At 35.5% G+C, this 72,089-nt stretch overlaps 1 protein-coding gene and 1 pseudogene across 2 annotated transcripts; both read right to left on the bottom strand.

Annotated features, from left to right (window-relative positions):
* Nucleotides 1–9,054: 9,054 nt before the first annotated feature.
* Nucleotides 9,055–26,066, bottom strand: LOC306669277 (UDP-glucuronosyltransferase 2B4-like; annotated as a pseudogene). Its single transcript has 6 exons — nucleotides 25,820–26,066; nucleotides 25,355–25,704; nucleotides 23,936–24,093; nucleotides 18,082–18,220; nucleotides 11,705–11,920; nucleotides 9,055–9,349 (listed from the first exon to the last, which is right to left on the bottom strand). The product of its transcript is annotated as a UDP-glucuronosyltransferase 2B4-like (transcript).
* Nucleotides 26,067–42,401: 16,335 nt separating this feature from the next.
* On the bottom strand, nucleotides 42,402–68,931 carry LOC306669133 (UDP-glucuronosyltransferase 2B15-like). The gene is given in 8 exon segments (XM_079153014.1): nucleotides 42,402–42,886; nucleotides 52,265–52,466; nucleotides 52,469–52,483; nucleotides 53,452–53,539; nucleotides 54,727–54,858; nucleotides 66,715–66,743; nucleotides 66,746–66,862; nucleotides 68,184–68,931. Coding segments are annotated over 8 exon segments (1,311 nt in total). The 5' UTR covers nucleotides 68,908–68,931; the 3' UTR covers nucleotides 42,402–42,882.
* Between the last annotated feature and the right edge of the window lie 3,158 nt (nucleotides 68,932–72,089).

Here is a 72,089-nt window from a genome sequence, read left to right as displayed (position 1 = left end):
CCAGCCCCCTTTTCCTTTACACCATCCAAAGTTCTTCCATTCTTCTTCTGCACTACTCTTCCACACCCCCCCCCCATTTTGTATAATTCTCCAGTAATCAGAGAAAACATTCAACCTTTGGTTTTTTTGGGGGATTGATTTATTTCACTTAACATGATATTCTTCAACTCCATCTATTTACCACCAAATGCCATAATTTTATTCTTCTTTATAGCTGAGTAATATTCCATTGTGTATATATACCACAGTTTCTTTATGCATTCATCAATTGAAGGGCCTCAATAGCTGGATTGTGGTTGGTTCCACAATCCAGCTATTGTAAATCGAGCAGCTATGAACCATTGATGTGTCTGCATCACTGTAGTATGCTGATTTTAAGCCCTTTGGGTATAGGCCAAGGAGTGGGATGGCTGGGTCAAATGGTGGATCCACTCCAAGTTTTCTGAGGAATCTCCACACTGGTTTCCAGAGTGGCTGCACCAACTTGCAATTCTACCAGCAATGTTTTTCCCCACATCCATGCCGACACCTATTGTTGCTTGTGTTCTTGGTAACAGTCATTCTAATTAGAGTTAGATGAAATCTTAGGCTAGTTTCAATTTGCATTTCTCTAATTACTACAGATGGTGAGCACTTTTCCATGTATTTGTGGATCACCTGTATATCTTCCACTGTGAAGTGTCTGACCAGTTCCTTAGCCCATTTATAGATTGGGTTCTTTGCATTTTTGGTCTAAAGTTTTTCAAGTTCTTTATAAATTTTGGAGATTAGTACTCCATCTGAAGTGTGTGTAGAAAAGATTTTCTCCCACTCTGTATGCTCTTTTCACATTTTTGATAGTTTCCTTTGCTGAGAAAACCCTTTTTAGTTTGAACCCATCCCATTATTGATTCTTGCTTTTATTCCTTGTGCTATGAGGGTCTTGTTAAGGAAGTCTGGTCCTAAGACAACATAATGAAGAGTTGGGCCTAATTTATTTTATAGTTGGGTCTCAAGACTAATTCCTAGATCCTTGATCCATTTTGATTTGACTTTTGTACAGAGTGAGAGATAGAGGTTTAATTTCATTTTACTGCATATGAATTTCCAGTTTTCCCAGCACCATTTGTTGAAGAGGCTTTCTTTTCTCCATTGTATGTTTTTGGCACCTTTGTTTTTGGCACTGTACTCATTTGGGTTTGTCTCTTTATCTTGTATTCTGTACCACTGGTCTACCTGTCTATACTGGTGTCAATACCATGCCATTTTTCTTACTATTGCTCTTTAGCAGAGTTTAAGTTCTGGTTTTGTGATACCTCCTGTATAACTCTTCTTGCCCAGGATTGCTTTGGCTATTCTGGGTCTTTTGTTCTTCCAGATGAATTTCATGATTGATTTCTCTATTTCTATGAGGAATGTCATTGAGATTTTAACTGGAATTACTTTAAATCTGTATAGCACCTTTGGTAGTATGGCCATTTTGATAATATTAATTATACCTATCCAAGAACATGGGAGATCTTTCCATCTTCTATGGTTCTATTTAATTTCTTTCTTTAATGTTCTGTAGTTTTCATTTTAGAGGTCTTTCACCTCTTTGGTTAGAGTGATTCCCAAGTATTTTATTTTTTTTGAGGCTATTGTGAACGGAGTTGTTTTCCTAATTTCTCTTTCAGATGATTCATCACTTATGAATAAAAATGCATTAGATTTGTATGTGTTGATTTTATATCCTGCTATTTCGCTGAATTCATTTATTAGGCCTAGATATTTTCTGGTGGAGCTTTTTGGGTCCTCTAAATACAGAATCATGTCATCATCAAATAGTGATAGCTCGAGTTCTTCTTTTTCTATTCATATCCGTTTAATTTCTTTGGTATGTCTAATTTCTCTGGCTAGAATTTCAAGCATGATGATGAATAGAAGTGGGGAAAGAGGGCATCCCTGTCTTGTTTCAGTTTTTCTCCATTAAAAATGGTGTTGGCTGTTGGGCTTAGCATAAATAACCTTTACAATTTTGAGGTATGTTCTTACTAACCCTAATTTTTCTAGTGTTTTGAACATGAAGGGGTGTTATATCTTGTCAAATGCTTTCTCTGCATATATTGAAATAATCCTATGATTCTTAACCTTAGGTCTATTGATGTGATGAATTAGATTTGCTGATTTCTGGATGTTGAACCAACCTCACATCCCAGGGATGAACCCCACTTGATCATGGTGCACTACCTTCTTAATATGTTTTTGTATGTGATTTGCCATAATTTTGTTAAGGATTTTTTTGCGTCTATATTCATTAGAGATATTGGTCTAAAATTTTCTTTCCTTGATGTGTCTTTGTCTGGTTTTGGTTTCAGAGTGATACTAACTTCACAGAATGAATTTGGAAGGGTTCTCTCTTTTTCTATTTCATGAAATACTTTAAGGAGTATTTGTATAAGTTCTTCTTTGAAGTCTTATAAAACTAGCTAAGAATCTGTCTGGTACTGGGCTTTTCTTGGTTAATAGGCTTTTGATGGCTTCTTCTATTTCATTGCTTGAAATTTATCTGTTTAAATTGTGTGTGTTCCTGATTCAGTTTGGGATATCATATATGTCTAAAAACTTGTTAAGGCTTTGATGTTTTCCATTTTGTTGGAGTATAGATTTTCAAAGTAGCTTCTAATTATATTATGAATTTCAATGGTGTCTGTCCTGACCTTTCCTTTTTCATCACAAATTCTAGTAAACTGAGTTTTCTCTCTCCTTTTCTTCATTAGTGTGGCTAAGGGTTTATCAATTTTGTTTACTTTTTCAAAGAACCAACTTTTTGTTTTGCCAATTTTTGAATTCTCTTGTTTCAATTTCATTGGTTTCAGCTCTGAATATAATTATTTCCTGTTTTCTACTACTTTTGGTGTTCTGTTCTTTTCCTAGGGCTTTGAGCTGTAACGTTAGTTCATTTAGTTGTTGACTTTTTATTCTTTTTATGTATGAGCTCAATGCAATAAAATTTTGTCATATTACTGCTTTCAGAGTGTCCCAGAGATTTTTATATGTCTCATCATTGTTCTTGTTTACCTCTAAGACATTTTTTATCTCCTCCCTGATGTTTTCTGATATTGTTGCTTCATTCTGTAGCATATTATTTAGTCTCCAGGTATTGTAGTGGTTTTTGTTTTTTATTTCATCATTGGATTTCTAATTTCATTCCATTGTGATATGATAGAATGCAAGGCAGTATCTCTGTCTTTTTGTATTTGCTAAGAGTAGCTTTGTGGCATAACATATGGTCCATTTTAGGGAAGGATCCATATATGCTGAGAAGAAAGTGTATTCACTCATTGATGGATGGAATATTCTACTTATGTCTGTTAAGTCTAAGTTATTGATTGTTCTATTGAGTTCCATGGTTTCTTTGTTTAGTTTCTGTTTGGAAGATCTATGCAGTGGTGACAGTGGTGTGTTAAAGAATTATTGTGTTGTTGTTTATTTGATTCCTGGATTTGAGAAGAATTTGTTTGATGTACATGGATGCGCCATTGTTTGGGGCATAAATATTTATGATTGTTAGATCTTCCTGATTTATGGTTCCTGCAAACAGTATGAAATGTCCTTTTTTATTCCTTCTGACTAACTTTGGCTTGAAGTCCACTTTATCTGATATTAGGATGGAAGTTCCCTGATTTTTTACTGAATGTGTGTGCATGGTAGGTTTCTTTTTCCCCATTCTTTTACCTTTAGTCTGTGGATGTCCTTTTCTATGAGATGAGTCTCTTGAAGTCAGAATATTGGTCTTTCTTTTTAATCCAATCTGCCAGTCTATGCTTTTTGATTGATAAATTTAGCAACAAACATTCAGGGTTATTATTGAGATATGATTTGTATTCCCAGTCATTTGGGCTTATTATTATTATTTTTTTTAGCTTCACTTTGTTTCTCCTTTGGTTGATTTTTCCTTTAAGGTAGTTCCTCCCTTTGCTGACCTACATTGTTTTTTTCATATCCTCCTTATGGAATACTTTGTTGAGCAGATTCTGCAGTCTTTCTATTTGTAAATTCTTTTAACTTTTGTTTATAATGGAAGGATTTTATTCATCTTCAAATCTGAAGGTTAATTTTGTTGGGAATAAGATTGTTGGATGGCACCTATGTTCTTTCAGAGCTCGAAATATGTTTTTCCAGGCCCTTCTAAATTTTAGGGTCTGGACTGAAAAATCTGCTGATATCCATATTGGTTTTCCCCCTATATGTAATCTGATGTTTTTCTCTCACAGCCTTTAAAATCCTATCTTTATTTTGAACGTTAGGCATCTTCATTATAATGTGCCTTGGTGTGGCTCTGTTGTAATTTTGTGCAGGTGTTCTGTAAACCTCTTGTGTTTGATTTTTCCATTTCATTCTTCAGGTTTGGGAATTTTTTGATACTATTTCATTGAATTAGTTGTTCATTTCTTTGGTTTGTCACCTCTGGCCTTCCTCAATCCTGATAATTATTTAATTTGGTCTTTTCATGATATCCCATAGTTCTTGGAGGTTCTGCTCATGATTTCTTACCATCTTCTCTGTTTGCTCAACTATATTTTCAAGATTAAATATTTTGTCTTCATTGTCTGAGGTTCTGTCTTCCAAGTAATCTAGTCTGTTGGTGATGCTTTCCATTGGGTTTTTTATTTGGTTCCTTTTTTCCTTCATTTTAAATATTTCTGTTTTTTTTTTTTTCCAGAAGTTTCTTTGTTGAAATGATCTTTTACTTCGTGCAACTGCTCTTTCAACTGCTTATTGGAGTGATCATTTATTGCCTGCATTTGCTCTCTTATCTCATTTTTGCTTTGTGAATCATTTTAATCATCTATATTCTGAACTCCTTTTCTGACATTTCTTCATTTCTTCTACCATGCTATTGTCGGATTCTATTAACAGAGAATCTTGGTTTGTTTGGAATACTTTCTTCCCTTGTTTTTTCATGTTGTTCACATGTCTTCCCCTCTAGCAAAGAAGACCTGGGGTATTGCAGTTTTCCCCCACAGGCTTCGAGTGACCCTGCAGGTTTCCAAAGCCTCTTCTTTAAGGGGGAGATCAATATTAGCAGCACCCCATACAGACAATATGAAGCCCTAAATCATATAACCCCTATAAAGATGTTAACAATATTGTCCATAATAAACAGAAAGGATGAGTTCAATTATTATCTATAGTTAGTATAACAAATAGATTTGCAATGAGGTCTGTAGTTTCTAATGAAGGACAAAGAGGATAGGGAGGAGTGTAGGGGTGTAGGATGTAACTGTTAATAGGGTAAGAAAAGAATATATAGAAGTTCTAGATCATAGAAAGAGTGCAAGTGTAATCAAAGAAGTTGGTTAGCATGAGAAAAGAGAGAAAGAGACTCTGAGGAAACAGGTAAACAAAAGGATAATAGAGCAAGAAAAATAAATAAAAACTTAAAAATTATCAAAAAGAGAAAAAATTTCTACACTCTAACAGTCATATCCTATTCAAACCTCCCAGTCGTTCAGCATGAAACTTACCTGACAATGAGCTTCCAGTCTCCAGCAGGCTTCTCAAGATGGGATTTGCCCATCCTGAGAAGATGGTAGCTTCTGCTTCCAGGATAAATCAAAATGACCATACTGGCTTCCAAAGTTATTGGCAAATGGGGAGATGCAGTTTGGGGTGTGGGCACTGAGTCCATGTGGTGTGCTGGAGCTTGGCATGGTTGGTTGAGCCAGGAGGGTCCTGGAGGTGTGGCACAGTCAGTCAGGCCAGGACTCCTGGAGGTGGGATGCGTTCATTCAGGCTGGGGTCCTGTAGGTCCTGGCTGTCCCAAGGTGGCAGCAGTCACATGTAACCAAACCTGTGGGTACTGTGACATTGGACTTCCAGGCAACAGCAGTCAGCTGGTGAACCACTGACAGTCTGTGGGCAGTCTGCAGGCTACTGGAGGATGATGGGCAAGTGGACATCTGAAGGTCATCATTTTAAATGACATAAACCATACACAAGATGACAAGTATTACATATTTTCTCTCATTATGGGAAGAATAAAACAGGACAAGAAAGAGGTACTTTAAGAAAAGGGAAAGGAGTTAGAGGAGAGAGAGAGGAGGGGAAGTATCACACAGGGAGGATATGATTAAAGCACAATATATGTACACATGTCACAATGAAATTTGTCAACTTTTGCAAACAATATGATTGAATATTTATATAAAATATATTAAATACAAATAATTCTGTTCATATTCCACATTCTCTATATCTGTTTACCTTTTGGTGGACATTTGGTTAGATTACATGTCTTTGGTATTGTGAAGAGTTTTGAAAGCAACATGACTATGTAGATATTTCTTTGACAAGAAGATGTCTTTTGTTTGTACACATACCGAGAAAGAAAATGGTTACATGTCCTGGTATTTCTATTTATTCTTTTTTCTAAACATTCCATACTCTTTCAAATGTATAACCTAACTTATATTCCTGCAAACAGTGTAAAAGTCTACTCTGGTCTCTGTGTTCTTGCCAATTCTTATTTTTTGTCTTTACTTAGTATTCACTCTAATTGGAGTAAGATACCTCATTGTGGTTTGATTTGTGTTTTCCTGAAAATTATTGATGGTGAGGTTTTTTTTTTTTCTTTTGCATACACTTGTCAGTCACCTGTATATCTTCTTTTTGAGCAATTTCTATTTACGTGTTTTTCCTATTTTTAATTGCTCATGGTGAAGTGACTGGGCTCTTGATATATTGATGATGTTAATCACTTGTTGGATGAATGGTTTGCAAATATTTTCTCTCATTCCATATGTTTTCTCTTAATTCTCATGATTGTTTCCTTTGCTGTTACATTTTTCAATTTTTACCTTTCTTGGTTGTGCTTTTGGGTTAGAGTCAATAACCCTTTGTCCAAGTCAATGGTCAGAAGATTCACTTCTAGTACTTTGTTTTGTTACATTTATGTCTTTAATCTATTTTGAATTGATGATTCATTTGGTGAAAGATAGAGGTATAATTTTATTCTTCTACATATGGAAATTCAGTTTTCATGTCACATTTATTGAGGAAACTGTTCTTTATTTTTTAAATTATTTATTTATTTTTAAATTTTTTACAGACTGCATTTTGATTCATTGTACACAAATGGGGTACATCATTTAATTTCTATGGTTGTACACAATGTAGATTCATACTATTTAGTATGAAAAAGAAAGATGCGGGCATATCTCACAAAAATTCAGTGGGAGATCAGGAAAGGAAAGGGTTGTTGGAAATTGCTGGGGAATGAGACTGTCCAATTTCTATAGTTATATTGCATATGTGTGTGCATGTACAAATATGCCACCTCACATTCTATCAGTTTGTACAATTTTAGTGCACTAATAAAGAAGTAGGAAAATGACAAAAAAAGGTTTTAATATTTATTTTGAATTTATATCTTATGATGAAGAAGTTTCTTGTGAGGTTTAGATGGTGGTCTTTGTATCAAAAGAGATAAAACATGTTACAATTTTGATGTGATGTGTGCCCCAAGAGCTCACATGTGAGACTATGGGAGATGGTTCAGAGGGAATATGATTGGGTTGTGACAGACTTAAGCTGAGCAGTGAATTAATCACCTGATCAGATTAATTGAGTGGTAATCAGAAGTAGGTGTGGTGTGGATGAAGGAGGCAGGTCATTGGGAGCATGGCTTTGGGATGTGTATCTTGTATGTGGCAAGTGGAGTTTCTCTGTCCTACCTCAACATTAAGTCAGCTGCTTATCTCCACCACACTCTCCTACCATGATGTTCTGTCTCACCTCAAACCATGAGGAGTGAATCTGACCTTCTCTGGACTAAAACCTCTGTGACTGTGAGCCCTCAAATAAGCATTTTCATTTCTATAATCATTATGGTGGGCCTAACAGCTGACAAAAACAATAACTGTTCTTCAATTTGGGCCAATTTGATCATAAAAATGTTCCATGATTTTTTTCTTAAAGGTCAGCCTTTGCATTACTTGTGGTTTTATTTATCTATTTTCCATACAATTTATATAATTTTTCTATTCCTTTCAGTGTTACTGTTTATTATATTTGATAAAGTGCTGAGTTTTGAAGGAAAAGTGTGATGACTTCATTTTCAGTCATTCTTAATGCTTTAGATCCCTTAACATGTTATGGGTGGGATGAGAGAATAAACAACTAGGAAAAAAGAAAAAATTAGACAAGTTCTTTATAATTACAGACTTTAGAACAGTAAACACAATTGCAAATTATCTAAAAGACTTATTACATTTCACAACATAACTGTAACAAATATAGGTTACATTGTGTCCTATTTGAGGAGAGAGCAAAACTCACCTGTTTCTTTCCTGTTCCTGTTCTATATTATCTGAATCTAAAGTTGAGACCTAGCACTATAGTCCAATTATGAGAGTGGGAAACCAAGTCAATGTTTTGGAAGGGCTAAGAGAAAATAATAATGAAATAATGAAACCAAATATTTTCCTCATTAGCTCAACTGTACAATAGAAAACAGATAAGAATCACTGTTTGTAATTACACAGACATTTTATTGGGGAAGAGATTCAAGCAGGAAAAAAGGCCAACATCTTTCCAGATGTTTTGGAGAAAAGTGATGCTGAGGCTGGATTTATAGTAAAAGACAGAAGCAGCACTGTTCTCTCAAACTGAAAGGGAAGAGTTAGACGTTTTACTCGATTATAATTACTGAATGATTTCTTCAAGAATATTAAATGTTCAAAATTATGCACCAAACTGAAGTTAAAGCAGGATGAGATTTGGAAACCATATTTTTATTATGAGTGTATTCTGTTTTTGTCCCAATGAATAATCATAATTAAACTTATCCAGTTTAGGTATGACTAATAAATTACAATATTAAATTTTTATATTAGTTCAAATAGTGTAATCTTTCCCAATGTTTGATTTTTTCTTTGAAATTGAATGTTTATAATCCTCAGCCAGAAATTAAATCTCTGGAAAAGAAACTCTGAATTTATTAGGTATGTTTTGAAAATTTATTTTCTCACAGACAGAAGGGAGTCTAGCACTGCCACTGCTTATTGCTTATTGCTTTCAGGGCTCCCAGGTTCAGTACCAATAAAATATTCCACTTTTTTTCTTCTTTTCTGTTTTAGAAAACTTCTGGCAACAAAACAAACAGTATTTAGTGATGATAACTATCACCATCACCACACAGGTCAGCAGGAACCCAACCACATCTAGAGATTAGTACTGGAGCCAGGAGAGGTCATGGGCAGCAACCTGGAGGTGGTTAGCTCCTTTGTGGCCCATGACAAACTCAATCCAGAAGACAGCTCGATCCAGAGGCTTCACTGGTTGATCATGGTGAATTCTTGATAACTTCAGAGTGTTGTCTTTATATCTAAAGGACAATCATAAGACAAGTTAATTGGCACAAATTTTCAAGTCTCTGAAAGTTTCTTTGTAAGTTTCACAATACTCGCTCAAATAAGTGCATAGAACAGTCATAGAAGTAGTGTGTTATTGATTCTGTTGTCTTGGAAATCTTGGCTTCTAAAGTTGGAGTTTTATTTCTTTCTTTACTTTCATGGCAAAGTTCAAATGTAATTAAAAATAAAGATGGTGGCTGGATATAATGGCTTTAAAGAAGTTCAAGCTCCTTAAGTTGGAGATTTTTGTTGGAAAATATTTTCCAAAGTAACAATGGGATATGAGATAGGAAAGTTAATCTTTTGTAGTAGATGAAGTGGTAGTAAACCATTCATAACTGTGGTAAGTGATATGGTTAAATGTTATTTGAAAATAACATCAAATCTTGATGTTTTGAAAGATACATTGAATCATGGTTAGAAGTGACTTCTAACAATTTTAGTTTTACTCTTCCTTTCTGTCTTTTACTGTGTATTTCCACTCACTACTCAGAAAGATCTGTTTTGATTAAACACATATCAACTATGATACTATTGTGACCAAAATTTCTATGTCTCCTCATGGATTTAGATTAATGTCTAGATGTGTTTTTTTATGTATATTTTTTTACATTATTTTCCTCACTTAAATCCTGTGTGTCTGTACAGTATATTCTTTATTATTTCAACCTTTTCAAATTTACTAAAAGGTTTTATGCATAAATATACATTCATCCCTTAGGTTACCTTTATTAGGTTCTATCAATATTATATGCACTTATATTTATTAATTTTTTAAATAATTTCTGCAATATTACAAAAGGCTTCAAAATCTTTTTATTATGACAATATACTCTGTATTCTTTCTTTTTGCTAATTTAGACTTGTTTACACTAAAGTTTATTTAGTAGATGCATAAAATTAAGAATGGTATTATTTGGAATGTCTCATCAAATAATGTTACAAATATATTAATATTTATTTTTAGTAGTTATTTTAGGCTATTATGGGAATATTACTAGAGGTAAAATGGCTAATTTTGATTATGGTGTCTGTAGGACTTTCCTTACCTTTTCAATAGAATTACTCTATACTTAAATTCAGCATGTCTTATAAACATGTGTTAGTTTTGAAAAATATGGTCTGATAGTCTTTGTCTGATAATAATACTGCTTTTTATAATTATTTCCACAATCCCACAGTGCTTGGGACTCAAACCCAGGCCTCGAGCATGCAAGGCAGGCACTCTACCAGATGGGCTATATGGCCTGCTGCTTTTTATAATTAACATAAAATGTAGGCCCTTTACAGTTGGATTTATCATTTTATTTTAGATTCACTTTCTACCTTTCTGACCAGCATTATGTTCCCATTCTACTTTTTCTTTACTGTTTAAAATTACTTTTCCACTGAATTCTATTACCATTTTGTTTTTTTGAGGCATTGTTAAAGTGTTCCTTTAGGTGAGATTTTCCTTATACAGTAATATTACTGATAGTTGTAATCAATGTTGAATTGATTGTAGATAGGCTAGGCACTATATACTTTACATTGTCACTTCCACTAGAATTGGGCAAGTTTTGATAATGAAAGGATTATTCACTAAAATTAAACACATTCATACTTCAAAGTGCACTCCAAAGAAATTGATAGATCCATTCATGATAGATGAATCTCCCATTCTGGAATGGAAGAAGATATCTGCAAATCAAATATCTCATAGTGGACTTGTCTCCACGATACCTAGAGAACCCTTGCAATGCATATTTGGAAGACAGATAACATATTTATAACTGAGTTCAAGTGTAGGAATAGACATATCTCTAAAGAATAATTACACATATTCTTACATATCACATAATGAAGTACAAAAGAGGAGTTGTACTGTTCATTAAAATAGAAATTTAGGTATCTAAAAGACAAATGAAAGTTAACTGTATTGACCATTACATATATTATCCAAATATCAAATTATTTGACTCTGCATAATATATGTACAATATATAAAAAGATAAATAATTTCAATAATATGTTTTAAAATATTATCTAATATTTCTTCAAATTTTACCTTTTCTCTGTATTCTGTCATATTACTGAAAGAAGTTTACATTTAGCTACACAAAAAATACTTTTTAGCCTCACATTGATTCAAGAATAACTAGTCATGCACTCAATGTGTCAGTTCAATTTTCATTTATAAAATAACTGATCTGGTGAAAGCACATATCACATTGCCTAATTATTTTTAATTTTTGGAAAATTTGCTAAAAATGTGAATAAATCTATTTTCACTGTCAGGGAAACTATCTTATACATACATCAAAATGAAAAACAAAATAATATTACACTCATGAAGGGTCTTTGACTATTCAATGCTTCAAGCAAATCAATTCTTGACATTTTGTTAAAATCCAGTCTAATAGCAGCTCTCTTGATCTTCATGTGAGGAATATTATCAATCTAATCCACAAAAAAAGGAATGCCAACCATTGGAATCCCATGATAGATCTCATAGATGCTATTGGTTCTACCATGAGTTAGGAAAGCTTTGGTTTTTGAATGACCTAGGATAAGAACAAATTAAGACAAATTATCAGTTATAAGTCAGAAACAATAAATGCATAACATAAAACATGGAAAATAAATTATTTTCTAGATATCAGATTATTATAACCATAATACTGCATTGAAATTGTTTGAAATTAGAGCAAGAAGCACCTAATTCCATTGGAGATATAAGTGAAGACTACATGGAATTATATAACTGGAGACTCGAATGAAGAAAAAATTGCCGTGTGGATAAAAAGAAAGAGCACACCATGGAGAGTAGCAATAGCAAATGTAGTCATAGGAGGGGAAGTATGGGAATGTGTACTATCAAAGGAATATTGACATCCATGGGTTTACTATGCACCATCCAAGGTAGCAAGGAGTAGGGTACTTGTAGTTCTGGAGTCATAGGTAGGACTGACGACACATCATGAAATGAAATTTCATGATTAAGATTGTGTTCCCTTGAGAGGTAGAAACCAGGCCCAGCCCAGTGCCGCTGCACAAGACTTCGAGGCCAGAGAGGCCAGGCCCAGAGACCCAGGTCCTTTTCAGCACCACTGCATGACAATTCCATGCCAGGGAGCCCAACCCAGAGAAACAGGTCTAGCCAGCACTCCCATGCAAGACTTCTGAACCAGACAGACAAGGCCCAGAGACAGATTCCAGGCCCAGCCCAGTGCTGCCACATGAGATTTCTATGCTGGGGAGTCCTGGCCAAGAGAACCAGGCCCAGCCCAGTCTGGGCATAGCCTGCAGGCTAGCATCCATGCTGCAGTTCACTATCTGTCAACACGTGGGGGTTCCTCTGCCCACTAGCAGGAATTATACCCCACCTGGAGGCCACCATATCTAGAGGGGAAACACCCTTCTTGTGTCACTGCATTATCAGGTTCCTCCCAGGCATCAAGTTTCTGAAGACTAGAAGGTTTGAACAGTACTGTATCGTTTTATTGTAGATTTTTTATTAGTAATAATAGTACGATTATTCTTATTATACCTATTATTATTCACACTTTTCTTTTATTAATAGTTTTCTCATCCTCCCTATTTTCCTCTTATCTATCTGTCTCCTTGGAGACTCTTTCTCCCTTTTCACATGCTAACAACCAATTTCTTTTAATTCCACTTTCACTACTCCTATAACATAGTACCTCTATAGGCATACTTCTTATCTCATTAATGTTTTAGCCTACACTCCTCTCTATCCTCTTTGTCCACCATTAGAAATCATGGTCCTTATTGCAAACCATTTGGCTAAGCTGTACATAATAATCGAACTCATAATCTCTGTTTATTAAGACTATATGGTTAATATCTTAAAAGGGTCTATTTAAGGATGCATATTGCTTGTATGATGTGCTTCTAATATTGATCTCTTACTTCAAGGTGAGGTATTGGAAACCTGCAGGGATACTATAAGTCTTTAGGGGGGAAACTACAATACCTCAGATTTTCACTCCCAGAGGGGAAAATACATGAACAATATGAAGAAACAAGGGAAGAAAGTGTCCCAAACAAACCTAGATGCTACATCTATAAAATCCAATGACAGCATGGCAGAAGACACGTCTGAAAGGGAGTTCAGACTGTACATAATTAAAATGATCAGAGAAGCAAACGATGAGATAAGAGAGCAAAGGCAGGCATTGATTGTACCAATCAACAGTTAAAAGAGTGAATGCAGGAAGCAAAAGATCATTTCAATAAAGATATAGAGATTCTGAATAAAAAAAACCAGAAATCATTGAAATGAAAGAAATAAACAATAAACCACATTAAAAACACAATAGAAAGCATAACAAATAGGCTAGATCATTTGGAAGACAGAACCTCATATATTGAAGAAAAAATATTTAATCTTGAAAACAAAGTTGACCAAACAGAGAAGATGGTAAGAAATCATGAACAGAACCTCCAAGAATTATAGGATATCATGAAAAGATCAAATTAAGAATTATTGAAATTGAGGAAGGCACAGAGATCCAAACCAAAGGATTCTATTCAATAAAATAATATTAGAAAATTTCCCAAATCTGAAGAATGAAATGGAAAATCAAATACAAGAGGCTTGCAGGACACCAATGCACAAAATTACAACAGGTTCATACCAAGGCACATTATGATGAAAATCCCTAACACACAAAATAAAGTTACCTTCAGATTTGATGGCAAAAAAAATTCTTCCATGATAAACAGGAACTAAAAGAATTTACAAATAGAAAACCAGCACTACAGAACATTCTCAGCAAAATATTCCATGAGAAAGAAATGAAAAACAATGATTCAAATTAGCATAGGGAGGAACTACCCTAAAGGAATACCCATATACAGGAGAAACCAAGTCAAGTTATGACGCTGTCCAGCAGAGTCAATTTGGCGCAGGAGACAAAAAAGTAGCGAGGCTCTTGAAATCAGAACGGTTTATTGTTGATTCAGGAAACCCAGGAACTCTGGCGCTTGCTGGAGGAGAGCCGGTTTATATCCCCTCCAGGAGGTGACGGGTAGGGCTGACGCCAATTATTAGGCGAGGAGCTAGCCGTCCAATCACGGTAAAGGTCAAAAACGAGCAGGCAGATCAGGAGCACTCGGGAACACATGTGCACGCATTGTGTGCTTGGCCTTAACTGAATACGGCCAATGACAAATCACCTGGGTGTGCTTATGTTAATCAACCTCCTCACCACCAATGTGATCAAAACAACTTCTGGCTGACTGCCAGGTGCCATCTTGGCGTAGTCCGTATGTCATAGCCCCCAGAAAAGTTAAAAACCAAAAATAAGCCCAAATGACTGGGAATACAAATCATATCTCAATAATAACCCCAAATGTTAATGGCCTCAACTCATCAATCAAAAGACACAGACTGGCAGATTGGATTAAAAAGAAAGACCCAACAATATGCTGCCTTCAAGAGACTCATCTCAGAAAAAGATAGCAGAGACTAAAGATGAAAGGATGGGAAAAACCATACCATGCACATGGATTCAGTTAAGAAATGGGGGTATCCATTCTCATAACAGATAAAGCAGACTTCAAGCCAAAATTAGTTAGAAGAGAGAAAGGACATTTCACACTGCTTAAGGGAACTATAAATCAGCAAGACATAACAATAATAAATATTTATGCCCCAAACAGTGGCTCATCCATGTATGTCAAACAAATCCTTCTCAATTCCAGGAACCAAATAGACCACAACCCAGTAATACCATTGGACAGATCTTTCAAACAAAAATTGAACAAAGAAATCATAACTCTGAATAACACAATTGATATTGGCAGGTTTCTAGAGACATATGATCCACCCAAACTGAATCAGGAATACATACACAATTTAAATAGATAAATTTCAAGCAATGAAATAGAAGAAGTCAACAAAAACCTACCAATAAAAAGTCCAGGACCAGAAGGATTCTCAGTCAAGTTCTATAAGACCTTCACAGAAGAGCTCATTCCAATACTCTTCAAAGTATTCCATGAAATAGAAGAGGCAGGGACTTTTCCAAACTCATTCTATGAAGCTATTATCACCCTGATACCAAAACCGAAGACACATTGAGGAAAGAAAATTTCAGACCAATATTCCTGATGAACATATATGCAAAAATTGTTCACAAAATTTTAGCAAATTACATACAAAAACATGATCAAGTGGGTTTTATCCTAGGGATGCAATGTTGGTTCAACATCTGGAAATCAATAAATGTAATTCACCACATCAACAGTTAAGGATAACATGATTATTTCAATAGATGCTGAGAAAGTTTTGATAAAGTACAGCACAACTCCATGCTTAAAACACTAGAAAAAATAGAGATAGTAGGAACATTTATCAACATTTTAAAGGCTATGCTAAGCCCATGCCAACATCATTCGAAATGGAGAAAAACTTTCAACATTCCCCCTAAAAACTGGAACAAGGCAGGGATGCCCTCTTTCACCACTTCTATTCAACATCATCCTTGAAACTCTAGACGGAGCAATTAGATAGACCAAAGATATTAAAGGAATACTAATAGGGGGAAAAAAAAAAGAACTCAAACTAGTCCTATTTGCCAATGACATGATTCTATATTTACAGGAGCCAAAAAGTTCCACCACACAACTTCAAGAACTCCTGAATGAATTCAGTAAAGTAGTAGGATATAAAATCAATGCTCATAAATCTAATGCATTTTTATTCACAAGTGATGAATCCTCTGAAAGAGAAATTAGGAAAACTACCCCCTTCACAATAGCCTCAAAATAAGATAAAATACTTGGAAATCAATCTAATGAAAGAGGTGAAAGAACTCTATAATGAGAATTAAAGAACACTAAGGAAATAAATTAAATACAACTTTAGAAGATGGAAAGATCTCCCATGTTCTTGTATAGGCAGAATTAATATTGTCAAAATGGCCATACTACCAAAAGTGCTATACATATTTGGTGCAATTCTAATTAAAATTTCAATGATGTAACTCATAGAAATAGAGCAAGAAATCATGAAATTCATTTGAAAGAATAAGAGACCCAAAATAGCTAAAGCAATTCTTAGCAGGAAGAGTGAAGCAGGGAGCATCACAATACCAGACCTTCAACTATACTACAGAGAAATAGTAATGTTATTGGCACCAAAATAGACAGGTAGGTCAATGGTACAGAACAGAGGACAGAGAGACAAACCCACATAAATACAGTTTTCTCATACTAGACAAAGTTGCCAAAAACATACAATGGAGAAAACACAGCCTGTTCAACAAATGGTTCTGGGAAAACTGGAAATCCATATGCAGCAGAATGAAACTAAACCCCTATCTCTCACCAGGCACAAAACTCAACTCAAAATGGATCAAGGATCTCAGAATTAGACCAGAGACCCTGCACCTAATAGAAGAAAAAGTAGGTCCAAATCTTCATCATGTCGGCCTAGGACCAGACTTCCTTAACAGGACTCCAAAAGCACGAGAAATAAAAGCAGTAATCAATAACTGGTATAGATTCAAACTAAAAAACTTTTTCTCAGCAAAGGAAACTATCAACAATGTGAAGAGAGAACCTACAGAGTGGGAGAAAATCTTTGCCATACATACTTCAGATAGAACACTAATCTCTAGAGTGTATAAAGAATTCAATAAGTTTATACCAAGAATACAAGTAACCCAATCAATAAATGGGTTAAGGAAATGAGCAGACACTTCACAGAAGAAGATCTACAAGCAATCAACATATATGAAAAAAATGTTCAACATCTCTAGTAATAAGAGAAATGCAAGTCAAAACTACTCTAAGATTCCATCTCACCCCAATTAGAAAGGCAATTATCAAGAATGCAAGCAACAGTAGTGTTGGCGAGAATGTGGGGGAAAAGATACACTCATACATTACTGGTAGGATTGCAAATTAGTGCAGCCACTCTGGAAAGTAGTGTGGAGATTCCTTAGGAAACTTGGAATGGAACAACCATTTGACCCAGCTATCCCACTTCTTGGCCTATACCCAAAGGACTTATAATCAGGGAAAAATGGATAAAGAACTGACCATATGTGTATATATATATGTATTAACCTTTTAAAAGGTAAATTGTTCAGTAGTGGTACACATATTTACATCTCAAGCAATCATTACCAGAGAATATTACTAAGCAAACTGAGAAATAATATGAATTGGACACAATTCTCTTCTCCTGACTCTGGTCCTTGATTATAATACTTCCACTTTCTGCTTTTCCAAATTTGAGAAGTCTAGATACTGAGTATATGCTGAAGTTCTTGCCTTTTACTGGATTTTTTTAACAGTATAATATAATTAGGGCTCATCTTTGTTGTGGCACAATGCCCCTATTTTCTAAGTTTTGTAGGGTAAGTAATGGCCCAGAAACATAACTTATATAACTTAAATATCTTATATATATATATATGTATACACACACACACACACACACACACACACACACACACACACACACAAACAACCTATCTAAAAATCCACTTGGATCCTTACTTCGCTTTTAAGACTTTACATCTGGGAACAGTGCTGCTGTGGTCATGTGTGTGCAAGTTCCTCTTCAAAACTTAAGATCTACACTGGCTCCCCTGAGACCTCTTCCTTCCCAGCACCACTCCCTCCCTTGCTCTTTCAACCACCTTCATAGTTCCCCTCAGCTCTTTCACATCCCTTGACCTGCCCTCACTCGAGGTCCTACTAGTTCTCTCACTCTGTGCCCCACAGCCACACTTTTCTGTGCCCTCTTCAGCTTCCAGGTTCCTCCAGTCACTCGTTCCTTTGACTTGTGTGAGAGCTCTCAAGAGACTCAGGATCCCCACAAGCCACTACTGGATGTTGAATGGGAAAAACACCTTGTTAGAAATAAAATGAATATGATATTCACTCAGAGGTGCTTACAAGTCATCCAGAGTGACAAAAGATGTCTGTCTCCTCAGCCCAGTATTCAACCTCCATAAAACAGTTCCTACACATGAGGAAAAATTAAAATGTTAAAAAATTAAATGTTAAAAAAAATTAAAATGTTAAAAGCCTTCTTCATGAGCACTTGTTCAAAAAAACCTTACTCCATATTTTGTAGGTAGCCTGATTCATGGCTATGACTTTAGAAGGAATACCATAGGTACTGTGAAGGTGTCTGTCATGTTATGCACTGTTTATGTAAGTATGAGTTATAATTCCATGGTATTTCGTAAGTTCAAGATGGTATTCTTTATTAAATTTTTAAAATTTCTGATCAGATTTCTATTCTCATTGACTTAGAGTTAAATCAACACTTGTATAAATTAGATGTAATCACATAACTAAAATATAGAAGAAAAAAAGATACCAAAATGGGCTTCATGTTCTCATAACTCAAATAAGTTTTTAGTGAAAAAGTTAGATTGACATTGGTTTAATGACCATTGGTTTAATGACAATTGGTTTTAATGTATTTCTAAGCAATCAGCATTAAGTGTATTATGAACTTACATTTTTATTTTGTACAAATTAGCCAATCACATAGGCTTAATAAGGTAATGTGAAGCCTTATTAAAATTGTCTTAATATTACTTAAAATCATTTAATACTAAACTGTCTGGGGCAAGACTGTGATGCACAGAATATTTGTGATATATAAAAATTTAGTGGTGATGATTATGTAGTGAAGTATGGTGTGTTCAGTGCTCTTTTACTTTTCTATGAATATAAAGAAAATTTAGATAAAATTGAGGTAAATTCTTACTTAACTTTTTATGCTCTACAATTCCTTATAACTTAAATTTAATGAAAATGTTGCAAATTTTATCTGTAAACTATTCTATATTGTTAAAAGTTTAAGAATCACTGGAATTCACGAGTCTGGTATTGATTTAGAATTTCTGTGAAAGAATTGTTGAGTCATATTAATTCTCTAATATTATATATGTATAGGTATAGGTTTGGTGAACATATGTACATACATTGTCATGACATACATTGTCATGCACATACATTGTCATGACATGAAATTACATTGTAAAACTGAGTTCCTGGTAGAATGTGCTGTGTAGAACTGGCTGTAACAGATTCTTTTTATGACCTCACTGTGTCTGGCAGGAAAATCTTTCACAGCAGTGGGAGAGGCCTTTCTCCAGCAGAGACTTGGTCACATTATTGAGTAACTCACTTCATTCTCTAGAAAGATCCTAAACAAAAAAAAAAAAAAAAAAAAAAAAAATAGCAATTCCTAGAATTGTCTTGGAATTTTCCTAACAGGGTGCTTCTGATCCTTTGCCTTAGATATAGTCCATACAAGAATAATTCTAACATGTTCAATAAAATCCCTCACTCAAAAATGAAATGCAGATTCAAAATTTTTCGGACATCCTATCAAAATCATTTGCTCATTTTTTCTGTTGTCAATTCATTGTTTTCTGTTTTCATCTGTAAAATAATATCTACACTGTCCCAAGCAAAGTAGCATATTAACTTGCTAACCATTGGTTAGGCTTTCTTTGAAAAAATGTTTTAAAGAATAAGATGTAATGACTTCATATTTGTTTTACAGGTCCGCAATTGCTATAACATTGTTCAAAATTATAATTTCAACTTGATGACATCCACTTCATGATGAATGCATCATTCCTGTGACTCATCTGATACATCCAGATATTCTATGTGGTGTGATGATTTTTAGTACTGTAGGCAGTGGTATTCACTTTAATTTCACTGATGCTCACCTAAATACTTCTTCATCCCTGTTGTGTGAAATATTCCCTTTTTTCTTTTATTTATTCATTCATTTATTCATTTATTTTTTAATTTTGTGCATACTTATATGAGTAACTTACATATTCTTGTATTACAGATTATTCCCTGAGAAGACTGGTCATTCTCATTCTGCAACATCCTTTAAAATTAAAAAATCAAAATTTAAAAGTTCATTATAAAACATTGGACTAATATAAAAAGGAAATTATCTTACTACTAATCTCCTTGTTGTTTAAAATTTAAATTGATTCAAATTTTGTGTGTTAAGTGCAGGATACACAGTTCAGTGTCCCAGCATTTGCTCAGTATGTATGTGGACCTGGGTACCATCCCTAGATTAAAAAATACATATAAACATATATTTTTTTTGTTTTCTGTTAATCCAACAAAGTTTACATATATATATTATTTTATTATATATGTCACATATTTAGAGAACTCTAATCCTATTATATTTGCTTTTTCATTCTCCATGAAAATAGCATTCTTATTAATTACTTACTCCAAATTTTCCAGATATTTACATAATGACTGACAATGTACTTGAGTGTCTTTAAAAAATGATTACATTCATATAACATGAACATAGTGTAAGTTTTATACCCTCTTCCATTTTGTATACATAAATAATTTCCAATATTTCTTTTATAAATTACTGTTAAAAATATTTATACAGCCTAACATTTTGGTCTGTATAATTTCAAAATTGGTGAAGTAAATTGAACTAGGCCTTTTTATTATTTTCATTATATTTGAAAAAAAATTGATTTTCCCATAATAGTTGTACACCTTTTGAGGAATTGTGTGATACATCAATACTTGTATATAATGTTTAGTGATCAAATCAAGGCAATTAGCACTTGTGTCCCCTTAAGTATTTATCAATTCTTTGAGTTGGGGACATTCCAAACTCTTTCCTCTAGTTATTTTAAAATATACAATACATTACAAAATGTCATTTATTAGATTTCTGCTATATTTTCCAAATATCTGATTCTTCCATATATACAGAAATTTCTGAGACTCTACGAGTGAGTGGCAAGGAAGCACTTTGGAGACATAAGAATTCATATAGATCTAATAATCATCCATGTGGATTTGAAGCTTGTTTAAAACTTCATTATCAAAACATCCTCTCTTATCATGGCTATTCTGCTAATCATACTTTTCGGGTCCTTTTAACTTGTTCTCTTACTTTTTTATTGACATTGACATTATCCCTTAACATGAATGAAGAAATAATTTACCAAAGGCTTGGACAGTCCAAAATGCTCTTTTCTCTGCTTGTGGAAATGGGAATTACCATATTGAATTAAAAGTTGAAAAAGATTTTATGTGACTACTAAAGGTGTGACCAAAAATGATCTCTTTTTTGAAAAAAATTCATTTTTATTTTTTAAAATTTAATTTGTTCTAATTTGTCTTACATGACAGTAGAATGCATTTATGCATTTTGATAATCATACATGATAGAGTGTCAACCCTCATTTTTCTTGTCACTGGCTCTTTGCGGTTCCAAAATCCGTGGGTATTTGTCACTGCCTGCAGCAACAACTTGCACGGGTCTTATGGGTGGTGGAGTGGAAACTGAGGCACTTCTATCTTTCTCTTTAGTGCACTGCTTTCTTGCTTGTTTGTTTATAGAGGATGAGGAAATGAGGTTTACTTGCTTTGAGAGGAGAGAGAGAGAGACTTTGCTTATCAGAGAGAAAGAGAGACTTTGCTTAAGGGAGAGAAACTTTGAGAGAAAGACAGGCTTTGCTTAGAGGAAGAGAGACTTGCTTCGCCTCACTTAAGTTCTGCTGCTTCCTGGTGCGTCCTGCATCCTGTGAACTAAGGGTGTGTCTACCTAAGGTGTACTAGTGATGCGTCTCAGTTCTCTGCTCTGCGATCTGCCTTCTGCCGCTTTTCTTTCTTCTTGCCATTTCTTTTGCTAGCTGCTGTGTGTCCCTACTAGCTGCTATGTTCTTCTTTCTTCTGGCTGCTGCCGCCAGCTTTTCCCTACTAGCTGCTGCTGCGTGTTTTTCCCTCTGGCTGCTGCCGCACGTGTGTCTAGCTGCTTCCGTGTGTGTCTTCTTCTACTGCTTTTCTGCTAATGGCTGCTGTGTCTCTGTCTCACTCCGCCTTCGCTTATATCACCTCCAGGAGGCGGAGAGCAGGGCCACGCCTCTTACCCAAAGATTAGGCGAGATGCTCCGAGCAGGCAATTAGTGCTGGAGAACACATGCACATACATTGTGTTCGTGGACAAGAAAATCACCTGAGTGTGCTTATGTCAATTAACCTCCTCGCTGCTGATGTGATCAGGCACCGTCCCGGCGCCGCCAACATGGCACAGCCGCCAACGTTTCTTATTACACATACTGTAGGATCGCATCAGCCATGCAGTCGTTTATATACGTGAGTTAACATCTGCTTCAATATACTATCCTTCCTCCTCCCATAGCCTTTCTTCACTCCCCCTCTACATAATCTAAAGTAACTCTATTCTTCCCTAAGGCCAGTCTCCTTATTGTGAATTAGCATCCACATATCAGAGAAAACATTTGTCCTTTGGTTTTTTTGGGTTTCTCTTATTGTGCTTAGCCTGATTAAGATCAAAAAATGATATAGTAAAAAAAAAGTCTGCTTTTCAAATGTGTACATTGGTATGATATTTATTAAAATTACATTAATTATGTGATTCATTGTAAGAAATATAATTATATATGCTTATAGTTCTGTTCATAATTATAAACTCAGGGCAGCTACACAGACAAGTAATACAAATTAATAGGTGTAAGGCAGCTTGGGACCCACGGTGATTCTAGCTGCAGCTGTGCGATCCCGCTGAACTGCTGCCCACTTGCTCCTCAGGTGCGGCTCGCCAATAGCTCCCAGAAAAATGCACCGCAGATACGAGGTCTCACGCAAGAGATTTTATTATGCCGACGACTAACACATCTGCTCAGGGTGAAAAGAAAGGAAAAAAGAGAAAGATGGCATGTGCGCTTTTCCCAGATATTGGAATCTCTTGGGTTGGAAGGAACCTGTAGCGGAGGAGAATACTTGCAAGCTGACTGATGAACCAATAGCTACTTAGCATGTTAGGACGTAATGTGGGAAGCAGAAAAATGGTGGCAGCATAAGCCGGAAATTCCTCTAACGTAAGAGGAGGGCAGAGCGCAGATTGACAGGTGGTTGGGAGGCAGAGTATCGGCTTTATATTACAATAGGTACTATTTAAATATACACAATTTATATTCCTTGTTACATGTGTAATATGTATTTTTTCTATTATCTTTCTGTCAGGCAGGTATGGTAAGGAGACAGTTCCCTCAGGAAGTTTTCCTGAGGTCCCCTATAGCCTTAGGATAGGCAAGAAACACCTATGTTTTCTTTATTATAACAATTCCCACACAATTTGTTTTTTTTGCTTACAGTCTACCATTCAGTGAATAATGAAAGGTGTTTGGGACAGAGATTGCCCTTTTATTTGCATATTTGACCTTTCCTGGGGTACATGTTAGTCACTTCTCAATATTCTGTCAGAGAATGACTGGTATTTTTCTATGTGTTCAATAATGAAGATCTCCATTTAACTCACCCTATCCTCAAAAGTTCCTTTAAAGTTCCCATTCTTCTGTAACAAAAATGAAATTTACATACATATGAAGGTATAGACATGCAAGAAATTCAATTGATAGGTCTCTTTGTTCCATTTCCTGTAAGTCTGTCACTGTGAGTGAGCCATTCTGAGTGAGGAAAAGAGAATCCTTCCTGGTGAAGAAGCAAGGACAATAGAAACAGCCAAAGGGGAACAGGTTTACAGGTTCCCTGTAAGGCAGAGGTTTGGCAGGTCTGCAGTGGAGTCCCCCAACAAAATCAACATTTGGTAGGCTTGGGTGAGGAAATTCCAAATCCCAGTAGGTGCAAATGAGCCAGAAATCTGCTTTTTCCATTGTCTTTGACAATGCAGTGGGTTGTCCTGAACAGGAAAAGAAGACTAAAGCTGTAGGACATTGAGGAGTTGTCAAATAGATAGAATATATCTGTTTTCTGAAAGAACTTTCAACAATGAAGACAAATATGTTTAAAAGTGTGTAGTTTGATAAAACCACTATGTGTGCATGGAAAAATATGCATATATAAGTGTATATTTACTCTATATATATGATGCTTATATTTATATATATATATATATGAGATTTTGGAACAGACATTATCTGTAATCTACTCACGATTTACAAGCTTAAGTATCATAAAAATAGATAGTGTAAAGGTAAATATGTATTTTTTAAATGTAATGTATGAAAAGTAAAAATCACAATTGTAAACACATTTTTGAGTTACATAATCCATTAAACATACCACACTAATGGAAAGATCTTTTCAACATTCTTCCATCTAGTTTGTACAATTTAGAGGAAGAACTCTGATCCTTGTTTCTGCAAGTGAACTGAAAGGAGTTTGAATATAGTTTTGTTCTTTGTATCTTCTACTGCTTTAGGTTCATGTTAGCAGCTTGCATGTATTTATTATGTAAAAATATTTTGAAAGAAGAGCTGGAAATACTAAGTACATGAGATAGAATGCTTTTTCATTCATTTTTTTTCTTTCTTAATGGACAGAGAGTTAAAACACAAAACTAATTAATCACATACCTATGCTTCAATTTTGTAGGCCTTAATTGCCTACAATGAATTGCAATTCATTGAATTGCAAAATGAATGCAATGAATTGCAAAATTTTAGTGAAGGAATGTAGAAGGTCTAGAAACCACAATTTTAGGTCTCCTTCTCTGGGATGGAAACACTGCACACAACTGAGAAGGAATTCTTTGGACAAAATGACAAAATAGATTCTAAATGAAGAATCTGGTTGAAGTAAAGGGAAACCTTTTCTCAGCACTACATGAATAGTTGTACTAGAAGTACACATGAAAGTCCTCAATCTTTGTGTCTCTGTACACGATGACATTTAGTGAAATTTAAAGTTAGTTTTCAAAGACAAATAAAATAAACAGTGCAATGGTAACCTGTGTGACTATATGTGTTCCTGGTGTGTCTTATAAAAGTGATGGCCAAAGATTTCTCACACTTCATGTACATTTTTAAGTTGTACTTTGTGTTTGACACATGATTTTTTTCTTAAATGATACTATTTTAAAAAATCATCTTACTATATTCTTGTATGTTCACCATAAAAAATCCCAGAAAAGTTATGATTTCATACTACAACTGACTCACCTAGGATCTGACTGTAAAACTGATTCCATCTCTTCTCATTAAATAATTCAAACCAAAAGTTGAAATAAATCATGTACAGCATATTTTCACCCGCTCAATGAATGTCATTTGATCACTTAGTTCTGAAAACATAACAGGAACGTAGGAAGGAGGACAGAGAAGTCCTCCACTGTACTTTTCCACTGTGTAACCTGGAGAGAAGCACAAAGTTTACACAAATGGTTTTTGAAGAATTTCAGCCAGCAGTTCACCACAGGGAAAAAAGGCAACTGACAGAATGACATCAAACCTTAATTCTTGTAGTTTTGCCATAAGTTTCTTGTTCAAAACTGCATCTCGACATATATTCTCTAAAAAAATCAAAAAGTTGACTCATAATTTCTTGCAACATTGAATAATATTTCCAAAATGGTTATTTTGGCATGTCATAAAGGATTACACCAAGAAATTTATTATTCAGATTGCCTAATTTTTTTCTGGAATTTGGTGAAGGATAGCTCTCAAATTTAATGGCAGATGAGTTATCTCCACCCACAAAAATGGAAACTGAAGGTCTCAGAACAGTCACCCCATGCCCCCTCTTTGTGAGCTCCTCCAGTATTGTCTTCATGCTGATCCAATGGCTGAATTCCATTGTCCACACCAGCACCTTTCCACAACATCCAGAACCAAAGTGACTACTCAGCTGTAACAGCAGCAGAATTGCAGTCATTTTTGTAGACATTCTGGTGAAATGCAAGGCTTCCTTTGTCCTTCAATTCCCTCTGTTCTTGCTAATATCCTTGAAGAAACCATTACTTAGTTAAAATGTAACATGGACAAATCAAAGTAAATACATGTCAACATTTAGAATATCTGGATGCCAGGTAGAAAAATCAAAGTTTTGTTGAGTTCATGTTTGTATATGTGTAATGACTCTTTCATAATTATAAATACTTTTCTGCAGTTAATAATTGATGATCCAGCATGTGGAATATACGTGTCATGTTAAGGGTTTTAGAATTGTGTGTGGAATATAGGAAGTGATTACATGTGCCTTCTGACACCTTGACTGAAGCTAATGTAAATAAATAGTTGAATCAACATTTCTTAGGTATCATGGCTTAACAGATTTTTTCCCAGTAAAATTTTGTTTGCATATAATTCACATAGGATAAAAATTACCATTTTAAGTACACATTTCTATTGTTCAATAACAGAGTAGAATCTCAGAATTCTAAACCTCAGTTAACATTCCATGTTGAAGCGTTTAGCAATCCATCCTGTCTTTACCTCTAACCAATGCACATTCCTCATTTCTAGGTAATCTCTAATGGATTTCCTCTCTTTATAGATAGGCTTAGTCTGTGGGCATTTCTAGTAATTGTTATATACTACAAGGTTTTTAGCAATTGATTTCAACAATTTCAAATAATTGTTATGGGTTTTGGTGATTGATGTCAATACTCCCAATTAGGTTTTAAAGTTTCATCAATGAGCAGCATGTGTCATGGCTTCATTCCTTGTCATGCTGTGACAGGGCATGAGCTATGCCTCTGAGCTGTGGTGACAAAGGAAGTCCTTTCTCATCCTGTTTTTGGGGCCATGTCATAAAGATTTAAGACATGTTTCTCAGAGTAGCAGGCATAAGTTTATTGGATAGGAAAAGGGAAAAGTGGATACACTCAAGGAAGTGAGTGATCCTCTCAGGAGGACAGCATGCTTTTCCTATGCTCCAGATATTTGGGGATCCAAGGAAATTTCCAGAAGTGTCTGCCCAGGTCCACCTTTGACTTTTGAAAGAAAGAAGGATGACTTCATCCTTTATTTTTTAATTAAAAATTTTTTTAAAAATTATTTATACACATTCAGAATTGAGAATCAGACCCTGTGCCTCACATAGGCAAGAAAAGCACTCTGAAATTGAGTCACATCCCAGTTGCTGCCTTCAGATTTTAAAGTTCCCACTGTGCATGGTAACTTCACGGGTACTTGGAATTCTAGGTCACTTTGAACCCTGCTGACCTGTTTTAAATGCAACCTCTTCCTACATAGATTTTAAGGTTACAGGTAATTACCTTATCTCCCTGTGGTTTTTTTTTTTATTTTCTTTTTTTATTTATTGTAAACAAATGGGATACATGTTGTTTGTCTGTTTGTACGTGGGTTAAAGGCATACCATTTGTATAATCATAAATTGAAATATAATGTTGTTTGATTCATTCTATTATTTTTTCCCTTCCCCCCAACCCTCCCACCCTTCTTTTCCCTCTAAACAGTCCTTTCTTCCTCCATTCTTGTCCCCCTCCCTAACTCTTACCCTAACCCTAACCCTAACACTAACTCCCCCCACCCTCCCCCTTATGTGTCATCATCCTCTTATCAGCGAGATCATTCGTCCTTTAATTTTTTGAGATTGGCTTTTCTCACTTAGCATGATGGTCTCCAATTTCATCCATTTGCCTGTAAATGCCATAATTTTATCGTTCTTTATGGCAGAGTAATATTCCATTGTATATATATACCACAGTTTCTTTATCCACTCATCAATTGAAGGACATCTAGGTTGGTTCCACAATCTGGCTATTGTGAATTGAGCAGCTATGAACATTGATGTGGCTGTATCTCTGTAGTATGCTGATTTTAAGTCCTTTGGGTATAGGCCAAGGAGTGGGATAGCTGGGTCAAATGGAGGGTCCATTCCAAGTTTTCTAAGGAATCTCCACACTGCTTTCCAGAGTGGCTGCACTAATTTGCAGCCCCACCAGCAATGGATGAGTGTACCTTTCTCCCCACATCCTCGCCAACACCTGTTGCTTGTATTTTTGATAATCGCCATTCTAATTGGGGTGAGATGGAATCTTAGGGTGGTTTTGATTTGCATTTCTCTTATTACTAGAGATGTTGAACATTTTTTCATATGTTTGTTGATTGCTTGTACATCTTCTTCTGTGAAGTGTCTGTTCATTCCTTAGCCCATTTGTCGATTAGATTATTTGTATTGTTGGTGTAGAGTTTTTTGAGTTCTTTATAGATTCTGGAGATTAGTGCTCTATCTGAAGTATGAGTGGCAAAGATATTCTCCCACTCTGTAGGCTCTTTCTTCACATTACTGATAGTTTCCTTTGCTGAGAGAAAGCTTTTTAGTTTGAATCTATCCCAGTTATTGATTCTTGCTTTTATTTCTTGTGCTATGGGAGTCCTGTTGAGGAAGTCTGGTCCTAGGCCGACATGTTGAAGATCGGGACCTACTTTTTCTTCTATAATCTGCAGAGTCTCTGGTCTGATTCCAAGGTCCTTAATCCATTTTGAGTTGAGTTTTGCGCAGGGTGAGAGATATGGGTTTAGTTTCATTCTGTTGCATATGGATTTCCAATTCTCCCAGCACCATTTGTTGAAGAGGCTATCTTTTCTCCATTGCATATTTTTGGCGCCTTTGTCTAGTATTAGAAAGTTGTATTTATTTGGGTTTGTGTCCGTGTCCTCTATTCTGTACCATTGATCTACCTGTCTATTTTGGTACCAATACCATGCCGTCTTTGTTACTATTGCTTTGTAATAAAGTTGAAGTTCGGGTATTGCGATACCCCCTGCTTCGTTTTTCCTGCGAAGGATTGCTTTAGCTATTCTGGGTTTCTTATTCTTCCAGATGAATTTCATGATTGCTTGCTCTATTTCTGTAAGGTACGTCATTGGGATTTTAATTGGAATTGCATTGGATCTGTATAGCACTTTTGGTAGTATGGCCATTTTGACAATATTAATTCGGCCTATCCAAGAACATGGGAGATCTTTCCATCTTCTAAGGTTTTCTTTAATATCTTTCTTTAGTGTTCTGTAGTTCTCATTGTGGAGGTCTTTCACCTCTTTTGTGAGATTGATTCCCAAGTATTTTATTTTTTTCGATGCTATCGTGAATGGGGTAGTTTTCATAATTTCTCTTTCTGAGGATTCATCACTTATGTATAAAAATGCATTGGATTTATGAGCATTGATCTTGTAACCTGCTACTTTACTGAATTCACTTATGAGTTCTAAAAGTTTTCTGGTGGAATTTCCTGGTTCCTCTAAGTATATAATCATATCATCTGCAAATAGGGATAGTTTGAGTTCTTCTTTTCCTATTCGTATTCCTTTAATTTCCTTGGTCTGTCTAATTGCTCTGGCTAGAGTCTCAAGAACGATATTGAATAGGAGTGGTGAAAGAAGGCATCCCTGTCTTGTTCCAGTTTTGAGGGGGAATGCTTTCAGTTTTTCACCATTTAGAATGATATTAGCCATGGGCTTAGCAGAGATGGCCTTTACAATGTTAAGGAATGATCCCACTATCCCTGTTTTTTCTAGTGTTTTGAGCATGAAGGGGTGTTGTATTGTATCAAATGCTTTTTCTGCGTCTATTGAAATAATCATGTGATTCTTGACATTAAGTCTACTGATATGGTGAATGACATTTATTGATTTCCGGATGTTGAACCAACCTTGCATCCCTGGGATAAAACCCACTTGATCGTGGTGCACTATCTTTTTAATATATTTTTCTATGCAATTTCCTAAAATTTTATTGAGAATTTTTGCATCAATGTTCATTAATGATATTGGTCTGAAATTTTCCTTCCTCGATTTGTCTCTGTCTGGCTTGGGTATCAGGGTAATATTGGTTTCATAGAATGAGTTTGGGAGGGTACCCTCCTCTTCTATTTCATGGAATACTTTGAGAAGTATTGGAATGAGCTCTTCTTTAAAGGTTTTGTAGAACTCGGCTGAGAACCCATCTGGTCCTGGACTTTTCTTTGTTGGTAGGCTTTTGATGACCTCTTCTACTTCATTACTTGAAATTGTTCTATTTAAATTGTGTATGTCCTCCTCGTTCAATTTAGGCAATTCATATGTCTCTAGAAACCTGTTGATGTCTTCGAAATTTTCTATTTGGTTGGAGTATAGATTTTCAAAATAGCTTCTAATTATGTTTTGTATTTCACTCCTGTCTGTTGTGATATTTCCTTGTTCATTCCGAATTTTAGTGATTTGGGTTTTCTCTCGTCTTCTCTTTGTTAGTGTGGCTCAAGGTTTATCAATTTTGTTTATTTTTTTGAAGAACCAACTATTTATTTTGTCAATTTTTTGTATTGTTTCTTTTGTTTCAATTTTGTTGATTTCAGCTCTGAGTTTAACTATTTCCTGTCTTCTACTACTTGTGGTGCTGGTCTGTTCTTCTTTTTCTAGGGCTTTGAGCTGTAGTGTTAGGTCGTTTATTTGTTGAATTTTACTTCTTTTATTAAAAGCGTTCCATGAAATAAATTTCCCTCTAAGTACTGCTTTCATTGTGTCCCAGAGATTTTGATATGATGTTTCTTTGTTCTCATTTACCTCTAAGAATTTTTTAATTTCCTTCCTAATATCTTCTGTTATTCATTCATCATATAATAGCATATTGTTTACTCTCCAGATGTTGGAATAGTTTCTGTGTTTTACTCTTTCATTTATTTCTAACTTCAATCCATTATGATCTGATAGAATACAAGGCAGTGTCTCTATCTTCTTGTATTTGCTTACATTAGCTTTGTGGCATAATATATGGTCTATTTTAGAGAAGGATCCATGTGCTGCTGAGAAGAAAGTGTATTCGCTCTTGGTTGGATGGTATATTCTATAAATGTCCATTAAGTCTAAATTATTGATTGCGTTATTGAGATTTATGGTTTCTTTGTTCAATTTTTGTTTGGCAGATCTGTCGAGTGGTGAGAGAGGTGTGTTAAAATCACCTAGTATTATTGTGTTATGGTCTATTTGGTTTCTGAAATTGAGAAGGATTTGTTTGACATACATGGATGAGCCACTGTTTGGGGCGTAGATTTTTATGATTGTTATGTCTTGCTGATTTATGGTTCCCTTAAGCAGTATGTAATGTCCTTCTTTTTCCCTTCTGACTAGTTTTGACTTGAAGTCCACATTATCTGAAATGAGGATGGATACTCCAGCTTTTTTGCTGAGTCCATGTGCATGATATGTTTTTCCCCATCCTTTCACCTTTAGTCTATGGGTATCTCTTTCTACGAGGTGAGTCTCTTGCAGGCAACATATTGTTGGATCTTTCTTTTTAATCCAATCTGCCAGTCTATGTCTTTTGATTGATGAGTTCAGGCCATTAATATTCAGGGTTATTATTGAGATATGATTAGTATTCCCGGTCATTTGGTTCATTCTATTTATTTATTTATTTATTTGAGACAACTTGGTTCTTCCTTTATTTGAGTTCCTTTAGGATATAGTTCCTCTCATTGCTGATTTGTTTCTTTGTTTTTCATCTCTTCCTCGTGGAATATTTTGCTGAGAATGTTCTGTAATGCTGGCTTTCTTTTTGTAAATTCTTTTAGCTTTTGTTTATCATGGAAGGATTTTATTTCCTCATCAAATTTGAAGGTAAGTTTTGCTGGGTATAAGATTCTTGGTTGGCATCCATTTTCTTTCAGGGCCTGAAAAATGTTGTTCCAGGCCCTTCTAGCTTTTAGGGTCTGGATTGAAAAATCTGCTGATATCCGTATTGGTTTCCTGAATGTAATTTGATTCTTTTCTCTCACGGCCTTTAAAATTCTGTCTTTATTTTGTATTTTAGGTATTTTCATTATAATGTGTCTTGGTGTGGGTCTGTTGTAATTTTGTATATTTGGAGTCCTATAAGCCTCTTGTACTTGATCTTCCATTTCATTCTTCAGATTTGGGAAATTTTCTGATATTATTTCATTGAATAGATTGTTCATTCCTTTGGTCTGTTTCTCTAAGCCTTCCTCAATCCCCATAATTCTTAAATTTGGCCTTTTCATGATATCCCATAGTTCCTGGAGATTCTGTTCATGATTTCTTACCATCTTCTCTGTTTGTTCAACTTTGTTTTCAAGGTTAAATATTTTATCTTCAATGTCTGATGTTCTGTCTTCCAGGTGTTCTATCCTATTGGTTATGCTTTCTATGGAGTTCTTAATTTGGTTTATTGTTTCCTTCATTTCAAGGATTTCTGTTTGTTTTTTTTTCAATATTTCTAAGTCTTTATTGAAATGATCTTTTGCTTCCTGTATTTGCTCTTTTAACTGTCTATTGGTACGATATTTCAGTGCCTGCATTTGCTCTTGCATCTCGTCATTTGCTTCCCTGATCATTTTAATTGTGTACATTTTGAACTCCCTTTCTGTCATTTCTTCTGCCATGCTGTCATTGGGTTTCATTGATGTAACATCTAGATTTGTTTGCAGCATTTTCTTTCCTTGTTTTCTCATATTGTTCAGGTATCAGTTGACCGCTGTGATATTGCAGATTTCCTCTATTGTCTTATAATATCCCTGAAGATTTCTAGTATATCCCCTCTTAGCCTTCAGTAGCCTGAAGTCTTGGAGGAAGTTGATAATGCGGTACTCCACAAGGGAGCTGACTCCCTAGGGGTGGTGGCCTTCTAGTGGGGTATATTCCCTGCTAGTGGGCAGAGGTACCTTCACTTGCTGATGAATGGTCATCCAAAGGGGAAGTAGGATGTGGGCTGATGCAAGGCCAGTTTGGGCCTGTGTCTCTGATTTTACAGTCCTTTTGGGAGAACCTCACCCGACAGGGAGGACTCACCCGGTGGGGAGGTCTCGCTGGTCGGTTTCCTTCCCAGAGGTTCCGTTCAATTCACAACTACCGCCTGGGCTGGGCAGCCTTCTTCTGCAATGTTCCCAGAGACCCGGACCTACCTCCTGGGCCTGGAAGCCTTGCCCTTCGCAGACGAATCTCCTTAGGCTGCCTCTCCTCAGAGAAGCTGCCTGCAGTCCTGGAGCCTTTGCTCCGCCCCTCAGTTTGTCTGTGGGGCTCTTCCACCAAGAAGCCGCCTAGGCCCTGGGGCCCTGCTCTGCACTTTTCACCTGGCTATGCGGCCCCTCCTTTGAGCAGCCACCTGGAGCCCCTTACAATCTCTCCGAGTCCCAGTGACCCACCACATGCCTTTTCCTCCGGCAGCCACCTGGTGTTCCGTGCGGTCGCTCTAAGTCCAAGTGACCCACCACGCACCTCCTTCTCCACCAGGCAGTCACCCAGAGATCTGGTGCATTCGTCACGAGTCCCAGGAACTCACTGTGCACCTTCTTGTCCCTACTGCCACCCGTAGCCCTGGTGCAGTCACTTCGAGCCCAAGCACCCCGCTGCTCCTCCTCCTCCTCCAGACAACCACCCTGTGTTCAGGAGCGGATGCTCTGGGACCAAACCACTCACCATGCTGCTCCACTGGATAGCCGCCCGGAGCCCTGGCGCAGCTGCTCCAAGTCCAAGCGATGTGCTGAGCCCGTATTTCTCCTTCTCCTCTGGGCAGCCCCCTGTGTTCAGGGGTGGTCGCTTTCAGTCCAAACAGCTCACCGAGCACCCTCTCCTTTGGGCAGCCTCCCAGAGCCCGGGTGGGTTGCGCCGAGTCCAAGCGCTGTGGTGGGCAGCCACCTCTCCAATGCTCCCAGTTGTCCGCGTTCACTGCTCCAGCGGGGGGAGGGGCGTCTCGCCGGCAGCTCTACTTCACAAAGTTCCCTGCATTCGGGGACTACCGCCCAGTCCGGGACACCTCCCCAATGGGAGACACTCACCCGGCTGCTTTGAGTTGGTCCCAAGTCTCTCAATATCTCCTCTTCTTGAGTCCTGAGTCCTGGAGCAACACGAAACGCAGCCACCCTCTAGTCCACCATCTTGAATCCCCCACTCCCTGTGTTTTATAACCACGTCCTTGTGTCATAAAAATCCACTTCACCCTCTACATAGGGTAACTCGTATTCTTTTTTTTTTAATTTTTAAGATTCATTTTTTTGTTTTATTATTTTTACAGACTGTATCTTGATTCATTGTACACAAATGGGTACAACTTTTCATTTCTATGGTTCTTATTGGAATTTTGGGCCTGTGTTTCTCTTGCAGATAACAGCTTGTTTGCTGAGGAATGTAACATTCTTTATTGATTTAATCCAGGCAGAGTTGTGGTTAATATTTTTTAAATAAAATCGAAAACATGGGATTCAGCCCAGTGGTCCCATGTCATAGAACTATTACCTTAAACTAGTGGTCATTGTTAACGTTTGTGTGTTCCTGAGCAAATCCAAATGACAATTCATAGTGTAAAATAAACGACATTTGTTTGTTTACTCCTGAGTTTTTGCACACTAGTTTTTTCCCAACCTTTGTCTATTATGAATGATCATATTTATTAATATTTTTGTAATGCTTTTATTTGGATATGTTTTCATATCCATTGGATATATAAGTTAAAGTGAAATTTCAGTGTGTCATGAAATCTCTTTGTTTATTTGTTAAAGACATGGATGTTTCCAACCTGTAGTGACTGAACCAATTTTCATTCCAACACTGCATGAGTATTTTAATATCTCACATCATTGTCTACACTTTATTATTTTCATTTGAAAATATTAATCATTTTTCTATTTATTTCATTGAAAATATCCTTTCATGTAGGATATTTTTAAGTTTGATGTAATCCAATTTTTCCATTCTAATTAATTTGTTCCTTTGTACAACACATTCAAAAATATTACCATATTGGACATCATACATATTTATACATTTTTTTCTAAACACTTATATACTATAAACCCACTCATGTAAATTTCTGAACCATTTTAATTATTATTTACACATGGTATGTATTTGGGAGTCATTCTATTTTTTTTAAACATGTGGATTATCAGCTTTCCCAGGCACACTTATTACATAATGAAACTGTTTTTTTCTTACTGCTTTTGTCAATCTCAGAAAAACTCAATTAATTCATTAGTATTCAGTCATTATACAGATATGAGTTGTACTTTCATTCACTTTGCTTGTTTCCAGTTTTTAACTTGACTTGGTTTCCCCTTTTATTGTATTTGCCTATGTTGTAATATTTCCTTTTGCTGGTTTTCACTTTTTGTTTTTTCATTTCCTTCTCATGTAATATTTTGCTGAGAATTCTGTAGTGCATGCTTTCTAGTTATGAATTCTTTTAACTTTTGTTTTTCATGGAAGGTTTTTATTTCTTTTTCAAATCTGAAGCAGGATTTCACTAGATAGAAGATCCTTGTTTGTCATCCATTTACTTATAGATTTTGATATGTTGTTGAAGGACCTTCCAGCTTTGAGAATCTGGGTGGAGAAATTTGCTGAGATATGAATTGGTTTCCCCCATATGTAATCTGATATTTTTCTCTTGCAGGGCTTAAAATTATATTCTTACTCTTTATGCTAGGCATTTTCAATATAATGTGACTTAGTGTGGGTATCTTGTAATTTGTACATTTTTGGGATCCTTTAAGCCTCATGTATTTGATTTTCCATTTCATCTTTGAGGTTTGGTAAATTTTCTAACATTATTTCATTGAGAATATTGTGCATTCCTTTGATTTGTGTCTCATGCCTTCCTTTATCATAATAAATTTAAACTAAATTTGTTCTTTTCATGTTATCCCATAATTCTTGGATATTATGTTCATGGTTTCTTACCATCTTTTCTGTGTGGTCAAATTTATTTTAAAGAGTATATATTTTCCCTTGTTGCCTGAGGTTCTTTCTTCCAAGTGCTCTAAACTATTGGGGATAATTTCCATTGAGTTTGTACTTTGGTTTATTGACTCCTTCATTTCAAAGATTTTGGCTTGATTTCTTTTCATAACTTCAGTCTCTTTATTACAGTGATCATTCACCTCCTGAAATTTATGCCTGATTTCATCCCTTAAATCATCCTTTATGTCATGTATCAGTTTAAATATGTACATTCTGAAATTCTTCTCTGACATTTCCTCTACTATGTTGTCAATGGATTCTAATATTGGAGCACTTTGGATTTTTGGTGTGCTTTTTTCCCTTGCTTTTTTATGTTGTTCATGAGTCTTTCCACTACCAGTGTAGATATGAGGTAGTACAGGTTCTACCCTATAAATACATAGTGTCCCTGAAAATCTCTACTACCTTATATTTAAGGGTATGGTCAATATTAACAACATCCAATGGAAACCATATACAAACAGCCTTAAACCAAACAACTCCTATAAAGATGACAGTCATATCTCTCAGAGGCGATCCTAATGGCTGAGTGCCAGGACCTGGGCACCTGTTGCAGAGAGATGTTCTGTATTGGCAGATCAGGACCAGGTGTTGAGAGCTGTGGGTCTGCCACATGACTGTGAGTGCTGGATTTGATTGGGGGGTAAGGAGGCTTTAGGAGACTGGGGATTTGGGAGCAGGAGGACAATGTGGTGTTCCCAACTGACCTGGCAGGGATCAGTGAATCCTGGACATGGGAGGGAGTCAGAGACCAGGCTGGAACTGGGCCACCACAAGCCAATCTGAGTGGCTTTCGTATACCTGGTGGGGTCAGACTAGCTGGCAGGGTGATCTGAAAGCAAGATGCACTCACATCTTCTTCTTACCTTCTGATGTGCTATAGCTAGACATGTCTTTCCCTGCACACTTCAGGACTCACTGAGCTGGGGAGAGTGTGGTTCTCTTCTGCCTCTGTAGCAAGATGGTGGCTACCAGGTCACCCAGAGGAAGGCCTCATGTGTATCTAAACCTTCAGGCACCTCAATAATGAACTGTGTCCCCCCACAGAGAGGTCCCAAAATGGGCTGAAATCACCAATCAAAAGACACAGACTGGCAGATTGGATTAAAAACAAGACCAACAATACGCTCATCCAAAAATCTTACCTCATAGGGAAATTTTCCACTGAATTAAAGTAAAATGATGGGAAAAAACATAGAACCTACATGGACAGCACAAACAAGCAGGAGTTTCTAGTCTCATGTTAGATAAATTGAACTTGAAACCAAGGGTAGTCAAGGGACAAAGAAGGCCTCTCCCTTACATGCTTCATGGGCAAGGGAGTGGGTAACCGTCTGAATTGTGGACTTGCTTGGAAATAAAAGCTATGAATGCGTTATTATAAATAATCATAGAAAGTCAGAATTATTTTAGAAGAAGTGTCATTACCGATTGATGGGACTAATTGGGTCTGACTTTTAACACACAAAAAGCACATGCTTGCTTGATTTATATCCGTACAGACCAAAGGAGATTGATAGGGATCTCTTTCATGGGGAATTAGATATGCATTGAGATAAACAGGTTTTTTGTGCTTGGAGGTTATGCCCACCTCCAGCTAGTTTGATTTTGTAGCTGTGAATGAGGTCAGGGCGCCAGCATAATCTGGACGTTCTCAAACTGGGGAATTTCACCCAGAGAAGCAGCTCTGCTGCCTTATGTTGGGTCAAGAAATCCATAAATTCATGTATGACTTCCAACAAAGGTCATTTCATACTTCATAAAGGAATTAAATATCAAGAAGACATAACAATTGTAAATATTCATGCCCCAGACAACGGAGCACCTATGTACATCAAACAAACCTTTCTCAATTTCAAGAATCAATTAGAACACAACACAATAATACTGGATAAATTTAACACAACTCTCTCAGCACTGATTATATCTTCCATACAAAAACTAAACAAAGAAACTATAGAACTAAATAATACAATCAATAATTTTGACTTAACAGATATATGGAGAGTATTTCATCAATTAAAGATTGAGTACACTTTCTTCTCAGCAGCACATGGATCCTTCTCTAAAACAGACCATATCTTATGCTACAAAGCTACTGTCAGCAAATAAAAAAAATACAAATACTATGCTTCATTTTCTCAGATCATAATGGAATGCAATTAGAAATCAAAGATAAAAAATAGAAGCTACTTCAATATCTGGACACTAAATAATATGTTCTTGAATACCAAACCAATGACAGAAGAAATAAGGGATGAAATAAAAAAATACTCAGAATAAAGGTGAACACTGGGTACGAAAATAGACAGGTAGATCAATGGTACAGAATAGAGGACATGGACACAAACCCAAATAAATACAATTTTCTCATACTAGACAAAGACTCCAAAAATATGCAATGGAGAAAAGATAGCCTCTTCAACAAATGGGTGCTGGGAAAACTGGAAAACCACATGCAACAGAATGAAACTAAATCCCTATCTCTCACCCTGTACAAAACTCAACTCATAATGGATCAAGGACCTTGGAATCAGACCAGAGACCCCGCATCTTATAGAAGAAAAATTAGGTCCAAATCTTCAACTTGTTGGCTTAGGATCAGACTTCCTTAACAGGACTCCCATAGCACAAGAAATAAAAGCAAGAATCAACCACTGGGATAGATTCAAACTAAAAAGCTTTCTCTCAGCAAAGGAAACTATCAGTAATGTGAAGAGAGAGCCTACAGAGTGGGAGAATATCTTTGCCAATCATACTTAAGATAGAGCACTAATTTCCAGAATCTATAAAGAACTCAAAAAGCTCTACATCAAGAATACAAATAATCCAATCAACAAATGGGCTAAGGAAATGAACAGACACTTCACAGAAGAAGATGTACAATCAACAGATATATGAAAAAATGTTCAACATCTCTAGTAATAAGAGAAATGCAAATCAAAACTACCCTAAGATTCCATCTCACCCAATTAGAATGGCAATTATCACGTTCACAAGCAACAATAGGTGTTGGCGAGGATGTGGGGAAAATGGTACACTCATACATTGCTGGTGGGGTTGCAAATTAGTGCAGCCACTCTGGAAAGCAGTATGGAGATTCCTCAGAAAGCTTGGAATGGAACCACCATTTGACCCAGCTATCCCACTCCTTGGCCTATACCCAAAGGACTAAAAATCAGCATAGTACAGAGATACAGCCACATCAATGTTCACTGCTGCTCAATTCACCATAGCTAGATTGTGGAACCAAACTAGGTGCCCTTCAGTTGATGAATGGATAAAGAAACTGTGGCATATATATACAATGGAATATTATTTTGCCATGAGGAATGATAAAATTATGGCATTTGCAGGCAAATGGATGAAATTGGAGAATATCATGCTAAGTGATATCTCAAAAAACTAAAGGACGAATGATCTCGCTGATAAGCGGATGAGGACATATAAGGGGGTGTAGGAGGGGTTAGTGTTAGGTTTAGGGTCAGGTTTAGGGTTAGGGATAAGGAGGGTGGTAAGAATGGAGGAAGGAAGGACTGTATAGAGGGAAAAGAGGGTGGGAGGGGTGGAGGAGAAGGGGAAAAAATAACAGAATGAATCAAATAACATTGCCCTATGTAAATTTATTATTTTTATTTAAAATAAAAAAAAAGGTGAACACTGATAGAGCATTTCAAACTCCCTAGGACACTATGAAGGCAGTGCTAGGAGGAAAATTAATTGCATTGAACTCATTTATTAAAAGAATAGAATGTCCAGGAATTAATGAAGCTAATTTTACATCTCAAAGCCCTTAAAAACATGAAGTAGGAGACAGGAAATAATTAAAATCAGAGTTGAATAGGACTACAAAGTTTGGGAAGTAAAAGAAAGAAATGGCAAATTGGATTACATCAAATTTAAAAGTGTCTGCACAGGAAATTAAGCAACTGACAGAAAAGGAGGAACATTCAAAGAGGATAAAATTTTTTCTGCTATTCATCTAATGGACAATTAATACCCAGAATACATAAAGAAGTCAAAAAGATGTTCAACAAAAGAACAAGTCATAGAAACCACAAATGGGCAAAAATCTGAACAGGCACTTCTAAAAAGAAGTCAAATAACCAACAAATGTATGAAGAAAAGTGCTGACCATCTTTAGCCATAAGGGATTTGTAAATCAATACTACATTGAGATTCTACCTCACTCTGTGAGAATGGATGTTATCACAACAACAACAACAACAACAACAACAACAAAATGGCAAATGCTGTCAAGGGTTTGAAGAAGAAAGGATCCTTATGTGCTGTTTGTGGGATGGAATCTATAACAGTTGGGAGAAATCCTAAGTCTTGGCTAGCAGCTGTGAATGTCTCAAGTGTGTAAGGAAAATCTTTACACATTCACGCCCATCAGGAATACCTACGGAGAGGAGCATTCTGCTCTGGTCACTTAGGAAAGTAAACAACTGTCCCCAAATTTACCTAGTGTTACTAAGGAAACCTGTATAGGGGCCTGGTGGTCTGATCCCCCATGGCACATTGTGATTGGGTTAAAAGTCTATAAAATGTATGTTTTCTCCTGCAATAAATGAGTTTGCAGGTTGCTCGCCACAAGCCTGCTTTTACCCAACTCCCGGGGTCTGGGTTATGAGTCCGTCGGCTCTTACCTGCACCTGAGCTAGCATGGCACCCTACAAAGAGTCACTATGGAAAACAATATGGAGTTTCAATAAAAACTAAAAATAGAACTCTCATATGATCCAGGTATACCACTCCTAGGCACACATCCAAAGAAATGGAAGTCAGTATACAAATTGGTTTCAGAATGCTTGTCTTTTTTATAGTACCTTGCAGAAAAGCCAAGCTATGAAATCAGCCTAGGTGAAGGACTAAGGATAAGGAGATATTTTATATATATATATATATATATATATATATATATATATGGACACATATATACACATAGATATAGATAAATATATAGATATAAATGTATGTTTAAATATAGATATAAATATGTTTATATATATATAGATTTATATGTAAATCTATATATATATATATATATGTATACTACTAGAATTTTACTCAGCTCTAAAGCAGAATAAGTCATGTTCATTGTGGGAAAATAAATGGAATTGGAGGTCATCATTTTAAGTGAAATAAGCCGTACACAAGAAGACAACTATCTTCTCTCATTATGGGATTTTAAAATAAACATGAAAATAAAGGAGGGAACTCATAAGTAAAGGGAAAGGGGTTAGAGGAGAGAGGTGAGGCAGAGAAGATATGATTAAAGCATAATACATGTATGCATGGAAATTTCACATTTAAATTTATCAATTCATGCAAATAATATTATTGAGTATTTATGCTATATATTAAATAAAATAATTCTGTTCATATTCCACATTTTCTATATCTGCTTAGCTGTTGGTGGACACTTGGTTAGATTACATGTTTCTGATATCTTGAAGAGTGCTGAACACAACATGGCTGTGTAGATATATCTTTGACAAGCAGATGTCTTTTCATTTGTATACATAGCCAGAAAGAAAAGAAAATGGTTGCATCTCCTGGTACATGTATTTCTTCTTTTTTCTAACCATTACTTACTCTTTTCTATAACATAGAAACTAACTTACCTTCCTGCAAACAGCTAGTCTTTTCGAACAGAGAAACAACATGTATCCCATTAGTTTACAATAAAAATAAATAAATAAATAAATAAAATAAATATATAAAAAAGAATATCTAATTAAAACAGAAGCTTCTGTGAATAAAAAAATCCCATGATACAATATATGGAGACAGATAAATGGCTGTTAAAACCTCAGAAGTCATCATCAATTGTTCCTCCCTCAGAGACAAATTTCAGCTGGGTATCAGATCTTGACTATTTTCTCACAGCATGACCTCGAGGGTCCGTGTTCTACTTTCTATTTCCATACCATGGCCATGCCACACCTAATTTGGAATAAATTCCTAATTCATCTACATGCATCTTTTCTCTCTCTCCCTATAGTTCATTGTCTCTACTTTTCCTGAAGCTATTATTTGAAAGAAAATTGTGATCATGTCCTTGTTTAAATAAATGCTTTTTATTACAAAAAAAAAGTAGAAAACACATAAGAATCATTATCTGTATAATTACCCAGACATTCGATTGGGAATTGACTTAGCTGGATGAGGTAACCGTCTTTCCAGATGCTTTGGAGAAAATGATGCAGAGATTTGATTTATAGTGAAAGACAGCAGCAACACTGTTCTCTCAAACCCAAAGGAAAGAGTTAGACTTTTTAATCAATTGCAATCATTATTTCTTCAAGAATGTTAAATGTACAAAATTGTACACCAAAATGAAGTTAAAGCATGCTGAGGATTTGAGAAACCATATTGTTACTGAGTTTATCCTTACTGTCTTTGTCTCAATGAATAATCATAATTAAATGCATCAGTTTTGGTATGATTAGCAAATTACAATATTAATTTTCTACATTGTTTCAAAAGTACACCATTTGAACTTCCCCAATGTTTGACTTTTTTTGAAATGAAATATTTATAATCTTCAACCAGGAATTAAATCTCTGGAAAAGAAATTCTGAGTTGATTAGATATGTTTTGAATATTTACTTTCTCACAGAGAAAGGGGAGTCTAGCACTGTCACCTCTTACTGCTGGAGTTAAGTGGAAGAAGCCCACCTGACAGGACTCCCAGCTCTAGACCCAATAAACTATTCCCCCTTATTCTTCTTTCCTGTTTTAGCAAACTTCTGGCAACACAACATACAGCATTTAGTGACGATTAATATCACAGTTGCTACACAGGTGAACAGGAACCCAACCACATCTAGAGAGTAGTACTGGAACCAGGAGAGGTCGTGGGCAGCAACCCGGAGGTGTTTAGCTCCTTTGTGGCGCATGACAAACTCTATCCAGAAGACAGCTCGGTCCAGAGGCTTCACTGGCTGATCATGGTGAATTCGTGATAACCTCGTAGCATTCTCTTTTTATCTAAAGGACAATCATAAGACAAATTAATAGATCTAACTTTTCAAGTCTCTGAAAGTTTCTTTGTACGTTTCACAAAATTCACTCAAATAAGTGTGTAGAACAACCGTAGAAGTAGTGTGTTACTGATTCTGTTGTCTTTATCTTGGAAATCTTGGCTTCCAAGTTGGAGTTCTATTTATTTCTTTACTTCCATTTCAAACTTATTTCAGATTCAAAGTTCATTTTATCCAAGAACCATGCTTGGATAGAATGGATTTAAAGTACTTCAAGGTCCTTAAGTTGGAGATTTCTGTTGGATAAAATTTTCCAAAGTGAAAATGGAATGTGAGATAGGACAGTTAATCTTTTGAGGTAGACCAAGTGGCAGTCAGCCATTCCTAAGTGTGGTGTGTGATATGGTTATATGATATTTGAAATGATCATCTTAATGTTTTGGAAGAGTTGTTGTATCATGGTGGGTGAAATGACTTCTAACAATTTCATTTATGATCTACTTTCTACCTTTTACTGTGTATTTCCACTCACTATTCAGAAAGATCATTTTTAATTAAATACATGTCAGCTACTGATACTAGTGTGACCAAAATGTCCATATGGCTCCTCATGTGCTAAGATTAATGTCCAGATATGGTATATTATGTAAGTATTTTTCAATATTTTCCTGACTTACATCCTGTCTGCAAAATATATTCTATATGATTTTGTCACTCTCAAATTTAATAATATTTTTTACAACATAAATATACATTCATCACTTAAGCTAACTTTATGAGGTTCTAATAATCTTACATGCAGTTATATTTATTAATTTTGAAAATAATTTCTGCATTATTACAAAAGGGTTCAAGATCCTTTTATTATCAGAACAAACTGTGTATTCTTTTTTTTCCATTTTTTTAATTAAAAATCATAAATTTACATACGGCAATGTTGTTTGATTCTTTCTGTTATTTTTTCCCTTCCCCCCACCCCTCCCATCCCTCTTTTCCCTCTACACAGTCCCTCCTTCCTCCATTCTTACCACCCTCCTTATCCCTAACCCTAAACCTAACCCTAACAGAACCCCTCCTACACTCATTATATGTCCTCATCCGCTTATCAGCGAGATCATTCATCCTTTAGTTTTTTAAGATTGGCTTATCTCAGCATGATATCCTCCAATTTCATCCATTTGCCTGCAAATGCCATAATTTTATCATTCTTCATGGTGAAATAATATTCCATTGTATATATATGCCACAGTTTCTATATCCATTCATCAACTGAAGGGCATCTAGGTTGGTTGCACAATCTGGCTTTGGTGAATTGAGCAGCTATGAACATTGATGTGGCTGTATTTCTGTAGTATGCTGGTTTTAAGTCCTTTGGATAGAGGCCAAGGAGTGGGATAGCTGGGTCAAATGGTGGTTCCATTCCAAGCTTTCTGAGGAATCTCCATACTGCTTTCCAGAGTGGCTGCACTAATTTGCAACCCCACCAGCAATATATGAGTGTACCATTTTCCCCACATCCTCACCAACACCTATTGTTGCTTGTGAATGTGATAATTGCCATTCTAATTGGGGTAAGATGGAATCTTAGAGTAGTTTTGATTTGCATTTCTCTTATTACTAGAGATGTTGAACATTTTTTCATATATCTGTTGATTGCTTGTAGATCTTCTTCTGTGAAGTGTCTGTTCATTTCCTTAGCCCATTTGTTGATTGGATTATTTGTATTCTCGGTGTAGAGTTTTTTGAGTTCTTCATAGATTCTTGAAATTAGTGCTCTATCTGAAGTATGATTGGCAAAGATTTTCTCCCACTCTGTAGGCTCTCTCTTCATATCACTGATAGTTTCCTTTGCTGAGAGAAAGCTTTTTAGTTTAAATCTATCCCAGTTGTTGATTCTTGCTTTTATTTCTTGTGCTATGGGAGTCCTGTTAAGGAAGTCTGATCCTAAGCCAATAAGTTGAAGATTTGGACCTAATTTTCTTCTATAAGATGCAGGGTGTCTGGTCTGATTCAGAGGTCCTTGATCCATTTTGAGTTGAGTTTTGTGCAGGGTGAGAGATAGGGGTTTAATTTCATTCTGTTGCATGTGGTTTTCCAGTTTTCCCAGCACCATTTGTTGTATTTATTTGGGTTTGTGTCTGTGTCCTCTATTCTGTACCATTGATCTACCTGTCTGTTTTGGTTTCAATACCATGCCATTTTTGTTACTATTGCTTTGTAGTAGAGTTGAAGATCTGGTATTGCGATACCCCCTGCTTCGCTCTTTCTACTGAGGATTGCTTTAGCTATTCTGGATATTTCATTCTTCTAGATGAATTTCAAAATTGCTTGCTCTATTTCTCTAAGGTACGTCATTGGGATTTTAATTGGAATTGCATTAAATCTGTATAGCACTCTAGGTAGTATGGCCATTTTGACAATATTAATTCTGCCTATCCACAAACATTGGAGATCTTTCCATCTTCTAAGGTTTTCTTTAATTTCTTTCTTTAGTGTTCTGTAGTTCTCATTGTAGAGGTCTTTCACCTCTTTTGTGAGATTGATTCCCAAGTATTTTATTTTTTTCGATGCTATTGTGAATGGGGTAGTTTTCCTAATTTTTCTTTCTGAAGATTCATCACTTATGTATAAAAATGCATTGGATTTATGAGCATTGATCTTGTACCCTGCTACTTTACTGAATTCACTTATGAGTTCTAAGAGTTTTCTGGTGGAATTTCCAGGTTCCTGTAAATATATAATCATGTCATCAGCGAACAGGGATAGTCTGAGTTTTTCTTTTGCAATTTGTATCCCTTTAATTTCTTTGTTTGTCTAATTGCTCTGGCTAGAGTCTCAAGAATGATGTTGAATAGAAGTGGTAAAAGAGGGCATCCCCGCCTTGTTCCAGTTTTTAGGTGGAATGCTTTCAGTTTTTCACCATTTAGAATGTTATTGGACATGGGCTTAGCGTAGATGGCCTTCACAATGTTGAGGAATGTTCCCATTACCCCAATTTTTTCTAGTGCTTTGAGCATGAAGGCATGCTGTATTTTATCGAATGCTTTTTCTACATCCATTGAAATAATCATGTGATTCTTAACTTTAAGTCTGTTGATATGGTGAATGATATTTATTGATTTCCAGATGTTGAACCAACCTTGCATCCCTGGGATAAAATCCACTTCATCGTGGTGCACTATCTTTTTAATATATTTTTGCATATGATTTGCTAAAATTTTGTTGAGAATTTTTGCGTCGATGTTCATTAAGGATATTGGTCTGAAATTTTCTTTCCTCAATGTGCCTCTGTCTCGTTTAGGTATCAGTGTGATATTGGCTTCATCGAATGAGTTTGGGAGGGTTCCCTCCTCTTCTATTTCATGGAATACTTTGAGGAGTATTGGAATGAGCTCTTCTTTAAAGGTTTTGTAGAACATGGCTGGTCCCGGACTTTTCTTTGTTGGTAGGCTTTTGATGACCTTTCTATTTCATTGCTTGAAATTGATTTATTTAAGTGTGTAGATCCTCCTCGTTCAGTTTAGGTAATTCATAAGTCTCTAGAAACTTGTTGATGTCTTCGAGGTTTTCTGTTTTGTTGGAGTATAGATTTTCAAAATAGTTTCTAATTATGTTTTGTATTTCACTCCTGTCTGTTGTGATATTTCCTTGTTCATTCCGAATTTTAGTAATTTGAGTTTTCTCCCTCTTTCTCTTTCTTAGTGTGGCTAAGGGTTTATCAATTTTGTTTATTTTTTCAAAGAACCAACTATTTATTTTGTTAATTTTTCCGATTGTTTCTTTTGTTTCAATTTTGTTGATTTCAGCTCTGAGTTTAACTATTTCCTGTCTTCTACTACTTTTGATGTTGGTCTGCTCTTCTTTTTCTAGGGCTTTGAGCTGTAGTGTTAAGTCGTTTATTTGTTGATTTCTACTTCTTTTGTTGAATGGGCCCCATGAAATAAATCTTGCTCTAAGTACTGCTTTCATAGTGTGCCAGAGATTTTCATATGATGTGTCTTCATTCTCGTTCACTTCTAAGAATTTTTTTATTTCTCTCCTGATGTCTTCTGTTATCCATTCATCATATAAGAGTGTATTATTTAATCTCCAGGTATTGGAAAAGTTTCTGTTTTTTATTCTGTCATTTATTCCTAGTTTCAATCCATTATGATCTCATAGAGTACAAGTTAGTATCTCTATGTTCTTGTATTTGCTAACAGTAGCTTTGTGGCATAAGTCATGGTCTATTTTAGAGAAGGATCCATGTGCTGCTGAGAAGAAAGTGTATTTGTTCTTTGTTGCATGGTATATTCTATATAAGTCGGTTAAGTCTAAATTGTTGATCGTGTTATTGAGATCTATGGTTTCTATATTCAATTTTTGTTTGGAAGATCTATCCAGTGGTGAGAGAGGTGTGTTAAAATCACCTAGTATTATTGTGTTGTGGTCTCTTTGATTTCTGGAATTGAGAAGGATTTGTTTGACGTACATGGATGAGCCAATGTTCGGTGCATAGATATTTATGATTGTTATGTCTTGTTGATTTGTGCTTCCCTTAAGCAGTATGTAATGTCCTTCTTTATCCCTTCTGAGTAGTTTTGGCTTGATGTCCACATGATCTGAAATGAGGATGGATACTCCAGCTTTTTTGCTGTGTCTGTGTGCATGGTATGTTTTTTCCCATCTTTTCACCTTTAGGCTATGGGTATCTCTTTCTATGAGATGAGTCTCTTGCAGGCAGCATATTGTTGGATTTTTCTTTTTAGTCCAATCTGCCAGTCTATGTCTTTTGATTGATGAGTTCAGGCCATTAATATTCACGGTTATTATTGTGATATGATTCGTATTCCCAGTCATTTGACTCATTTTTGATTTTTTGACATGATTAGGTTTCTCCTTATTTGGCTATTCCTTTAGGCTAGTTCCTCCCTTTTCTGATTTGCATCGTTGTTTTTCATCTCTTCCTCATGGAATATTTTGCTGAGAATATTCTGTAATGCCGGCTTTCTTTTTGTAAATTCCTTTAGCTTTTGTTTATCATGGAAGGATCTTATCTCATCGTCAAATCTGAAAGTAAGTTTTGTGTGTATAAGATTCTTGGTTGGCATCCATTTTCTTTCAAGGCTTGGTAAATGTTGTTCCAGGCCCTTCTAGCTTTTAGGGTCTGGATTGAAAAATCTGCTGATATTCTTATTGGTTTCCCCCTGAATATAATCTGATTCTTTTCTCTTGCGGCCTTTAAAATTCTGTCGTTATTTTGTATTTTAGGTATTTTCATAATAATGTGCCTTGGTGTGGGTCTGTTGTAATTTTGTATATTTGGATTCCTATAAGCCTCTTGTACTTGGTTTTCCATTTCATTCTTCAGATTTGGGAAATTTTCTGATATTATTTCATTGAATAGATTGTTCATTCCTTTGGTTTGTTTCTCTAAGCCTTCCTCAATCCCAATAATTCTTAAATTTGGCCTCTTCATGATATCCCATAATTCTTGTAGATTCTGTTCATGATTTCTTACCATCTTTTCTGTTTGGTCAACCTTGTTTTCAAGATTAAATATTTTGTCTTCAATGTCTGAGGTTCTGTCTTCCAGGTGTTCTATCCTATTGGTTATTCTTTCTATGGAGTTTTTAACTTGGTTTATTGTTTCCTTCATTTCAAGGATTTCTGTTTTTTTTTTTTTTTTTTTTTTTCCCGGTACCTCTAACTCTTTATTGAAATGCTCTTTTGCTTCCCTTATTTGCTCTTTTAACTGTTGATTGGTGCGATCATTTGATGCCTGTATTTGCTCTTTCATCTCCTTGTTTGCTTCCCTGATTCTTTTAATTATGTACATTCTGAACTCCCTTTCTGACATTTCTTCTGCTGTGCTGTCATTGGGTTTTATTGATATCGTATCTAGGTTTGTTTTGGACATTTTCTTCCCTTGTTTTCTCATATTGGTCAGATGTCAGTGGGACTCTGTGATATTGCAGATTTCCTCTATTGGCTTATAGTGTCCCTATAGATTTCCAGTGTACCACCTACCAACCTTTAGTAGCCTGAAGTCTTGGAGTAACTTGATAATGCAGTGCTTCCAAAGAACACTGCCCCTAGTCTGCTACTGGTTCCAGGGAGAGAGACCTGGGGAGGTCTCTGGCTGCCCTACCATGGTCCCAGAGGCTGCTTGCGGGTTGGAGGTCTCCGCTGGCTTTGGGACTTTTGGCTGGCTCTGCGTAGAAAGGCTCTCACTGGGTGGTCTGCTCCGAGAAGATAGCCTAGAAAGGCGCTTCCTGCCTTAGGGAGCCGGGCTGCTTGGGGAAGTCCCTGGCTGCCCTGTGCTGGTCTCTGAAGCAACCTGCGGGGGGTGGGGGTGGAACTTTTTGGTAATTTAGATTGTTTGCCTTAAAGTTTATTTAGTAGATGCATAATATTGAGAATGGTGTTGTTTAGAATGTCTCATCAAGTAATATAAGAAAATGACTAATATTTATGCTTAGTAGTTATTTTAGACTATTATGGTAATATTAGTAGAGGTAAAATGACATTTCAATTATGGCTTCAGTAAGACGTTTCTTACCTTTTCACTTACAGTATTATTCTATACTTAAATTCATCATGTCTTACAAACAGGGTAGATTATTAATTTTGAAAACTATGGTCTGATTAGTCTTTGCTGATAATAACACCAGTTTTTATAATTAACATAGACTTCAATCTCTTCATAGTTGGATTCATCGTTTTATTTGAGATTCATTTTTCTTTTTCTTACCTTTTCTTTTTCTGACCTTCACTACATTTCCATTCTATTCTTATTTACTGTTTAAAATTAATTAATCATTGAAATTTATAACCAATTTTGTTTTTTGCAAGCATTGTTAAAAGTGTTCCTTTAGGTGAAGTCTTCCTTATACAGTAATATTACTGATAGTTGTAATGAATGTTGAATTGATTGTAGATAGGCTAGGCGCTATGTACATTACATTGACATTTCCATTAGAATTGAGGAAGTTTAGGTAATTAAAGAATTTTATGCTAAAATTAAACACTTTCATGCTTCAAATTGCACTATAATGAAATTGATAGATCCATACATGATGGTATTATCTTCAATTCTGGAATGGAATAAATATTTGCAAATTAAGTACCTCATAATGGACTTGTCTCTGTAATACATACAGTAGTACCCTTGCAATGCAAACATTGGAAGAGAGATAACATTTATAATTGAGTTTAAGATTTGGAATAGATATTTCCCCAAAGAATAAACATGCATACCATTTAAACACAAGAAAACCTGCTCATCATCATTAACCATAGATAAATACAAATCAAGATCCGAAAGAATATCACTTCATAATCACTAGGATGGCTATAATCAGGATGACAGATGATAGCAAATTTTAGCAATGATATAGAAAAATGGGGACCCTCCTATAATGCTGGTGGTAGTGCAAAATGCTGCCAATAGGTTGGAATACTGATTGGGAATTATTCATTGACATGAAGTTCACATGTGAGGTAGAATTCCACTTCTCAGAACTATGGAGAAGAAATGAAAATAGATGTTAACACAATATATATTACATAATATACAAATATATTGAATATATAAGAATATCTTGAATATACATATGCATATTCATAACATTCAAAATTGAAAACAACCCAATCTGTGTTGCAATGAATGGATTTGTAAAATGTAGTATATCCACAGAAAGAATATTAATCAGCAATGAACAGATATCAAGTAGTTATATATGTTTAATGTGGATAAATTAAAAAAACATGGTGATAAGTAAAACTACCCAATTGCAGTCTACTAAATATTACATGATTCTATTTCATGGATTTTGCATAAAAGTTTTATCTATGGAGTCTTGAAGAAGATTAGTGGTTGTGGAGAGGTAATCTTAAGGGAGATTTATTTATGAAGTATATAGAGTTACTCATTTGGTGACAAATTTTCTTAAATTGTCTTTAGATGAAACATTTTTCAGTATGTGAAAATAATTAAACCACTTGATTTTCATAATTTAAAAACATAAAATTTATGCATGGAAACCATGTCTCAAATAACTCGTTATTGATATTAATTATCATCTTCTCTAACAAACCTTAATATGTAGAAGATATGAGGAATCCTATAATCTCTTGAGGATAAATCATTGCTTAAAAATTAATAAGTGATCTGAAATGCACATGGGCAAAAAGTATGTGATAATATCCTCCCGATCTCTAATCCTGAAGAAAATGCAAATGAAAACAACTACAAGAGATAATCTAACCCCAGTAAGAAGGGATATAATCACAAAGACAAAGAATGACAAATGTTGGTGAGGGTGTAAAGGAAGAGGCACTCCTATAGACCACTGCCAGAATATAAATTAGCACAGCCACTGTGGAAAAGAGCCTGGAGTTTCCTTGAAAAACTGAAAATACAACACTCAACATTCCCATTAGGGGCACACATTGAACGAAAAGGTATCAGTATGTCAAAATGATAACCCTCATATTTATTGTATCTCTGTCAATATTAGTCAAGATAAGAAATCAGGTGCTGTGTTCCTTTTTAGATGACAGTTTTAAATAGAAGTGAAATATATATCCATGAATTTTTATTCAGCCATAAAAACAGAATGAAATCCTGTTTGGAGGAGTACTGATGGAACTGGTGAACATCTTGTTAAATAATATAAACTAGGCCCAAGAGAAAAGAACTGTGTGCTATCCTGAACATGTACAATCTACAAGAGTTGATTTCAAGGAAGTAGGTTCTGAATTGTGCTAAGCAGAAACTAGGCAGGGTAGGAGGGAGTGGGAATAGAGATATTGGACAACAGGTACCAAACTGCAGTAGATAGCAGGAATAAGCACAACTGTTCTGTACTTTCGGGTGACTATAGGGTACAACTCTTCTCCTGCATCTTTTAAGGAAGCAGAACAGAGGAGTTATAAGGTTCATTACAATAGAAATTTCAAGTATTTAAAAGACAAATGAAGATTAACTGTATTGGCCATTGTTTATATTATCCTTATATCAAATTATTCGATTCTGCATAATATATGTACAATATATAAAAAGACAAATAATTTTGGAAATTTGAGGTTTGAAATATTGTCTAATATTTCCTCAAATTCACTTACCTTTTCCCTTTATTCTATCATATTACTAAAAAAATTGTTTACATTTAGCTACAGAGAAAATATTTTTTAACATCACATTGATTCAAGATTAACTAGTCATGCAATGTATCAGTTTGATTTTCAGCTCTAAAAGAACTGATTTTGTGAAATCACATATCAAAATGCCTAAATCTTTTTAATTTTTGGAAAATTCACAAAAATATGAATACATCTATCTTCACTGTCAAGGAAATCTATCTTATATAGACATCAAAATGAAAAAAAATGTTATACTCACGAAGGGTCCTTGATGACTTTATTCAATGCTTCAAGCAAATCAGTACTTGACATTGTGTTAAAATCCAGTCTAACGGCTGTTCCCTTGATCTTCATGTGAGAAATATTATCATATTGATCCGCAAATAAAGGAATGTCAACCACAGGGATGTCATGATAGATTGCTTCATAGATGCCATTGGCTCCACCATGAGTTATGAAAGTTTGGTTTTTGGATGACCTAGGATTAGATCAAATTAAGGCAAACTATCAATTATAAGTCAGATATAACAAAGGCACGACATAAACCATGGAAGAGGAATTATTTTCTAGATAGCAGATTATTACAACTATAATACTGCAATGAAATTGCTTTTAACTCAGAGCAAGAACCAACAAAGTCTATTGGAGAAATAAGTGAAGGCTACATGGAAGTATGTGACTCAAGACTTAAATGATAAAGGTGCCATGTGGACAAAAGAAAGAGCACATCCTGGACGGTAGTAATAGCATGTGTCCTCTTAGGAGGGGAAGTATGGGAACGTGTACTATCAAAGCGAGAGTGACATCGCTGAGTTTACTATGCACCATCCAAGGCAGCAGAGAGTAGGGTAGATGTGGTTGTGGAATCAGAGGTAGGACTGACTGCACTTCATCATGAAAGGAAATACATTTTACAATTACGATTGTGTTCTCATTTGTGGTCATGGAAAATGTAGAGAACATTGTAATAAAGGAGAGTGTTCTTTTGTTTTTATGGTTTCTCAAATAGCCCTGTAGTAGGTTTAAGGATAGGCATAAACTACAGCCAAAGGGACAGAGAGACAATACAGGAACTGACTAAAAACTTTCTGTAAGAGGTAATTACAATTGAGATGCAGAAAATTTATTAGGTCACGGATGGTAAATTGCAAACAGTTGTTCTTTATTTTATTTTTTATTTGTTCTAATTTTTTTTACATGACAGCAGAATACCTTTAAACATATACTAATCATACATAAATGAAGGGTAATTTCACATTTTTCTGATTGTACATATCATTGAATCATTTTGGTCTGTTCTTTATCCATTTTCCCTGACAAGATAGTAAATATAAAAATAGGTAATTAATGAATTTTTCATTAATAGTTATAGTATATTTATGTACCATGCAAATTTTTTAAATCCATTTTTCTTCATATTTTCATGATTCATTCTCCAAGTCTTACCAAGGAGGTCACCCTGGGGAATCCACTTATACAGTAGAGTGTTGGGTCCTAATGTATCTGGTTTCTTGCCATAAAATCTCCATAGAACCTGTTAGGGTACAGCAGACTCATTCCTTGACACCATTTCAAAATATAACATGTTAAAATTTGGAAGAAATTAAGAAATTACATAACTGAATACTTCTCATTAAACAGATAATGAAATGAGATATGAGAACAGGGATGGGATAATGTGAACAAATGAAGTTGTGATTTAAATAGCAGATGGTCTTTTCCTGTAAGTATTTTTACATTTAGCCATGTTTGGTATGCGATTTTCAGAGTTCATAAATATTTGATAAAGTGAATTGTTTTACCAATATGAAATATATATTTAAATATTTACAGTTACTATAATTCTAGGACAATAATCTACATGAATATTTCTAATGACCTCCCACTTTTATCATTCCCTCTGAACCTATATTTTACAATTGTTGTCAAATTTTAAATTTAATATTACACTTTTTTTTTCTTTTGAGTGATATGTGAGAAAGTTTACTCAGGAATCTCTTCTTAAAATACATTAGTGCATTAGTGTTTGCCCTTGTGGAATCACATTTTTCTAATGCAGAGAGTCCATTGTAAGGGCAGCTTCCTGTCTCCAACCTAACTCAGACATCTTCAATCTTGAGAAACTAGCAGAGGCAGTCTCTAGCACAGTTTGATTTTTCATTTTTTCAAGTCTAGTTTGTTTGGTAGTTACACTGACTTTCCTTCTTTCTATTGCCCCACCATGAGTAGCACCTCAAATAAGCCCCTTTCATGATTTAGGAGAAGAATGGAGGGCAAGATTATGTAGGAAGATGACAATATATGATGTGATTTGGCATTTTAACTCATACTTATCATCACTCTGCTGGTGTACATTAAAATTTGACTTCATTCATATTTACATTGTCCTCATGGGTCCTGCATGGACAAAGAGGACATGGCAGGGCAGAATTTGGTGATTTCTGTGTACCTGTCTGTCATACCACTCGAATATCAGATTCACACTGAACCTGTGAAATATATTTCTTCCTTAGCACATTGTTAACGCTGATGATTTTAATCAGAAATACCCTCTGCACTATTTTAGCAGCTGCCATGTGTATTTGGTTTTAAAAGTGAATGCTGAGACAAATTAAAGATATCAAGATTTTACCCCTTCAAGGAAATTTCTGTCATCAGACCCGTTATAGAGTTTAATAGACCCTTTCCATAGTTCAGTACCATTCAGTCACCTTATCTAACCTTTTGTGGAATCTGGGCAAGAGCTGATGCAATCACATTGGCTCTTTCTTCATTCAAGGTACCAACCATGGACCCCAGAGAGAACACCACAACACCATTCTCTCCCGAGCTCTGGACAAAGTCTTCCATTTCCTGTGAGGGAAAGAATTTACTCCATCACAAATCCACAGCAGAGCAAAGACTATTTTAATGATTAGTTCAACCACATGAGGAAAGAAAAAATATATTGAGGACATACTATAATAGTGTCTCCTCTTAAAATTAAGTTCCAATATACATTTTATGTGTGTGTGTGTGTGTACAATTTTAACTTTTCCTAAGATATTGTTTAGTAGCGGTACACATATTTATATCTAAGGCAATCATTACCAGAGGATATTGGTATGCAAACCAACTAATTATTTAAGTGGACAAAAATCTATTTTCTTCTGGTTCTGATACTTGACTATCATACTTCTACTTTGTTTCTCTGAATTTTAGAAATCCAGATACATAATATACATGGAAGTTTTTTCCGTTTTACTGTATTTCTTTAAAAGTGTAATATAATTAAGGGCCATCTCTGTTCTGGCACAGTGATAATATTCTCTAAGTTTTATAGACTGTAAGTTGTATGAGCTATGTGTATATGAGAAACACCTTATGTGTAAATCTTTCTTGGATACTTGCTTTGCTTCCAAGACTTTACTTCTGGGAACAGTGCTGCTGTGGTCATGCATGTGCATGTTCCTATTCAAAACTTAAGATCTACACTGGCTCCCCTGAGACCTCTTCCTTCCCAGCACCACTCCCTCCATTGCTCTTTCAACCACCTTTGTAGTTCCCCTCAGCTCTTTCAAACCCCTTGACCTGCCCTCACTCGAGGTCCTACTAGTTCTCTCACTCTGTGCCCCACAGCCACACTTTTCTGTGCCCTCTTCAGCTTCCAGGTTCCTCCAGTCACTCGTTCCTTTGACTTGTGTGAGAGCTCTCAAGAGACTCAGGATCCCCACAAGCCACTACTGGATGTTGAATGGGAAAAACACCTTGTTAGAAATAAAATGAATATGATATTCCCTCAGAGGTGCTTACAAGTCATCCAGAGTGACAGAAGATGTCTGTCTCCTCAGCCTAGTATTCAACCTCCATAAAATAGTTCCTCCTTGTGAGGAAAAAATAAAATTCTTTTTCATCAGCTTTTGTTCAAATAAACTTTACTCCATATTTTGTAGGTCATTCCAAATTATTAAATTTTTATCAAAAACACAGGATGAAATATTATATGGGGAAACAGCATTGAGATTTGTATTTTGATGTTGCCTGCTTCATGGCTAACACTTTAGAATGAAGGCCATAAGTTCTGTGAATGTGTCTGTCATGTCATGCAGTATGGTTATATGTGGAAGTATGTGTTATAATTCTATGATACTTCCTAAGTTCAAGATGGTATTCTTTATTAAATTTATAAAATTTCTGAGCACATTGCTATTCATATTGACATAAGTTAAATCAGCACATGTAGAAATTAGATGTAATCAAACACCTACAAATATAGAGGAAAAAAAGAAACTAGAAAGGGCTTCATGTTCACATGACTTCAATGAATCTGATGGAAAAAAATTAGTTTTCACTGGTTTAGTGAAACAAGCTATATTTCTGAACAATCACAGTAAGTATATTATGAACTTATGTTTTTAGTTTGGATGAATAGTTAGTCACATAGGATTAACAAGGAAATGTAAAGCCTTTTAAAAATTGTCCCTATATTACTTAAAATTCCATTTATTACTAAACTGGTACAAGATTGTGATACAGAGAATACTTGTGATATGCAAAAATTCAGTGGTGATGATTATGTAGTGTAGTATGGTGTGTTCATTACTTGTAAATATTTCTATAAATATGAAGAAAAATTCAGATAAAATTGATATAAATTCTTACCTCTTTATATGCTCTACAATTCCTTATAACTTAAATTTAATCAAAATGCTACAAATTCTACCTGTAAACTATTCTTTTTTTTTTAATAATGTATGTTTCTTATTGTAAACAAATGGGATACATATTGTTTCTCTGTTTGTACATGGTGTAAAGGCATACCATTTGTGTAATCATAAATTTACATACAGTAATGTTGTTTGATTCATTCTGTTATTTTTTCCCTTCCCCCCACCCCTCCCACCCCTCTTTTCCCTCTATACAGTCCTTCCTTCCTCCATACTTGCCCCCCTCCCTAACCCTAACTCTAACCCTAACACTAACCCTACTCTCCCCCCATTATATGTCATCATCCACTTATTAGCGATATCATTCGTCCTTTGGCTTTTTGAGATTGGCTTATCTCACTTAGCGTGATATTCTCCAATTTCATCCATTTGCCTGCAAATGCCATAATTTTATCATTCTTTATGGCTGAGTAATATTCCATTGTGTGTGTGCATATATATATATATATATATATATATATATATATATATATATATACCACAGTTTCTTTATCCACTCATCAATTGAAGGACATCTAGGTTGGTTCCACATCTGGCTATTATGAATTGAGCAGCTATGAATATTGATGTGGCTGTATCTCTGTAGTATACTGATTTTAAGTTCTTTGGGTATAGGCCAAGGAGTGGGATAGCTGGGTCAAATGGTGGTTCCATTCCAAGTTTTCGAAGGAATTTCCACACTGCTTTCCAGAGTGACTGCACTAATTTGCAGCCCCACCAGCAATGTATGAGTGTACCTTTCTCCCCACATCCTCGCCAACACCTGTTGTTGCTTGTATTCTTGATAATCGCCATTCTAATTGGGGTGAGAAAGAATGTTAGGGTGCTTTTGATTTGCATTTCTCTTATTACTAGAGGTGTTGAACATTTTTCCATATGTTTGTTGATTGCTTGTAGATCTTCTTCTGTGAAGTGTCTATTCATTTCCTTAGCCCATTTGTCAAATGGATTATTTGTATTCTTAGAGTAGAGTTTTTTGAGTTCTTTACATATTCTGGAGATTAGTGCTCTATCTGAAGTATGATTGGCAAAGATATTCTCCCACTCTGTAGGCTCTTTCTTCGCATTGCTGATAGTTTCCTTTGCTGAGAGAAAGCTTTTTAGTTTGAATCTATCCCAGTTGTTGATTCTAGCTTTTATTTCTTCTGCTATGGGAGTCCTGTTAAGGAAGTCTGGTCCTAAGCCAACATGTTGAAGATCTGGACCTACTTTTTCTTCTATAATCTGCAGGGTCTCTGGTCTGATTCCGAGGTCCTTAATCCATTTTGAGTTTAGTTTCATGCATGGTGAGAGATATGCGTTTAGTTTCATTCTGTTGCATATGGATTTCCAATTCTCCCAGCACCATTTGTTGAAGAGGCTATCTTTTCTCCATTGCATATTTTTGGCCCCTTTGTCTAGTATGAGATAATTGTATTTATTTGGGTTTGTGTCCGTGTCCTCTATTCTGTACCATTGATCTACCTTTCTATTTTGGTACCAATACCATGCTGTTTTTGTTACTATTGCTTTGTAGTAGAGTTGAAGATCTGGTATTGCAATACCCCCTGTTTCACTCTTCCTGCTAAGGATTGCTTTAGCTATTCTGGGTTTCTTATTCTTCCAGATGAATTTCATAATTGCTTGCTCTATTTCTCTAAGGTACATCATTGGGATTTTAATTGGAATTGCATTGAATCTGTATAGTACTTTAGGTAGCATGGCCATTTTGACAATATTAATTCTTCCTATCCAAGAACATGGAAGATCTTTCCATCTTCTAAGGATTTCTTTAATTTCTTTCTTTATTGTTCTGTAGTTCTCATTGTAGAGGTCTTTCACCTCTTTTGTGAGATTGATTCCAAAGTATTTTATTTCTTTCGAGGCTATTGTGAATGGGATAGTTTTCCTAATTTTTCTTTCTGAAGATTCATCACTTATGTATAAAAATGTGTTGGATTTACGAGCATTGATCTTGATTTACTGAATTCACTTATGAGTTCTAAGAGTTTTCTGGTGGAATTTCCAGGTTCCTCTAAATATATAATCATGTCATCAGCAAACAGGGATAGTTTTAGTTCTTCTTTTCCAATTCGTGTCCATTTAATTTCTTTGGTTTGTCTAATTGCTCTGGCTAGAGTTTCAAGAACGATGTTGAATAGAAGTGGTGAAAGAGGGCATCCCTGCCTTGTTCCAGTTTTTAGGGAGAATGCTTTCAGTTTTTCTCCATTTAGAATGATATTAGCCATGGGCTTAGCATAAATGGCCTTTACAATGTTAAGGAATGTTCCCACTATCCCTATTTTTTCTAGTGTTTTGAGCATGAAGGGGTGCTGTATTTTATCAAATGCTTTTTCTGCATCTATTGAAATAATTATATGATTCTTGACTTTAAGTCTATTGATATGGTGAATGACATTTATTGATTTCCGGATATTGAACCAACCTTGCATCCCTGGGATGAAACCCACTTGATCATGGTGCACTATCTTTTTAATATGTTTTTGTATGCGATTTGCTAAAATTTTGTTGAGAATTTTTGCGTCGATGTTCATTAAGGATATTGGTCTGAAATTTTCTTTCCTTGATGAGTCTCTGTCTGGTTTAGGTATCAGTGTGATATTGGCTTCATAGAATGAGTTTGGGAGGGTTCCCTCCTCTTCTATTTTATGGAATACTTTGAGAAGTATTGGAATGAGCTCTTATTTAAAGGTTTTGTAAACTCAGCTGAGAACACATCTGGTCCTGGACTTTTCTTTGTTGGTAGGCTTTTGATGACTTCTTCTATTTCAGTACTTGAAATTGGTCTATTTAAATTGTATATGTCCTCCTCATGCAGTTTAGGCAATTCGTATGTCTCTAGAAACCTGTTGATGTCTTCAAAATTTTCTATTTTGTTGGAGTATAGATTTTCAAAATAGCTTCTAATTATGTTTTGTATTTCAATCCTGTCTCTTGTGATATTTCCTTGTTCATTCTGAATTTTAGTGATTTGGGTTTTCTCTCGTCTTCTCTTTGTTAGTGTGCCTAAAGGTTTATCAATTTTGTTTATTTTTTGAAGAACCAACTATTTATTTGTATTTGTCAATTTTTTATTTGTCAATTTTTTGTATTGTTTCTTTTGTTTCAATTTCATTGATTTCAGCTCTGAGTTCAACTATTTCCTGTCTTCTACTACTTGTGGTGCTGGTCTGTTCTTCTTTTTCTAGGGCTTTGAGCTGTAGTGTTAGGTCGTTTATTTGTTGAATTTTACTTCTTTTATTAAAAGCGTTCCATGAAATAAATTTCCCTCTAAGTACTGCTTTCATTGTATCCCAGAGATTTTGATATGATGTTTCTTTGTTCTCATTTACCTCTAAGAATTTTTTAATTTCCTTCCTAATATCTTCTGTTATTCATTCATCATATAATAGCATATTGTTTACTCTCCAGATGTTGGAATATTTTCTGTGTTTTACTCTTTCATTTATTTCTAACTTCAATCCATTATGATCTGATAGAATACAAGGCAGTGTCTCTATCTTCTTGTATTTGCTAACATTAGCTTTGTGGCATAATATATGGTCTATTTTAGAGAAGGATCCATGTGCTGCTGAGAAGAAAGTGTATTCGCTCTTGGTTGGATGGTATATTCTATAAATGTCCATTAAGTCTAAATTATTGATTGTGTTATTGATATCTATGATTTCTTTGTTCAATTTTTGTCTGGCAGATCTGTCGAGTGGTGAGAGAGGCATGTTAAAATCACCTAGTATTATTGTGCTATGGTCTATTTGGTTTCTGAAATTGAGAAGGATTTGTTTGACATACATGGATGAGCCACTGTTTGAGGCATAGATGTTTATGATTGGTATGTCTTGCTGATTTATGCTTCCCTTAAGCAGTATGAAATGACCTTCTTTATCCCTTCTGACTAACTTTGGCTTGAAGTCCACATTATCTGAAATGAGGATGGATACTCCAGCTTTTTTGCTGAGTCCATGTGTATGGTATGTTTTTCCCCATCCTTTCACCTTTAGTCTCTGGGTATCTCTTTCTATGAGGTGAGTCTCTTGTAGGCAACATATTGTTGGATCCTTCTTTTTAATCCAATCTGCCAGACTATGTCTTTTGATTGATGAATTCAGGTCATTAACATTCAGGGTTATTATTGAGATATGATTTGGTTTCCCGGTCATGTGGTTCATTTTTAAATTTTATTTATTTATTTATTTGACACAACTTGGTTCCTCCTTTATTTGACAATTCCTTTAGGATAATTCCTCCTTTGCTGATTTGCTTCTTTGTTTTTCATCTCTTCCTCATGGAATATTTTGCTGAGAATGTTCTGTAATGCTGGCTTTCTTTTTGTAATTTCTTTTAGCTTTTGTTTATCATGGAAGGATTTTATTTCATCGTCAAATTTGAAGGTAAGTTTTGCTGGGTATAAGATTCTTGGTTGGCATCCATTTTCTTTCAGGGCTTGAAAAATGTTGTTCCAGGCCCTTCTAGCTTTTAGGGTCTTGATTGAAAAATCTGCTGATATCCGTATTGGTTTCCCCCTGAATGTAATTTGATTCCTCTCTCTCGCGACCTTTAAAATTCTGTCTTTATTTTGTATTTTAGGTATTTTCATTATAAAGTGCCTTGGTGTGGCTCTGTTGTAATTTTGTATATTTGGAGTCCTATAAGCCTCTTGAACTTGATTTTCCATTTCATTCTTCAGATTTGGGAAATTTTCTGATATTATTTCATTGAATAGATTGTTCATTCCTTTGGCTTGTTTCTCTAGGCCTTCCTCAATCCCAATAATTCTTAAATTTGGCCTTTTCATGATATCCCATAGTTCTTGTAGATTCCATTCATGATTTCTTACCATCTTCTCTGTTTGTTCAACTTTGTTTTCAAGGTTAAATATTTCGTCTTCAATGTCTGAAGTTCTGTCTTCCAGGTGTTCTATCCTACTGGATATGCTTTCTATGGAGTTCTTAATTTGGTTTTTTGTTTCCTTCATTTCAAGGATTTCTGTTTGGTTTTTTTTCAATATCTCTAACTCTTTATTGAAATGATCTTTTGCTTCCTGTATTTGCTCTTTTAACTGTCAATTGGTGTGATCATTCAATACCTGCATTTGCTCTTTCATCTCATCGTTTGCTTCCCTGATCATTTTAATTACGTAATTTCTGAACTCCTTTTCTGTCATTTCTTCTGCCATGCTGTCATTGGGTTTTATTGATGTAACATCTAGATTTGTTCGCGGCATTTTCTTTCCTTGTTTTCTCATATTGTTCAGGTATCAGTGGACCGCTGAGATCTTGCCTATTTCCTCTCTTGACTTACAATGTCCTTGAAGATTTCTATATATATCCCCTCTTAGCCTTCAGTGGGCTGAAGTCTTGGAGGAAGTTGATAATGTGGTGCGCCACAAAGAAGCTGCTTCTCTAGGAGTGGTGGCCTTCAGGTGGGGTATATTCCCTGCTAGTGGGCAGAGATGCCTCCACTTGTTGTCCAATGGTCATCTAAAGGGGAACTAGGCTGCGGGCTGAGGCAAGGCCTGTTTGGGCCTGTGTCTCTGGTTTTACCGTCCTTGTGGGGAAACCTCACCCGCCAGGGAAGACTCACCCGGTGGGGAGGTCTCGCTGGTCAGTTCCCCTCCTAGAGGTTCCCCTCAATTTACAGCTACCACCTGGACTGGGCTGCCTTCCTCTGTAAAGTTCCCAGGGGCCCGGCCCTACCTCCTGGGCCTGGGAGCCTCACCCTTCGCAGATGAATCTCCTTAGCCTGCCCCTCCTTAGAGAATCTGCCCGCAGGCCTGGAACCTTCGCTCCGCCCTAAGCGTGTCTCTTTGGGGCTCTTCCACCAAGAAGCCTCCTAGATCCTGGGACCCTGTTCTGCACCTAATCGCCTGGCTATGCGGCCCCTCCTCTGAGCAGCCACCTGGGGTTCCCGTACAATCGCTCTGCGTCCCAGAGACCCGCTGCACGCCTCTTCCTCTAGACAGCCGCCCAGTATTCCAGTGCGGTCACTAGGAGTCCGAGCAACTCACTGTGTGCCTCCTCCTCCCACCAACTGCCCGTAGCCCTGGGCAATCACTCCGAGTCGAAGTGACCCTCCCTATTCCTCCTCCTCCTCCAGGTAACCCCCCGGGTGTTCAGGAGCGGTCGCTCTGAGTGGCTCTGAATCCACGTGACCCTCTGCACGCCTCCTATGGGCAGCCGCCTGGTCCTCTGGTGCGGTCACTTGAGACCAAGTGACCCACCCCCACCACGCTCCTCCTCCTGGCAGCCCCCCTGTGTTCAGGAGCGGTCACTTTAAGTCCAAACAACTCACCACTCGCCTTCTCCTCTGAGCAGCTACCTGGAGCTCTAATGCAGTCACTGCGAGTCCAAATGACCCGCTGCGCTCCTCCTCCTCCTCCTCCTCCTCCTCCTCCTCCTCCTCCTATTCCTCCGGGCAGGCCCCGGTGTTCAGAAGTGGTCTGAGTCCAAACAGCTCACCACGCCGCTTCTCCTCCTGCAACCGCCTGTAGCTCCGGTGTAGTCACTCCGAATCCAAGCGACCACACTCCTCCTCCTCCTCCTCAGAGCAGGAGTGTTCAGAAGTGGTAGCTCTGAGTCCAAACAGCTCTCCTTGCCGCTCCTCCCTTGGGCAGCCGCCGGAGCCCCAGTGGTTGCTCCGAGTCCCAGAGCTGTGCTGAGCGGCCTCTGTAAACTATTCTTTATTATTAAAAGTTTAAGAATCACTGGGATTCCAGAGTCTGGTATTGATTTTGAATTTCTATGAAAGAGTTAAAGAGTCATATTAATTCTCTAATAGTATATATGTTTAGCCATATTTTTGTACATACTTAGTTATGACATGAAATTACATTGTAAAATTGAATTCCTGGTAGAATGTGCTGTGTAGAACTGACTGTGACAGATTCAATGTGTCTGGCAGGAAAAACTTTCACCAGCAGGAGAGTGCCATCAGGCCTTCCCGAGCAGAGATTTTGTCACACTATTGAGTCACTCACTTCAATATCTAGAAAGTTCCAGCAAAAAAAAAAAAAAAACTACTCCTGTAATTGTCTTGGAATTGTCCAAACAGGTGGTTTGTTATCCTTTCCATTATACATTCCATAGAGCAATAATTCTAACTTCTTCAATAAAGTGACTCACTCAAACATAATGTGCAGATCCAAATTTTTTTGGAAATCTTCTCAAAATCATTTACTTATTTTTTCTGTGTTTAATTCATCATTTTCTGTTTTCATCTATACAATAATATCCACACTCTGCCAAACCAAGTAGTATATTTCACTTGCTAGCTATTGGTTAGGGTTTGTTTGAAAACACATTTTAAAGAACAAGATGTAATAACTTTATATTTGACTTACAGTTCCTACATTGTCAATAACATTGTTCAAAATTATTATTTTAACTTGATGACATATACTTCATTGTGAATACATTAATCCTGTGACTCACATGATACATCCAGATGTTTTATGTGTCTGATGATTTTTAGTACTATAGGCAATGGTTCACTATGTAATCTCACTGATGCTTTGCCTAAATACTTCTTCATCCCTGTTGTTGAAAGTACTCATCTTTTCTTTTATTCATTCATTTATTCAGTTTTTTATTTTGCACATACTTATATGATTAAATGACGTATTTTCATATTACAGATTAGTTCCTGAGAGATTGATGATTCTTATTCTGCAGCATTCTTTAAAATTAAAATTTAAGATCTTATTATAAAACATTGGAATAGTATAAAAAGGAAATTATCTTACTACTAATCTCTTTGTTGTTTAAATTTTAATTGATTTAAATTTGGTGTGTTATGTACAGGAGACACAGTTCAGTCTCCCAGAATTTGCTCAGTGTGGATGAGGACCTGAGTTCCATCTGTAGATAAAATAATACATATAAATATGTATTCTGTTTTGTTTCTATTAATGAAACTAACTGTGTATATATGGCACATATTTAGAGAAATCTAATCCTATTATATTTGCTTTTTCATCCTCCATGAAAATAACAATCTCATTTATCATCTGTCCCTAATATTTCAAAACATATTTACATAATGGATGACAATGTAGTTGAGTGTCCTTAAAAATGGTTAAATAGTATAACATGAACAAAGTATAACTTTTCCTTCACTTTTTATATCTAAATAATTTCCATTGTTTCTTTTATAAATTCTTGCAATAAATATTATATAGAGGCTAACATTTTGAACTGTATAATTTCAAAGTAGGTGAGTAAATAGAACTGGGCCTTATTTTTTTTTTTTTTATTATGTTTGAAAAATTTTGATTTTCCCATAAAAGTTGTATACATTTTGGGGAATTGTATGATACTTCAATACAGGTATAAATGTCTAACAATTAAATCAAGACAATGAGCAGTTATGTCTCCTTAAGCATTTACAAATTCTTTGAACTGGGAACATTTCAAACACTTTCCTCCAGCTGTTTAAAAAATACAATAAATCAGAAAATGGCATTTTTCAGATTTCTGGTATACTTCCCAAATATCTAATTCTTCCAAATATACAGAAATTCCTGAGAATATAAGAATGAGTGGCAAGGAAGCACTGTGGAGACATAAGAATTAATATAGATCTGATAATCATCTATGTGGATTTGAATCTTGTTTATGAAAACTTTATTACCAGAACAGCTTTTCTTAATTATCATGATTAGTCTGCTGAAAATCCTTTTTCTTGTCCTCTTTTACCAGTTCTCTTACCTTTTTCTATTGACACTGACATTATCCCTTAACATGAATGGAGGAATCATTACCAAAGACTTGGGCAGTCCAAAATGTTCATTTCTATGCTTGTGGAAAGGGAAGTTACCATATTGTATTTTAAAAGGTGAAAAAGATCAGATTTATGTTGCTACTAAAGACGTGGCTAAAGGGTCTCTTTTTTATTTTATTTTTAAACTTTTTTATTTGTTTCAATTTGTCATACATGACAGTTAAATGCATTTATGCATTTTGATAGATCATACATGAATGGAGTGTAATCTCTCATTTTTCTGATTTTACATATACTAGGATCATATTGGTCATGCAGACACATATGTGCACGAGGTAATAATATCTGCTTCACTGTACTGTCATTCCTACCCCCATACCACTTTCCCTCCCTTTACTCCCCCTCTACCGAATCTAAAGTAACTCTATTCTTCTCTAGCACCCACCTCATTATTGTGAATTGTCATCTGCATATCAGAAAAACATATGCCCTTTGGTTTTTTGGATTTTGCTTATCTCCCTTAGCATGATAAAGATCAAGAGACTATGTAGAAAAAAAATGATTGCTTTCAATTGTGTACATTGGTGTGATATTAATTACAATTACATTATATCTTTGATGCTATATAATTAGATTCATTGATAATTATAAACTCAAGGCAGCCTACACAGACAAGTAGTATAAATTAATAGGCACTCATTAAATATACACAAGTTGTACCCCTTGTTATATGTGCAATATGTATTTTTCTATTATCTTTCTCTCAGGCAGCTGTGGTGGGGAAACCCATGTTCCCTCAGGGAATTTTCTTGAGGTCTCCTATAGCCTTGGGATAGGCAAGAAACACCTGTGATTTCATTGTTATAACAGTTCCCATGGGATTTTTCTTTCTTGCTGACAGTCTACCTTTCAGTGAAGAATGAAATTTTTTTGGTGGGGGGTAGAGACTTCCCTACTTTCTCTGCATATTCAGGATGCTCCTTCTGTACAAGCTAGTTACTTCTCAGCATTAATTCAGAAAATGACTGGTAGTTACTTATGTGTTGAATAATGAAGATCTCCATTTAACTGAAACCCTATCCTTAAAAGTGCTTCAAAAGTCCATTTTATTTTGTAACAAAAATGAAATTCACATACTTGTGATAGTAAGAATTCCAAATGATAGGACTCTTTTCTCCGTTTTCTGTGAGTCTGTCACTGTGAGTGAACCATTCTGAGTGAGGAAGAGAGAATCATTCCTGGTGAAGAAGCAAGGACAGCAGAAACAGCCAAAAGGGAACAGGTTTACCTTAGGCAGAGGTTTGGCAGGTCTGCATGGAGTCCTCCAACAAAATCAACATTTGGTAGGCTTGGGCGAGGAAATTCCAAATCCCAGTAGGTGCGAATGAGCCAGAAATCTGCTTTTGCCATTGTCTCTGACAATGTAGTGGGTCGTCCTGAACCAGAAGAGAATACTGAAGCTGTAGGACATTGGGAAATTGTTATGAAGATAGGAGTATGCCTGGTGTCAGAAGGAACTTTCAATAATGAAGAGAAATATGTTTAAAAGTGTGTGCAGTTTTTTAAAGCTACTGTGCATGCATGTAAAATATGTATATATGAGTCTATATTTCCTATGTACGTATGATGTTTATATTCACATACACACACACATATATATATGTGAAATTTTGGATCAGACGTTATCTGTAATGTCTTCAACACTTACAAGCTTAAATATCATCAAAATAAGATAGCTACTATAGAGGTAAATTATGTATTTTTTTAATCTAAAGTAGAAAAAGTAACAGCCACAAAAAGAAGTGCAAAAAGTAACAGCCACAAACAGAAGTGCATATTTGGGTTAAGTAATTCATTAAGCATACCATACTAATAGAAATATCTTCTCAAAATTCTTCCATTCAGTTTGTACAATTTAGAAGAAGATCTCTGATTCTTGATTCTACAAGTAAACTGAAAGGAATTTGAATATGGTTTTGTTTTATGCATCTTCTATTGCTCTATTGTTTCTATTGGGTTCATGTTGGGAGCTTGCAAATATTTATCATGTAAAATATTTTGAATGAAGAGCTAGAAATCATTAGAACATGAAATAGAAATTTTTTTCTTCATTCTTTTTCTTTTTTTTTCTTCCTTATTAAAGAGTTTAAAACACAAAACTAATTAGTTGCATTTCTATGCTTCGACATTGTAAGTCTTAATGACAATGAAGTGCAAAACTTTAGTGAAGGAATGTGGAAGGGCCAGAAACCAAAATTTTAGGTTTCCTGCTCTGGGATAGAAACACTGTACACAGCTGAGAAGGAATTCTTTAGATAAAATGACAACTAATATCTAAATTAAGAATCTAGTTGAACTAAAGGTATAACATTTTCTCAGTGCTACATGGATAGTTGTACTAGAAGTACACATGTAAGTCCTCAATCTTTGTGTCTCTGTACATGAAGACATTTAGTGAAATTTAAAATTAGTTTTCAAAGACAAATAGAATGGATAGTGCAATGGTAACGTATGCAGTTGACTACAGAAGTCTTCAGAGCTTTATGTGGTGCCTATATGTGTACCCAGGGTGCCTTATACAAGTGATGGCCAAAGATTTCTCACACTTCAATGTACATTTTTCTGTTGTACTTTGTGTTTGATAGATGATTTTTTTCATACATGACACTATTTAAAAAATTCCTCTTAGTAGATTCTTACAAGTTCAAGTTCAAAAGAGCCCAGGAAAGTTATGATTTTATACTACAAGTGACTCACCTAGTATATCACTGTAAAACTGATTCCATCTCTTCTCATTAAATAATTCAAACCAAAAGTCAAAATAAATCATATATAGCATATTTTTTACCCGCTCAATGAATGTCATTTGATCACTTAGTTCTGTCAATATAACAGGCACGTAGGAAGGAGGAAAAAGAAGTCCCCCACTATACTTTTCTATCGTGTAACCAAGAGAGAAGTGCAAAGTGCACACAAAAGGTTTCTGAAGAATTTCAGCCAGCAGTTCACCACAGGGAAATAAGGCATCTGACAGAATGACATCAAACCTTGATTCTTGTAGTTTTGCCATAAGTTTCTTGTTCAAAACTGAATCTCTACATATATTCTCTAAAACATCAGAAATTTGACTCATAATTTCTTGCAACATTGAATAATATTTCCAAAATGGTTGTTTTTGTATCTCATAAACCATTACACTGATGGATTTATTATTAAGATTCTCTAAATATTTTCTGGAAATTGATGATGGATAGCTCTCAAATTTAATGGCAGATGATTTATCTCCATCCACAAAAATGGAAACTGAAGGTTTAAAAACAGTCACCTCATGTCCCCTCTGTGTGAGCCTCTCCAGTATTGTCTTCATGCTGATCCAATGGCTGGATTCTGTTGACCACACCAGCACCTTTCCACAACTTCCAGAATCAAAGTGACTACTCAACTGAAGCAGCAGGAGAACTGCAGTCATTTTTGTAGACATCCTGGTAAAATGCAAGGCTTCCTTTTTCCTCATATTTCCTCTGTTCTTGCTGATATTCAAAAAGAAATAATTACTGAGTTAAATTGTAATGCACAAATCAAAGTAAATACATGTCAACATTTAGAACATCTGAATTCTAGGTAAAAAAAATCAATGGTTTGTTGACTTCATGTTTGTGTATGTGTAATTACTCTTTCATAATTATAGATGCTTTTCTGCTGTTAATAATTGATGATCCTGCAGGTCCAATACACCTACATAATGGTAAGTGTTATAGAATATTATGAGGAATGGTGATGAGTGATGAGACTTGTGTCTACTAATTCATTGACTGTAACTAAGGTAAATGTATAGTTGAATCAACGTTTCTTAGGTATCTTGGTTCAATACATTTTTTTCCTATAAAATCTTTGTTTGCATATAATTCACATAGGATAAAAATTACTATTTTTAAGTACACATTTCTATTGTTCAATATCAGAGTAGAATCTCAGAATTGTAAACCTCAGGTAAAATTCCATGTGGAGGCATTTTTGCAATCCATACCCTTTATTTAGCTCTAACCATTCCATGTCCCTCATTTCTTAGTAACCTCTAATCGAATTCCTCTCTTTATAGAAAGGCTTATTCTGTGGACAATTTAAATAATTGTTATATATCATACAGTTGATATCAACAATTTCAAATAATCGTATAGGTTTTGGTAATTGATGTCAACACTCACCATTAGGTCTTAAAGTTTCATTGGTGACAACATGTGTCAGGGATTCATTCCTTTTAATGCTGTGACAGGGCATGAGCTATGCCACTGAGCTGTGATGACAATGGAAGTCCCTTCTCATCCTGATTTTTGTGGACATACATAAGACTTGAGACATGTTTCTCAGAGTAGCAGGCCTAATTTTATTGAAGGCACAGGAAAAGGGAAAAGGGGACACACTCAAAGAAGTGAGTGGACCTCTCAGGAAGACGGCATGCCCTTCCTGTCCTCCAGATTTTGGCTCATCCAAGGAAATTTCCAGGTTCACCTTTGACTTTTGAAAGAGAAAACGATGTCTTCATACTTTATTTTTTATTTAAAAAAATTTAATTGTTGATGTGCCTTTATTTTTCATTTTATTTACATGTAGAGCTGAGAATCAAACCCAGTGCCTCCAACATGCAAGGAAATCACTCTGCTACTGAGTCATATCCCAGCAGCTGACTTTAGACTTTAAAGTTCCCATTGAGCATGGTAACTTCCAGGGTTACCTGGAATTGTAGGTCACTTTGAACAATGCTGACCTGTTCTAATTGCAACCTCTTCCTAAACAGATTTTAAGATTATAGGTAATTATCCTTATCTACCTAAGTTTTAGAAACATGTTTTTTAAGGGTCATAAAAGTCCACTTCTCCCTCCCACAGGGTATCTAGTATTCTTAGTGGCACTTTGGGCCTGTGTTTCTCTGACAGATAATAGCATGTTTGCTAACGAATGTAACATATCCTATTGATTTACACCAGGCAGGGTTGCAGTTAATTTTATTTTTATAAAAAATAAAGCATGTGGGAGTCAGCCCACTGATCCCAATTCATAGAATTATTATCTTAATCTCATGTGCTCATTGTTAATGTTTGTGAGTTCCCTACCAAAGTCAAATGACAATTAATAAATAGATCACATTGGTTTGTTTTTTCCCAAGTTTTTGCACACTAGATTTTTCCTAATCTATTTCTATTATGAATGATCATATTTATTAATATTTATGTACTAGTTTTATTGCACATGTTTTCATTTCTATTGGGTATATAGGTTAAAGAAAAATTTCAGGGTCTTATGAAATCTCTTTGTTTATTCTTTAAGGACATGGATGATTCCAAACTTTAATAACTGAACCAATTTCCATTCTTACCAGCATTGCATGTGTATTTTAAAGTCTCACATCATTGCCTATAGTATATCACTATTTTTATTTGCAAATATTATTCATTTTCTATTCATTTCTTTGATAATGTCTTTTCATGTAGACCATTTTTAAGTTTGATGAAATCCAATTTTACCATTCTAGTTAATTTGTTCGTTTGTACCACACATAAGAAACTACTACCATATTCAACATCATAAATATTCATAAATTTTTTTCTAAATATCTTATATACTACAAGCCCTCCCTTGTAAATTTCTGAATCATGTTAATTACTATTTACACATGGGACATCTGTTTGGGCCATTTTATTTATTTATTTATTTTTTTACATGTGGATCATCAGCTTTCCAAAGCACACTTATTCCTCAGCATTTATTCCTACTGCTTTTTTCATTCTTGGAGAAAACATCAATTAATCCATTATCATTCATTGTTATATAAAAATATGAGTTGTGTTTTCATTCACTTTGTTTTGTCTCTGCTTGTTATTTTGACTTAATTTCTCCTTTGATTGTGTTTGCCTTTGGTGTAGTTCTTCTTTTTGCTGGTTTTCACTTGTTTTTCATTTCCTTATCATGGAATATTTTGCTAAGTAGTCTGTAGTGCATGCTTTCAAGTTGTGAGTTCTTTTAACTTTTGTTTATCGTGGAAAGTTTTTATTTCTTTTTCAAATCTGAAACTTAATTTCTCTGGATAAATGATACTTGCTTGGGATCCAGTTTTGTCTAGAGCTTGATATGTTGTTCAGGTACCTTCCAGCTTTGACGGTCTGGGTGGAGAAATTCGCTGAGATCTGAACTGTTTTCCCCCATATGTAATCTGATAATTTTGTCTTGCAGGTTTTAAAATTATATTCATTTACTTTATGCTAGGCATTTTCATTATAATGTGGATTAGTGTGGGTCTGTTGTAATTTTGTACATTGTGGATCCGGTAGGACTCTTGTATTTGATTTTCCATTACATCTTTGAGGTTTGGAAAATTTTCTGACATTATTTCATTGAGAATATTGTGCATTCCTTTGGTTCATGTCTCATGACTTCCTCTATCATAATAAATCTTAAATTTGGTCTTTCATGTTATCCCATAATTTTTGGATGTTCTGTTCATAGTTTCTTACCATCTTTTCTGTGTAGTTGTCTTTATTTTCATGATTACATATTTTGTCTTTGTTGCCTGAGGTTCTTTCTTCCAAGTGGTCTAATCTGTTGGTGATACTTTCCAATGGATTTCTAATTTCATTTATTGATTCCTTCATTTCAAGGATTTCTGTT

The sequence above is a fragment of the Sciurus vulgaris genome (assembly GCF_902686455.1).
Source record: "Sciurus vulgaris genome assembly, chromosome: 9".
Taxonomy (NCBI): domain Eukaryota; kingdom Metazoa; phylum Chordata; class Mammalia; order Rodentia; family Sciuridae; genus Sciurus; species Sciurus vulgaris.
Note: the sequence above shows the minus strand (reverse complement) of the source record. Positions and strands in the feature narration are given on the sequence as shown.